The sequence below is a fragment of the Psittacula echo genome (genome assembly GCF_963264785.1).
Source record: "Psittacula echo genome assembly, chromosome: 1".
Lineage (NCBI taxonomy): Eukaryota > Metazoa > Chordata > Aves > Psittaciformes > Psittacidae > Psittacula > Psittacula echo.
In genome coordinates this window covers 84276593-84348681 of record NC_137735.1, presented here as the reverse complement: position 1 = coordinate 84348681, position 72089 = coordinate 84276593, and the positions used below count along the sequence as shown (strand labels likewise).

The window sequence follows — 72089 nt, the reverse complement described above, 5'->3', positions numbered from 1 at the left end:
GAGTTACTTGAGGTCTGCATAAAAACTGTGAGGCAGTTTGACCATTGTTATGAGGAAATAGCTAAGAGTCCCTAATAAAAGCACACACTGAAATCAGCTGAGAAATACGTTTTTTTAAACTGAATGTACGTAAGGATATGGCTTCAAGAACATGTTGTACAAGGCAGATTTTTTAAATATGTGGTTTTCACTGAATTGTAGAAATTCTTTCTTAAATTTCCAAGTATTTTCAAATTGTCTCCTGTCTGTACAGCTGGGACTAAGAAAACTAATCACTGTTACACCTAAACACAGAAGGAGGGCTGCAAGCAGGTTAGGACTAATCCAGCTGCTACTGCAACCCCTGTAACTCTCAAGGGTCCAAGAATTACTTCTGCTGAATCAAGCCTTCAAACTCAGGTAATTTTTGAGCCTGCAGTTAGAGACAGCACAGGCAGCCAGGGACAGCAGCTTTGCAGGGACCCAGACCTGGAGTATGGCCAATGGGAGGCCAAAGAAGCACCTAACACTAAAGATACAGAAAGTTTCAGGGAGTTCAGGATGTGGAAGCAAGGCAGAAACCATTTGTTCTTAACTGCACTGATCTTAAGGAATTTGGAAGCTGGATGGACTATCTGTTGATGTAGATTAAAAGATGTTTTAGTCTCGCAGATAGGGAAAAATAATCCTGAAGTTAGATACATAAGGCTCTGAAATGGACTTTCAGGGCAAATGGATCAAGAAAACTGAGCTTCAGCCTTATGCCATGAGTCATGTTCAGAAGCACAGCAAGTTCAGGAACCCCTCTGAAATTTACTAATGAACAAATTGTTTCATTGTTACATTTTAATAATAACTTCCTCATTTTGTGTGTGTGTGATTTTTATCCCAGTAGGTGAAGGCGGCAAAAATGGTATGCAATCTCTGGACAAGAGGCAGCTTCAACACTGTTTTAGTCTTTTCACAACTTGTAGCGTGCCTTGTGTTTGTTATATCATCCAGCAGTGGAGTTTATTTTGGAGAATGATTAATAGCATGGAAAATCTTAAAATATTTTAATTATTGTACATTATCTCTCAGTGGACCCATCCAGTTTGTCTCAGGTGGAAGTAGATTCCTACTCTGATAGCCCTTCCACACTACAGAAAAGCTCCAGGCTTCTTCAGTTAGTGCATGGAAACTTCAGCTGCTTCTCTTGCAAAATCGTATACAGCTCCAAGAACAGGGCTGACTCTGTTATTTTCATTAGTTGTCACCAACTAACAGAAGTCCTGTCATTCAAATTTCTGCTCTCAATGACATGTCTCATCATCATCAGGATCTGAGCACAAGGGCGACTCTCATTCTGTAAACCATCCTCGAGATGACGCACAAAAAGTGGTAGCCTCCAGCCCACCCTATTACAGCTTTGCAGAATCTGTAGGGTGAGCACAGACAAAAGCTGTTGATGATTAATCAGTCTAGACTGTCACTCTGACACACTGAGGAAAGCTATAAAATATGTCCGTTATTACATGATCATGCTTCATGAACATTTTCACTCTAAGAAATTATGAAGAAAATTGTCACAGACATGAGGATTTTAACAAATTCAACAACACTTTTATTAATGCTTTATGTGCTTCTGTTCATCAGGGGAAATGTTGCTCATGTTGTGGATTGAATTTTCCTTTTATATAAATGAAATGTTGGGAAAATGGCTGTTTACTTTCACTGTGGTGCAGAGAGAGGAAAAAAAAGACAAAATGATTGAAAAACATTATTGCACAGTGAAGTTTAGGTATGTATTTCAGACGTAACCTAGATAAATACATTAGGTGCAGAACTGCAATACAAATTATACTTAATAGCATAGATATTTAGGAGATAAGTTGTCACACTGAGTCAAGTTGCAGGATAAAGAGGCAAAGTGTTGTTACTAGCAGTGATCTGTAGCTTGACTCCTCATATCCAGAACTCAGGATGGGCTGATACCAAATCATCAGCTATTAAAAGTAACAGTACATGGGATGTTGTTCTCTGTGTTGCCATATCGCTGAGTAGTGGGATGAGGTCAGATGGATCCAACTGCCAACTAAAGTTGGACCTAGATCTAAGCTGACTTTCATTTTACCAAAGAAATCTCCACTCGGAGACAATTAAAACATTCTGTCTTAATATGATGAACAACTGCACTGCCTGCAGTGGCAATTCAGCATAAATACATTACCTATCTAAAGCACCTGTATTTAATATAAGAAACATAATCAAGGGTAGAACTGATTTTTTTTTCTTCAATAAAAGTAGGATACCAAGAAGAGAATTCAAATAATGTTCTCTGATCCAATCCAGTTTTCTTCACACATGCTGGATGTACCTGCAAAGAACAAAAGCAGAGCTGAACTCAGTGATTAAACATGTAATTGTTTTAATAAGGGGTAATGCCAATGTACAGAGGTCTTCTAGGCTGTGCTGGCTAGAAACTTTCTAATGGAATATTTTTCTGTATTTAAATTCTGATTGATCAGAAAATCCCTCCCAATACTTGTATCAAAGCATTACTAAGTCCTAGAGAATGAAATTCATATCCTGTCTTAGCTTCAGGAAAAGAGTTTCAAGTTTTCATTTAAAAATGTATTTTCTTAGTTCCAGAAAAATACAAAGCACTACAGATACTGTGTTGCTTGTGGTGCACATTCAGGCAGAGTTCCCTTTAGTACACAGAGGCATGGACTCTGTTGGGTGGTCTTACAGGATCCCTCATGACCTTGCCTTTCTGTATTCCAGTAGAGAAATAAAATACAAAAATACAAACCAGTATACAATTTCTCTTTCCTGCATAGCTCTTATCTGGTGTCCTCACAAAATCTCTGGGGTAGCGTATGTATGGCTGAGGAGTGGTTGACTATGGGAACCACCCCTTCTTCACCAAATTCCAACTATCCTAATAAAAAAAGAGTTGAACAGAGGATATATTTGACCTCCCTGTCTATCTTTTGGTCAGTAACTAAAGAAAAGCTGTAAGAAAGTAACAAGAAGAAGCGAAGAAGCAGAATTCACTTACCATGTGATTTCCCACTGTGCCACCAGCCCAGCTGACCATTCGTAAACTAGATTCCACTTCTCCTCCACTAAGGTCCCCATTTGGTTTTCCAGATTCCAAGATACCAGAATCACCATGAGAAACATTCATGCATAAGTGCACACAACATACAAAATGAGGTGATATTTCTCCCCCATAACATTGGTCTCCAATGCTCTGTTCAGATCCTAATTCATTTGGGATCACAGAATGGAGTATAGTGAAATTGTATGATGTTCTGGTTTACTTCATCATCCTCTAGCACACCCCTGGGAGCCAGGGGCATGTGTTGGTTTTCGCACCTTTGTGTCAGAGCTACATTTGGAAAAATTAGAACTAAAAGCACTAGGAGACCACCTGCCTTCCCCCAGTCCCTGAGGAGTACAGTAACATACAAGACAGTGCATTCTTTATTTGCAAAGGAGGATCATCTTGAACTTGCACCTCCAGACACAGGACTAGCATACTGCAATTAGAAAAAAGAAATAAACCAAACTCAGATGTATTGTTGAAGGACATACATACCCACAGAGCTGGTCCCCAGCTTGTTCTCTGTGAAAACAAAGGAAGCTTGTCTGAATGGACCAGAACTGTAATACTCTGATGATACAGCTTTGAAAATATCCTTGGAGTTCAGGCCTAGTCCAGACCACAGGAGTCAGAGGTAGTTTTCTGTTCAGTGCAGACAGAGGGTGACTTAGATTCAAGAAGCAATGCGAGATACATTTGAGACTTCTGCAACATTTTAATACTACCAACTCATTCAGAGAGAAAATGTAGGTTTGATGAGTAAGGCATCTAGGGCTGCCTGATTCTTGTCCATCATTGAACATCTTGTACAGCCTGGTCATGCGGTGTTGCAGTCACTGTATTTGCTGCTTCAGGAATGCAGACAAGCCAATTCTTAGCTTGAAGCAAGAAAGGGTTCTAGGTGAAATCTCTTCTCTGAAATATCAATGAACTTCAAAATGTGCTAAGGTTACCTTGTGTTTGTATCACCACCTTTTCCAATGTTACTGCTATCTTGAATGAAGCCCCCGTGGCAGGCAGAGAGTAGAGAGGAAGAGATCTGAATGTGTTTGAAGAAAGTCCTCCTCCCTAGTGAATCTTACTGTAGCAAAAAGAAAAGACATTTAAGAGTGAACTATTCAAGTCCCCTACCTGTAAGGAAGATTGCCTATATAGACTGGAGAGTCCAGCTGTGCAGATAGGTGGTTAGCTGATTTATTTCAAAGACAGCAGGCTATGATATATTCTGCCATTTAGGAGGAGCTGTGTGAGTTTTACCATTCCAAGACACTGGAAGTCCAGGAAGTGATGGAGTCTTTGGCTTATTTGTGAACAGCAACACATCTTGAGCATGTGCATACCAAATATCCAGTTGCAGTCAAGCAAGGCCTAAGAAAGGTACAAAATGAAGCAGTACAGCTCATGGAAATTTCTCCATGTTCACAGCACAGGTCCTAACCAGATCATCAGTCTCAAGCATTTCTGTTGGAGGACCTGCTAGTACGTGCCATGGCTCCCTTGCTGCCCAAGCACAGTTAGTTGTCTCATATCTTTCATGTGCATGGAAGCAGGACACAACTGGGATCAGATCTCCACTTTGAGGTTCTCCTGCCTGTAAAGATGGCTTTGCGCTAGGATGATTTTCTGCATAGGCAGGTAGAGAGCTTTTTCTAACCAACTTCTCACTTGGTGACTTGATGCCACCTATTAGCCACAACAGAATTTCTGTTGCTTTCCACATAAGTAGACTTTGTTACAATTTCTGTCAGGAATTTATGCAGTGGTGAGAATTGCTAAGCAGAGCCTGAATATTGAGTGTTCTGCTAGCTCAGAATTTGGCTGTCTAGGAAAGAAGGTGTACAGGATTGAAAAGATGAATGATAGTACCTCCTTCTTCAGGTGAGCTCCTGTCCCTCCTATTCCCACACTGCAGCCTTTAAAAAGAGTGTGCTGAATTTCCAAAGAAAATGGTTTGAAGCTACCCCTAGTTTAGGATTTTAGTTGTTCTTTTTACATTTTTATATTTGCCTTCATCAAGGTCCTGAAATGTTTCCTTTAGTCTGTGCAGTTTAATCAAGGTTGTCCTTGTAGTGTCTTGTTTGCATTCTTTTCATTATCTCCTTCAGTCTTTATGCATGCATTACTGTGTCCACAAATAAAAGGGATGGTGCTTATCAGCCAGGTCTGAAAGAATGGCTGAAAGGCCAGAAAAAAAGAGGCCAAGCCAGAACAGCAGGAATGAGTGTCGCTCATAGCCCTGGGATGTGTCTGAAGTCAGAGGGAGAAAGAATGCAATATAAGGAATTGGGGAAGCTCCAGGGAAAAGGAAAGGGAGAAGAAACAAAGGAGAGAGAGAACTCCCTAGCACCAGATTTACCATATAGTCACATATATCACATACAGATTTATCATATAGTCATATATGATTTTTAGATGTCATGTGACATGTGTGATGTCATATATATTGCCAATAGCCATGCAACCTGGTTTAAGGAATTCAGTAACAGATAGGGCATGTTCCTCTCAGGCGGTGTCTAAGAAGGAGTTTTTGAGTAGGAGGGTATGAGCATGAAACAGTTGCAAGGAGAGAGTCATTTTGTTTGCCCATATCCTTAATATTGTTAGGATGAGAAACCATCACAAGCTGTCCCTGAGAGCAACCAGGCTGATGAAGCAGAGAGCTGATCAACTGGTGTGGCTGCACTGGCCAAAAAGTAACTGAAGTCCAAAAGGATCTGCAAGAACCCTCTGCAAACCTGCCTCTGTGTAGCTTTCCGTCTGCCAAGAGCCATCAGCTGGGAAATACTTTCCATTATAGCATTGCTAGTTAGATTACAAACATTGACAAACCCACCCAGATTCAGTGAACACAATTGTATTCTCTGTCTATGGAGCATGAAGCTTAGATTTACGTTTGTTAAACTAGCCGTAAATGCTATAGTGGATTGGCAAAACCATGATATGTTTTGGCTGGTGTCCCAGATTCTCAGTAACCAGCAAAATACCCCAGTCACTTCAGTTTCAGTTAAAACTCCTTATTTTAATAAGAGTACTTTTCAGAGTCACTGGGCAGTACCTGCATGCTTCTTTACCCAGTTGTCTGCACAATTCAAGTGGTTGCCTTTGAGATGCTAGGACCTGCCACTGAAATTCCTGTAGATCTGCCTGCAGCAAGTGGAGATTGGGTTATCTGGTGAGTCCTTGTCTGATTTATAATCAGTGATAATTTGTCACTGGTCCTGAAATGCCTTTCCCTTTGCTGCATTTGCATATGCAGCATTTGGGTAGATGTGTGTTAAGTTTAGCTCCTTGTTCTGAAATAATGACTTCCTGCTTAGTAGGGCCTGTATGCCAGGAATTAATGACTGCTGCTCCACGGTCCTTTTCAATAATCTGCTATTACTGAACAAGTTATGTACGGAAAACCACATCTCTTTAGCTCTTAAAGACTGTGGCTTTTTTCCTGCTTCTAAAGAAAGCTGGAGGTAACTATTTGGACTGGGAACTTCACTGGGTTGTAGGGGTTATCTGGGAGTCTGATGTGAGATATCTATCTTAAGATTCTTCCAGCCAAATCAGATCAAGTTAGTGAATGACAAAAACATGCAGGTCCATTTTAGATCAAAATGTTACTGAATACCTCTTCTTTTCTTATCTTTGTTTTTTAAACACTAGTTTTTCCATGGTATTTGAAGACCTGGATTTATCCTGGAGCATCTGGCAAACAAAAGAATGATCTGAAGAAAAACAACCATGTTCTTCTACTATTCATATGGTGCTCTGCTCCATGGGGCAGGGATTCTGTCTTTAGTACTTACCAGGGCAGCATCCTGCATTATGACAACAGCTCAAAGGTGTTATAGCCATACAAATACTGAATGTTATATTTCTTCTAGTCTAACATAAGAACAACCACCAACATATTAAGTGCTTTACTAGATCTCTTTATTGATTTCTGGTGCATATAAAAAATAATAATTACAGACAAATGCATCTCAACCCTAAGGTGGCTCAGGTCCAGTGCAGGACTGATCTAACTGAAGCTACAGGATTTGGAAAAAAAAACCCAAAAAACAAATACAGAATAAATTACTGCCCCAAGACAGAAACAACATATTGTATCTGTGTGAGAAGCTCTTCTGGGCAACTAGAACAAAATCATTTTGCTCAAGCCAGTGGAGGGATAAGAATGAGACTTCTCTACTAAACAAACACAGTTTCTTGCACTTTCAACACCCCTTTCATAGAAATCCCACTAAAAGCTGTTGGGAGAAGAAAAATCACATCCAAACCTAGGCTTCATAAAAAAGTTCAGTGCAACCTTTCACATTCCCTGTTTTTTCTATGAATTTTTGCACTGGCACATACCTAATCTAAAAGCTTATTTATATTGTAGATTATTGCAAAACCAAGTCAGGTCTGAAATAAAAGTGATGTCTCAAACCGGTCCACATGGTCAGTTGTGTTGTCTAGGCAAGATCCAAATCCAACTTTCAATGCAGCAGCTTGAGCTCATGCCTTGGTGCATGCACCATTATAATTGGATGGTTGCTGGTATTACAGGATTAAGCAAATTCCAAGTAATAATATATGTTTTGTCCATATATGGAGAGATTAGAGGTTTAATGGAGACCCTGGAAGACGTAACTGAAGAGTGATCTGACTGATGGCATGTCTTCTTTCATAAAGGTCTCTTCAGAGAAAATAATGTAAAAATAAACAAGCATTATGTCTTGTTTTGTTGAGGAAACAGAGCCTTCCTCTGCCGAGTTATCTGGAAGTAAGAGAGACAAAAGCCAACAGAAGTAGAGTATCTCACTGAAGTTCAATCTGCTGTGAGTGTCCTACGAGTAAAGAGAGGGCACTCATTTGCCATGAGGACCATGGTAAGGCATGCCATGCCTTGGGATGGAGGCATGGTCATGCAGACATATGACTTGTGAGATGCTCAGTGACAGGGGCACTGGTCCTGGCATGGGATGGGGCATGGTGTCTTCAGCATGGTCAGTGGTGGCTTCCAGAAAGAATGGCCTGGAGGATTAATTAAACATGCTTTGTAGCTCTAAAGGAAGCACTAGGTGTGGATGGGAAGGTTTTCTCTGGAGGGCTGTTCACTGTCATGCCTAATCCAAATCAGACAACTGTTATCTTGGTTTCCTTCAAATTCCAGACTGAACGACACAGGTGGCTTGTCTCCTGTCCCTTCACCAGGTTACTGTCAATCCTGGTTGTCAACCGTAGTGGTTATGGGAATCACCTCCAGCTGCACCCAGCCGTGTGCTTGTTTCTTGTCATGGCAGACCTGAGGCATTATTTCACTCCACAGCTGTGAGACACCTTTGATTAAGTGATTAAATTTCTTGCAGTAAAAGCAGCAGAAACAATACCTACAGTTCTGCTGAAGCTGCTCCATTAATTGCAGCATACACCAGCAGTTAGATGTTATCCAGTGTCACTGTGAATGTCTGGCTGGTTGAATTTGTGATGGTGACTTTAGCATTTGGCTTGGGATGCTTCCTTGCATCTCCTCTGATAAATGCAAACGTATTGTATGAAAACATAAATATAAAAATGGCTTACTCTGTGCATCAGGAAGACGGCAGCATCTGTCTCAGAGGTTGTGACATTTCACTGCCAAGAGGATGACAGTGATGAGCAGAATCACTGCAGTGAAGTATAGGGCGACAGCAACGTAACACCAGTGTGAGTTGTGCAAACAAGTCACTGCCAAAGGAATAAGGGAGAGGGGTCTCACCACAGGCAGAAGCAAGTCAGCTGTTGTTCTTAGCTACGGGAGTATGCAAAATCATTGTAGCTAGGCCTTCAGCAGGAATGTGTTGCACTGTGTGCTATAGATCTATCACCTGTGTGAAGTGAAGAGCACGTTCATGAGGATATTCTCAGTGTGCTGCAAATGCAGCTGAAAACTTTTTGAAGTTTTTTCAGCTAAATGTACCTGTAGAAGCTAAATCTTGCTTTGGAAATTCGTTTCTTAACCAAAAAACAAATGCCTGAAAACTGGAAAGCAGCAGGTCCCAGCATTTTAGACATTAAGTAAAAAAAAATAAAAAATCCCATCACTTTATATATTTATATATGTATATAGGTTTATATGTATGTAAGCCTGTATATATGTATGTTTATATATAAAATCACATCTTCAGGGTCTGAAGAACCCTCTTCCAAGCCAGTCCTAGTTTTTATCATTATAGCTGTTGAGAAGATGCTTAGAAATGTGAGCTGTCACCTTCTGTGGCAGTGGACAGCTTTGCCAACACTGCTGAATGAACACTTTGCCATTCAGTTTGCCTGCAAGCCCTGCACAGCACTGCCAGTGCTTCTCGCTCAGGAATATACCCTGCCTTTCCCTTGGAGAATAGCTTGCAAGGATTATGCTACTATGGGCTATTTTTCTGTTGTTACACAACTGAAGACCCACAAGGAAATCCTGAAGTTCACATACAGGCTTTAACAAAAGGTTTTATGGATAATTTGAAATTCTAGAGACTCTTTCCCCAGATGATTATCCTTTTGAAGCACAACAAAGCAGTACATGTTTATGTAGTCAAATTCCTGCCTCCATCATTTTCTGCTCCAACTGTAATCCTGCCCAGGACCATTGGGTTCTTTTGATCTCCATTCCTTAACACTTTCTAGGCTGATCTGTATGGTAAAAACCCCCAACAATCTAGAATTAGATCAAACACCTGACTTCGGTGATTTTAAAGAGATTTCAGTGAAGAATGGGAAGGGACAAGGCTCACCGATCGCATTTATCCATATACATATCATATAGCTTGTGAAATTCCTTGAACAAAATTCTGAACACCTGGACATACAGACAGCGTAGGCAGAATTAGAGAAAGGAAGGAAGGAAGGGAGAACTGGGATATAAAAAGGCAGCCAACAAACAGGTGGGCTGATAGTGATATATCAAAACAGCATTATTGACAACACTTTTCATGCTGCAGTTCAGTCCTGGTTTCACTGGCATAAAACCAGAGGACATTTAAATGAAAGCAAGATCGGTTTTGCCTTTGTAACATCAGGGCTGAGATCTTCACTTGGCTCGCTCCCTCGTCTGCCCGACTGTTACTTTTAATCAGAAAGACCATCGGAAGCTTTCAGTTTCTTTTTCCTTGTGGTAAGGCCAAATTAAGCCACAAATGGAAACATTTGTTCTCACTAGCATTTTCTGCTAGCATTTCATCTATAAATATCTTAATTGTTCTTATGAATTGCACAAATTTTCTTTCCTTTTCTTCTTCTTTTTCATGAGTTAAAACACATGCCCAATATATTCTTTCACTTTGAAGAATCAAATTTACTTTCAGGATTGGTTACACAGTCTGAGAAAACAGTTTAAGGCATCTTAAGATTTTTACTTAAGAAAGGATAGATGCAATTTATCTTGCCAAATAACTTTTCAAAACCTAATTTTTGCTTTCTAGCTGTTACTTTCTGAAAGTAACTAATTTTCTGTGCTTTAAGTACTATTTCTGACCTGTTCATTCACCCTAATGTATTTGGAAATGAAAAAACAATAGAAATTGTTGCTAAAAAGAGCAGAAGAGTTTGCAAGTGCCTTTACTCCAAAATACATTTTAACTACATGTTCTGAGCATCCCTCAGGAGTGGGAAGCAGGGAAAAATGGATCAAAATCACCTGCAGCAAAGATAGCAAGTGACACTGTCCCATACCTGGAAAAGTGTTGCTGTGTTTTATGTGGGTCTAACTCACTAGAGGCATGTAACGGCAGTTTGTCCTGCTACCAGGTCCTGGACCTCCAGTGGACTACACTGCCTGCATTGTGCATGTTCATTTTCTTCTGGGATCCTTCTGGGATGAACTATCTGGTCCCTTCTTAGAAGAAAGCAAGTCATATTGCCGAGAACCGTTACTTTCCCACAGTGCACTGCCAGATTTTACTCCCTCTTTTATACCCAGAACTGATGTCCAGCAACAGCCCCATTTCCTGTGATCTACATAAGACCCCTTATTATGCTCCCAACAGCATATTGCAATGTTGTCTGTGCTGTGCTTTTAAAAAACCCATGCACTTTGGTGAGGTACAACACAGCCTTTTAAATACAAGCATTTCTGAAACAGAATGCACGGGCAGACAGGTCTCATGGAGCCCAAAGGAGGTAAAGTGGCCAGGGGCTGGTTTGGTCCAGCATGGCTTGCACTAGGCCTGTGGAGGCAAATCTGTCTGCACCAACAGGTCCTGGGGCCACCCTTTGCTCCCAGATGCTGTCCGTATGAGCAGCACAGAAAGAAGCCCAAGGCTCACTTGACTGAGTCTCAGAGGAAAGGGACACCAACCCTGTGGATCCTCACGGCCTTAGCTGGGGCTGAGGCACAGAAAGTTCAGCCTAACAAAAACCTGGGAGCCTGTGACTCCTCTTGCTGACATTGAACACACTGTCACCAGCAGCCATCAGGCACTCACTGGGAAAACCAGCAGCTGGGAAAGGTTTTGAAGGTCTTTTAATTTGCCTAGATCATATCAACATCTCTTTGGGCACCTAGCCCTGTGAAACTCCTCCATTAGATGTAATGGTATACAAAGAGCATAAAACATACTGAGAAAATGTGAAGTGTCCTGCAGTACTGCAGTACCTGTATGTGTAGTCTTGGGTGTGCTGTCAGGTCTGTGCCATTTCACATTCACCTCTGTGTATGTGGTTAGATCACCTGTAAAGATAAAAAGTGCTACAATTAGATAACCTGACCAAAGTCAGCCTTTGCCGTTCTCATTGCATCCAGTACCTTGCAGTACAGCATCAGCCCTCCTCTGAGGCAGTGGGAAGACCAAGCATACACAAGAGAGGCTGTGGTTTTTTGGTTTGTTTTTCCTTTTCCAGATAATATTTTTGTGTCATTGAATGAATGTGACAAAAAGAAGTTAATGCAAATAAGTGGAAAGCATGGAAAAGTTCATGCAAATAAGTGTCCTGCTGTGCAGTTTTCCAAATAAATAACAAAAGTTATTGACTTGTTAAATTTTAGAAAATTAAAAACCCCTTTAAGTGACTGTAGGTTATCACACACTAAACGATTATTAGTTCAGTTTCTTTGTTAGTATTCCATATCTTAGACATGCATGTATACATTCAGTCAATCTGTAAGCAGAAGTCAATCAGTGGCAACTTTTTTGGCTAAATTATTTTTTTCTATTTACTTCTTCCAAGTGAATTCAGATCTTGCACATGGGTACGAAGCACACCTGTTTTCTAATGTGTCTTCTTTTATAAAGAGGAGCACAACTGCTATTGGAACAAAACTATGCATATGCACAGAGCAGAGACAAGCTGCTTTTCAATCACTTCTGAATTAAATAGAATTTATAGCAATTCAGAGTAAACCACCAAATGTAAAATATTATGTAAAATATAAACATACTGTTTTCATTTCATCCACAGACTTTTGTTCCTCAAGTTCATTCTTCCGTGTATTTAAATGAGGTTTTAATTAATCATTGGTAAGCACTACTGCAGACAGAGCACAGATTTTCAGTACAAACCACTAATTCAGCTTTCTCCTCAAAAAGGGGGAAGCTTTTTTGTAGTTAATTCTCAGTCAGAACTTCCTCTCTCCCCTCCCCCATTGCTAGTCACAGTAGACAGAAACTTGTCTGGAGAAGACTTAACAATAAACTTATCTGAATCTTTACTGCTTTGCTTAATTCATGACCATTCTCATTTGTCAGCAGAGGAGGTCCTCTCCTCTGTCAGTGCCCTGGACACATGCTTTCCATGACTAAGAGCCATTTGCAAAGGAAGCTTTCCATCTTTGATGCAGAGCTGGCACCACCACTCAAATTGCAGCAGCCTTCATCCTCCACTGAGTTGTGACACCCATTCCTCTGGGCTTGGGAACCCCCATTTCATATACCAGAATAAGACATGGCTGCCTTTAGACGGATCACATTCAGGCAAAATAAGCCTTAGCTTTTCTATTACTGGGAGACATGCCTTCCAAATGCAAAAGGATTGCCTCTTGCTATGCATGGAGCATGTGGCAGGCACTCTAGCACCTTCTATAGCACTATCTCATATTAGGCTTTCAAATTTGACAGGGCAAAGGTCAATGCACATACCAGGGGCTTCTGGAGATCTCCCCATTACATATCTGGTGGTCAGTCAGTACAAACCCCTCATATGCCCTGGTAACCACCAGCACGGTTGCAACCATTAAAAGAATGTTTTCAGTCGTGTTACAAGAGTTTTACAACCAAGGGAGAGCATTAAAAATGTTGTCAGGGGCAGTTTCCCACAGGAGTGGGATTGCCTGGCAACCTATACATTTCCTGCCCATCCAAGCTTCAACAGGGGAGAGTTTTCATCTGAGAGGCTCTTGGGAGTGCTTAGTCACCTGGGCAGTTTTGCCAACACTAATGCAGGCTGGGCTGGAAAAGTAAGTGGCAACAGGATTTTCAGCAGCAGCCATTTTCCTGAGAAAGCGGGTGGATTTCTGAGGTTGCTTTGCTTTAACATCAAGAGCTAAGCATTGCTCTTCTTATCTTAGGAGGTTTTGTCTATGCTTCTCTGTTATTATGTATGGATGCTTACACTGGCCATCTGCATAACAGAAGAGATCGGTTTCACTATAACTGTAAAAGGAGTGGCCTCTTTTGGCTATTTAGCTCCATGGCCAGTGTTAGATGTAAAGCTCAGTGAAGGCAAAGATGATGTTTAGGTACCTGACCTCTATTAAGAGCTGCATCACATAGACAGTGCTTTCAAATTTATAAACTTAAAGGTACTCCCAGAAGACATCTTGCTGCCCAGAGGGTGTCTGCAGGACTGTTAGCCCAAATCATCACTATTGTACAATTAGAAAAGCTCTTGGGAAAAGGAAGATGACCAGAGATTTAATGAGGTGGTGAACTGCCTAATGTCACAGTTTATTTTCCATCTTGTGATATTAAATCCGCAGATGAACTGTCAGAGTAAGGGGGAGAGGGGAAGCAGTATGCTATGGGACATGCCTGACTGACCCCAGCAGTTTTGGGTAGGTGTGGCAGAGGAAGGAAGGAAGAAAAAGCTATATTTTTATATCAACACTGCCTTGTAGGTTGCCTGCTTTGCATGTTTTGTCTGATTTCCCAAGAGCTGCTTACATCAAATTTGCTTGCTGATAGTGTCTGAAATAAGATGGGTTTTTTTCTTAACAGAAAAATCAAACATTATCCTCTAAAGTGCCATGGGGAACAGGAGCAAATGCAGACGTCAGCAGTGCAAAATGTAGGTCAAGCCCAGAAATGTGGAGATTAAACTCTATCCACCACATCCGTAGCAATCAAGGAAGTAGAAGGGGACCGAAGGAAGAGGAGAAGCAGGGTGCAGACTAGCCAGGGGACAGGCATAGTGGGAATGGGGAAGCAGACCAAACTGAGAGCTATGTAATCAGATAAGACAGCGCAAACACTGAAGTCTCTCCAAAACATGCTCAGAGGCAGGGCAGTATGAAACCCCTTCTCTTTGCTGGCCAAGGCTATTATTCCCGTCTCACAGGATCAACTTTAGCCTTTCCAAGTCTTGCTGTATCAACGATCTAATGTAAAATACGCATGGAGTAAGGAAGACAGCAACTGCTTTTTCAGGCAGGTGGGTGACAGCCAACTTAACTCTCTGAACTCTCTGTAGCACAGAAAATACCAAGCTTTTGCCTGAAGAAAAGCAACCTCCTAAGGACTGTCAAAGCTGCTGAGGTCTACCTTAGGCTTATGAAAAATACTGAATCTAAACCTTTTTTAGTGCCAAGCATTATCAAATCCCTGCCATTCTGAATGCAACATCTTGCTTGCGCAGTAGCCAAGGAGTCAGAGCAGTTAACAGCGTTTGGCAGACAATGAAGGCTACAATTTCCCTTAGCTCATGCTCTTAACTATGAAAGCAATTGAGCACATGTGGAAATTGAAGATATTGTAAAAATATATAATGGAAATTTTTATATATAAGAACACAAAAACATTTTATGATATACATATTTATAGTATATATAATAAATTATATATGCATGTTACACATTTAATATTATATATTCTAGATTACAGATTACATACTATATGTATTGTATATGATAAGTATTATATACTATGTATTTTATATTATATACTATATATTTTATGTTATATTCTATATATGTTTATATATTTCTATAATTATATAGTTGGGGGGGGGTTACTATTGACTTGGAGAAAACTCCAGGAACTCGCCAACAAAGTTTTAAGTTGACAAGCAGGTATTCTTTATTGCGGGGCCAGGAGACACGAGGGATAGCTCCTCCTAACGTGTCTATCCCAGGCATCAACCAGGCTGTGCTTATATTGTCCTTGAATGTACATATTCTTTAGATTATATACATTACATCATACTTTTTAGAGAATGACTCCTGTATGCATACAAAAATGTGGTAGTGGGCTTTCGGACCCCCGGTGGTTATTTCTTCATCACTTTGTTTTAGGATCATTGTCATATCAGTAACCACCAGGTGGTTCTGGCAAAGCTTATCTTAGTAATTTTCTTTTCTCTATAGTGGCTAACAAAGCCTAACGTTCTTGAGGTTACTTATTTACAACCCTATTCTTCAATCAACCCCATTCTTTAATCAACCCCATTCTTCACTATATAACTAGGATACACTGATGCTTTAAAAATTCAATATTATAGTATTTCTTCACGAAAGATATTACAATCAGCTTGTAGAAGAAATTGCTTTAGGATGTTACTGAAGTAAAGCATTTCTTAGGACACCACAAGGGGTGCAAGATTCACAGAAGTAACAAGCATATAGGCATTGCAATTGAAAAGGTTTTTCCAAAAGCTTATGGAGGGGTAAACATCATGTTGTCACACTCTTAAGCACAAGAAACACATTTTGCCTGGAATTTGGTTACTGAATTAGCCTCACAATTGGCCATCATTCTTTTTTTTTAAGCACTCTCTTTCCAAGCTTCTCATCCTGGTGACTTTCACAAATATGTTACTGGGTGAGAGGGCTCTCAGGATCACTTACAACAGCAATTTCTAAGCATAATTCACCGAAGTTCATTATGAAGCTGCATGAAAGCACTTGGGACTATAAAATACAACTGTACATTTAAAGAATAGTTTCAGGTGAGAAAAATTAAAAATATGGAACAGACTTCTATGCTCTCAAGTTTTGAAACATTTTGTACAAATGTTTGGTTCTACTGGACATGTGTGTGCTTTTCTTTAAGTAGTTATGGCATAGTTCTACACTGGGGTAATGGAGTCTGTGCTGGCAATACTGCTTTTTTGCCCTGAACTGATCAGACAATCTAAGGGGCAAACTGAGTTAACACACAAAAGACAAGGAGGTCGTACCTGTACTTTTAGTACTGTGTCCCAAGGAGGAATCTACAAAACTTATTCTTATAGAATAAATTTTGCTTTGCTAACATATTCAGGACACATTTTCCTTTCATCCTGTGACCTCTGAACATTATCATTTACTTATCCCATACTTAATTGTCTTATAACTAGCAAAGATCTATTTATTTATCAGAATTTAAAAAATAAAACTTGGTACTTTGTTTTAAAAACATGTAATATTCCTACTCATATCCATTAATTGGTATATATTGTGGTTTATTTCTTGAAAATAAATTTTTGAAGTAATGCAGTTTTATAGTTGAAGACATCAGAAGGTTACACACAAATTGTAGAAGTAACAATTTTCAAAATTATATAAACCTCTATGGATTCTGATGTGTAGGTTTCTCAACATAGAACTTCTAGAAGAGCAGAGAGAGGCAGAGAGAGAAGAAAAAACAAAGAAAGAAAGAAAGAAAGAAAGAAAGAAAGAAAGAAAGAAAGAAAGAAAGAAAGAAAGAAAGAAAGAAAGAAAGAAAGAAAGGAAGAAAGAAAGGAAGAAAAGAAGAAAGGAAAAGAAGAAAGAGAAAGAAAGAAAAAGAAAGAAAGAAAAGAAGAAAGAGAGAGAGGGAGAAAAAAAGAAAGAGAGAAAGAAAAAGAAATAAATAAAGAAAGAAAGAAGGAAAGAAAAAGAAAGAAGGAAAGAAGGAAAGAAGGAAAGAAAGAAAGAAAGAAAGAAAGAAGGAAAGAAGGAAAGAAGGAAAGAAGGAAAGAAGGAAAGAAAGAAAGAAAGAAAGAAAGAAAGAAAGAAAGAAAGAAAGAAAGAAAGAAAGAAAGAAAGAAAGAAAAAGAAAGGAAGGAGAAAGAGAAAGAAAGAAAGAAAAGAAAAAAGAGAAAAGAAAAGAAAAAAGAGAAAAGAAAAGAAAAGAAAAAAGAAAAGGAAAAGAAAAAAGAAAAAGAACTATCATTTTACAATTTAAAATATTTCTGGTGTTTAGAAAATGAATCAAATTAACATATAAAATGCAAATGTATTGCAGGAGAGAGAAGCCCATTCAGTGCTATCAGTTTACTGTAACTGCCAATGTTTCCAGTAGTCCGTATTAATATCTCCGATGTCTGATCATTAATGTGTTTCAGAAACAGCACATTTCAGCCATACTACTGAAATCCAGAATGGGATTTTAAAGGTCGTTCCTTATTTTTGCTAGAATTCAATATTACTTCTATTAATAAACATGAATTTGCCAAGCAAATAGATTTATAATAAACAGAGATGGACATTAATAGTTACGAAAATGCTTTCAGCATGACTTAGCTTCTTATGAATGCTTCGATTTAAGAGCAAATTAAAGTTTTCAGAATGTGTCACCGAGCAACGGAAAAGTAAGTAATATTAAGATCACCATTTTTTACCTGTATCTGAAGTCTGTGAAGTAAAACGCACTCTTTCCTTGGGCAATACTTCTGCATAAACCACCTCACTTGCCATTTTGAAAAGATGCTTTCAGATCTGCAATCAAAATGGACTCATTAAAGAAGTAGTACCCCATATCACACCCTTTCTGGCCTCACCCCACCCATCATACCACGTTAGGTCAAAAGAAATGTTTAGATATAAGTAAACCGGAAGGAAATGAGACACTTCTTTTTTCTTTTCTTTTCTTTTTTTTTTTTTTAATGTAAATTCTCTCCTTGTAGCTTCGATAAACATTTCTGAATTCTCAGTCACTTCTGTTGGTGCACATTCTACTAAAAACCGCATACCTGCAATTTCTATCAACTTTTTCATAAATTGTGACCTTCACCCCACATATTTTCATTTGGAACCTGAGCTGGCAACACTCTGAGTATGTATATATCCTCCTCAAAGCAACCTGACACTAAAATGTATTTCAACAGAAAACTCAGATCATGATTATTAGATCAGCTTCAGTTTGGGATTATCAGATCACTTCCTCCTAAACTTCATTACTTCAGGGTTGAAATGGGGAAGCAATGATGAGGGGAGGAACAGAGGGAATAACTGACATTGCTGAAATAGCTCATTTCAAGACATTTGAGATAATTTTGTTCTGCAATTTTAATTATTTTTGCATTTATCTCATACTGAATAAAACTGATTTTAAAAGTTGAATTTGAAAGTAAACATTACTACTAGGCCAACCTTCTATTTTCTTCAGATTTTCTTCCAGAGAGAAACTTCTAATTTTGGGGGCTTTATGATAACTTAAAATTATGCCAAAACTTTGAGTTCTTCTCCCAGAAGAATTTCTGCTCTTCAACCAGCTCCAGACTACACACTAATCCTCATATCCCAGAGGCATTATTAAGCTTAGAATTAAACCAGGGATGAGCCTGATGTGTGACTGCTCTGCATGTTGGTCATCAAATCTTCTCATTAAAGGCAAACAACATGGTTGTTTTTTTCTCTTATAGTAGGGGTGTTAGTTCAAGATTAAGTCAATGAAGTTATCATGGTTGTAAGTCAAGAAGTGTAATATTTTGCCCTCTTGGGACCAGCCATGGAGAAACGGTGAACAACACTTTGGCTTTTTCAGCTTAAATCACTGAACTCTTTCAAGAATGGGCTTACATGTTCGTAAATAAAAAGCTCTCTATAACGCCTTCACATTCTAGAGAAGACTTTGATGTGTGATAATTTGCTGTTGCCTGTCTTACCTGCTAAGGCTAAGATCTTTATGCAGCCTTCCAAACCATACTTTGAACAGACAGAGAGGAAAGATTAAGGCAAAGCATATTGACTCTTTTTTTATTCTACTGCAATGATTTGTAGTAGATAAAAACTACTCAGCCATACTGGAAGACTTGGTGAAGACTGTCAAGTTCAAACCATAGAAACAGTGATAACCATAGAGGTGATTTCCCACAAAGGAAAAAAAGGCAGGAAATCAGCCATTTCAGAGACAAAAAGAAGAAACTGAACATCCCTAGACATGACCTATGTATGCTATGGGGCCAGAAAAACAACAGCACTGGGACATAATACAACTACTTTTTGTTTGAAGGATCTTTAGGAAACTGTTGCACATGTGCTTCAGTAGGCATATATACATTTAATCCATGGTATAAATCCATTTAATCCAACTTAACACAGAGCAAGTTCTCAATGTCTTTATCAACAGTGCCAGAAAACAACCTCTCACCCCAGGCCAGGCCTTCTGCTGCCTCCTGGGACTGTATGCATGCCTACACCATTCAAGGACAAATGCTCTGGAGGTACCTCTTGTATTCGCACTGCATATTAATCGGAGTGACTGTATCCTACACGCCTCTCCAGCATGTACCATGCTAACAACTCACCCATGCCATGCACAAACAGTGCTGTGCTACCATGTTCCTTATCTGGGTGCAATACCCTGGCCACGACCACAAGCTTTTCTCAACACTCACAGCAAATACATTACCTCTGCCCTTGATCATGCTCTGTAATAGTGCACTATTGTCTAGGATTGTTGCAATATGTGGTTCATGCAATAGGATGACTGCAGGTAAGTTTGCATTTGACATCGTGCCATCCTTGAGCAACCTGTAGGGAATGGAAGAATTTGATTGCTAAGGGCATTTTTAGTAGCTCTGGCCCATCATGAGCAGTCCAGTTCATGTTAATGATTCAAGACAGTCTTTCTTTTATAGAAAGGAGATTTCTGGCAAGGGGGACAAGAACCATCAGCTTGACCTGCATTATTTTACACACCTGGGAAAACAAGCATGGAGTGTCACACTCAAAGCACCTACCTTGGAGCCAGGTCCTGCCCTTCAGCAGCAGCTTGGGACACTGCAGGAACAGAGGACACACCACCCCCTGGTGCCTCCTTCACCTGGTCTGTCCTGTTGGGAGACATTTCTCTGACCTGTCAGAAGATGCTGGGACCATGGAGGTACCTATTTCTTTCTACTAATTGGAAAGTAAAAGTAAACAGCTTAGATTTAGACACTTACCTATAGGCATCTTAAAGGAGCAGATCTCAGGATTAAAATATTTCTGTCCAAAGGAACACAGAAACATAGAACCATAGAATGGCTTGGGTTGGAAGCAACCTTAAAGATCATATAGTTCCAAGCCCCTCCCAGTTCCAATATCCTTCTCCTTCTAGTTGCAACATCTTCCCCTTTCCGTAGCAGGCAAGAGATGGATGATGCAGATGAAAAAGACATTTGCTTCATGACTTCACAGCCAAGATGTTCTGAGGCAGATTCTTTACTGCAGCAAAATAACACAAGGAAGGGATTTGTATTGGCACTTAGGCACTAAACTGTGCCCTCAGTGTCAGCAATGGAAAGCTAGATGAAAGTTGTTTACTCTAGCATCCAAGGTTTTTGAAGACACCAGGGAAAAGAGAAAAGAGCTCTGGAGGCACAAAAGCCAGCCATGTCTGATCACTGTTTTCCATCCTATGCATTGCCAGTTGCACAGAACTGACAAAATTATTTTCTCAGTGGATTTGGTGGAGAGCGTGTAAAGACTTTTTCTCATGGATTTGGTGGAGTGGACAGGCGTAGTTCCGACCACTAGAAGGGTATTTCAAGGGTTTGCCATCTTACATTAATCCTTTGCATTTTAATAACACAAAAGAGTCACTAGATGTCTCTACTGCACCATAAAAGGAATCAGACATCATATTCCATTTAAACTGAATAACATTTTATATGTTTATATAGCCTTTGTTAAAAAAAGAGTGTGAGTAGCATAACATAACTTGTCAGAGATAGCTAGAGTGTGAAGGAGAAAGAAGCCTGGAAGACAAAAAATGAGTGGATGAGATGGGTATTGGTTACAAATTCACGAAGCACAGAAGACTTAGCTGTAATCTTTTCCTAACTGTGATCAACACAGTAAAGTATTGGAGAGATATTGGGATATAACTGTGCCCCTCTAATAGAACTATAAGCTTCAGCAGTTTGAACCAATCCTGATGGGGAGGATGGGAGTGTGGGAGTTAGTACTGTAGAGAGATGTGCAATATCCATATCCCTTGATTAGTGATGATGGTAGCAGAGATGGAGAAGGGTGTCAAAGTCCACAGAACATATCTCAAGGTCTTTGGCTAAATTGACCATGAATGTGATGTCAGGTGATAGGACTTCAGGGGGGCACAGCAAGCAGCATGCTCACAGGGAAGAGATGTCTTGCTCCAGTATGGTGGATTCTGTGCAGATCACACAGTCCAAACTGATTTTCCTGCCAAAGAGCTCATTACACAAGAACTTTATAACCTAGAAGAGCAAGAGGCAAAGTACCCATCCAGCCCATTTCAACTTTAACTGATGTGGCTAAATAATCCAGGAAAAGTACACAGCAATTATGCATATCTATTTTTAATATATTTATTGTTATCAACTTCTGGATTTGTGGGTTGCTACTCTGAAAGCTTTAAAGGAATCTGCATTCAGCAATTCACCTGTTGGAATTGCATTACAAAATACCTCCTTGCACGATTCTGTTGCTGTGTTCCTGACTGAATTTTGCTTGGGAAGCTCACAGCAGTGGTAAATACTGTGCAAGTTTTCCTTAACAAAAAAAGCTTAAAATGAGAAGAAGTGCACATGGGGCTTTGTTCTTTTAAAACTATATCAATTGGCTATTAGCAATTTGCTGTAATACAGCTACCACTTGAGACTTTAATGTGACCAGGGAAGATGTAGGCAGTAGTCTGGCTCAGCCAAGCGTCCAGATCATCAGGGCAGGTCCGAGGTGAAGCCAGGAAATCAATGGATCGGTTGAGGTGAAACGGGGTCCTGAGCCCCTGCGCTGGCATGTGGGAGGAGGGATCACCTGTGGGGTGACCCTTCAGAGTCAATCAGGCTCATGATGAATTCACAGACTCCCTCATGGTCCTACACAGAGTCTGTGAACTTCACTGTCAAAAAATGTGCCCACCTACAGACAGTAACTAGACATGTGTGTGGAAGCATGTTCCATCGGGTAAACAATGCAGTCTTGGGCCACCACAAACATAAAGCAGAGGAGCAAGGTCAATCAAAAGCAGAGACCCAAAGCATCACAGGGAGCAGTGGCTGGAAGTATTTATTGGCATATTTACACAACAATTTACAGAGACAGCAAAATGAACTTCTCACCTTGCCTGGCACTTCATGCTGACTCTTTCATCTCGACTTTTGACAGCTAGTGAAAAATAGGTCCCTACCCTGTCAATCCTAACCCTGATCACAGGTCCTTACAAGGGGTCCCCTTCTGTTCTTGTGCGTTCTTGGGGAATGACTATGGGGAACAAAGATATACTGGATACTCTGTTCCAGTTCCTCCTCTTGCCTATTTCTTTTCCCCAAAAAAGTACATCTTCTGGGTTAATTCCAAGTGCATTTATAGTGATTTGCAATTTCTTCTTTCCATGTCTTTGAAGATCAATATGCCAAGCTCTTCATCTTCCCTGTGAGCTTCTCTGAGATTAAACATAGTGTTCTGTTTCCAGACTAGGACATTTTCCTACCTTTTAAGCTGGCTTTTCTTCTGGTTCACATTTTTAAAGGCAGTAACCACTCTTCATAAATCATGTATCTTGGGAAGTAGTCATTGTACAGGTATCTGCTGAATTTGAGAGTGACCAAGCAGGAATCAACCACAGATCTTCCAGGTGAGCCTCCCATGCCCCTGTTACTCATTTTCAGGGCATCATTTTAACCCTTTTGTGTCCATCTAGCAATGTTTTTAGGTGCCCTAAAATGTTATGCTTTTTTATTGCAAAGAGTTCCCAAAGAAAATATCCCCTGCCATGTCCCCGAGCAGTTTCAGCAATGAAGCTGCATTACCAAGGCGCAACTTCTGTTCTTTGCCACGGTTGTTGCAGCCCCCAGCCCTCACATTTCTCAGCTGAAGATGGTGTTTGAAAGGCAGGGAAGTTTAGAACCTTTGCCCTCCCTTTGGCCTCTCTTCTAGCATCTCGTGTGGCATTGGCTCTCAAATAATCTACATTCTAGGTTGAGTTACGATGATGAATGCTAAGATTTTACCAGGTAGAAATTTTGTTCTCTCTTTCCCTTTGTAGCTGCAAAACCTGAGGCAGGTCACCATGGAAAGTGTCCTCCTGAACAGTGCCCTAGAGGGTGGATGGGTTTCAAACATAAATCTTCTTTCTTCTCAGAGAAGGAAAAAACTGGACATCTAGTCAGACCTGCACAGAGAATGAATCCATGCTAGCCACTTTTGAAACCCAGGAAGTAATGGGAATGGGAAAAACACCCCAACAACAAACCACAATGCAACTTCTGCATCTCTCTCCTTCAGTTAATTTATTCATTTATTTATTTGTTTATTTTGCATGCCGTTGTTATCCTTTAAATCCTTGTAAAATAAGTAAAAATTGTGAATTCAGGTAGTGGGAAGTACTTTGTCACAGCTAGGTGGCTGCAGTAGCTGCAGGAGCAGTACCAGCTGCTCCACACTGCTTTGGTGCCTGGATTTGATTTTATGAAAAAGTCTTCAGAATGGGTCAGTTTGCCTAGTTTTACTCTTCTGTCCTGGACTGACTGTCATCTTCAAAGCAGGTATGAATCTGTCCAACATCTAGTACAGACAAATAAGTGGATACTTTGGTTTTTATGAGAAACTAAACATTTAAAGCCATTCTTCAGCATAGCAGAAATTGTCCATCTTTGTCTGCTTGCATCTTTAGATACGCCTTTTACAGAGGTGTGCTTATACCAGTCATGGGAGCATATTCCCGCTGCAGCTGGTTTGGACATTTTCTCGTGCTAGTAAGTTTGTTAAAATACTTTGATTTTCCTCTGTTATGGTCCAGTTGCATTTAGTCAGTGAATGCCAGTGACATCTTACTACTGCATGGTACTAAAAGTGTACAGTACTTTTACAGATCTGCGGTCTTTTGGGTCAATGCTAAACTAGTTTAATCAAAAGGTTAGTTGCTATTGAACTGAAGTGTCTGGGAAGAGTGGAGGAGTATAAGGGTGCACTCCTTCCATGTCCATTAGAGGCCATGCTGACAGCTAATAGCTATCTCATGAGATAACATTAACCCATTGCAAGTGCTGTTTCTATTACCTTTCATTATTCTTTGCCATGTTTGCTAAGGGTTGAAAACTTCTGGAGCACTGAACTGTCTTACTTTTTTTTATTTGTACATCCACAGATAAAAATCTTTAAATGTAAATTATGTAAGTAATAATTGGGAAGGGGAGGAGTCCTGATATGTGCATCTGAAATGCAGGAAACACTTGTCTGTACCAGCCTATTTAGACTAAGCTGCTGCATATGTAAGAGCTTGATAAACATATAGACAGACACAAACCAATACATGGTGTTTGGGTACTTTTGTGTGTAGAGAACAGTAATAATTTTCAAGGGTATAGAACTGAACAACTTCCGTGAAGTTTATGATACTATAAGGGTCAATTCAAAGACAGAATTAAGCTTTAAAATATCAGTGAAATGCTTGTGAGTGTTCTAGGTGACAGAGTGACGAACTAGTTCTACTCAAAAGTCAGTGGAGGAATTACGGTGACAGCTCATGTTTACAAACATCCAAAATACCCTTTTTTGTTTTCTTAGCATTCATTAGCCAAGTGTTTGAAAATAGACAGCTGCTGGATTGGGTTGCACAAGAAAGGTGAAACCTTCTCCTGGGAGAATGGCACTGCTTTGCAGAAGGCCTTGTAAGTTCCTTGTGATTGTCTACATGTACTTAAGCAAAAGTAGAATTAAGGTGTAGAGCACAATGTTATTTCTATCAGATTATTTTTTTCTTCTCTGTGATTTATAACTATAACTTTGAAAATGAACTATCCACCATTAGCATCAATGTAGAGAAGTCCCTGATTCAAGAAGGGTTTTTTGGTAGCTTAGCGCAAGAAGACAATGTTCTCGATCATCCCTGTTTACCTTCATTTATGCATGTTTTTCAGTACATGGTACAGACATTTCAATCTCTTCAGATTTTGACAATTTTTGGTTTCCAGTGTTATCCTCTGTGCACATCTTCCTGAAATACACGTTACCTAGCAAATATACATACGTTTTCTAGGGATGAAGGAGAATGAAATGACAGGTATGAGGGTATGATAATTTACAGATGGATTATGCAGCCTCATAAGAAAAATCATATCTGCTTTAGGCCCATCAAATAGCAGTTCCCCTTGTCTTTCTCTTCAGAGCATTTATGACTTCAGTAATTCTACACAGGATATATCCTAAAGTCTTTTGTCTTTCCTTCTGTTATTGTATGATACTTGGTATGGACTGTTCATAGAATCATGCAATACCGTGTGAGTTAAATAGGCTTTTCTAACATGATTCATCACTCACATTGCTTTTAGCAGCTGAAACTACCATATTGCTAGGGACCAAAGTCAACTGGAAACTACTTCAGCAGAAGTCTTGTTTTACAGCAGGTTAAAATAGTTGGCTCAATAGTAGAAATTATTTAACAATCACTGTTTTCTTCCTGTATTTTTTTCAGGTTCCAGATACAGAATCACTCTGAGTGTATCTATTTGGATGGTTTCACTATTTCTGCATCAGCATGCACTTTGCCCAGGTGCTCGATCTGTGTTAAACTTCATACTGACAGTTAAACATCCATTGTGCAGTGGGCCTGCTGTCTCAGACCATCTGGAAGCCTAAATAGGATGGAAGAGGATTTGTGTCAGCTGCCAAAATGTGCTTCTAGGTCTTTGCTGCTTTGGATTTGTGGATCTGAACCTGACTCCCTTCTGATCACTACATTCATGAATAGTGAACTCGGATAAAACTGGAGAAGTGCAGTGGTGGTGCAGTTGGATCAGCATGCAGCAGTCCAGCACCACACACCGTCTTTCCTGCCTGAGACTGTTATAACAGATAGAGCCCAGAATCATGAACTAAAATGACTAAGGGAATAACCATAGAATCATAGAATCAGCAAGACTGGGAAAGACCTTTAAGATCATCAAGTCCAACCATTACCCCAGGACTGCCAAGAGCACCGCTGAACCATATCACTGAGGGGCCTCATCTACCTGCTGTGTAGATATACCTATGTGTATACCTATTAAAAGACAGGAAAGGCGATGGTGGTAAACTGGAATATATTGGAAAGTGTGGGACCTGGTTATGACATAAATTATGTAGAATAAGTGATGTATACTGTCCTGGCACCACTCACCTGGTGCAAAAATTCTACTGCTGGTGGACAGAGGGTAATGTTTACTGGTCACAAAGTGCAGGACTGGGACATGAGAGCTGCCACTTTGCTGGTGCCCCTCTTCTGAAGCTTCCCATGCACTGTTAGCATAATCCTTTGGCTGCTCCATTCCTGGAGTGGGTGTGAGGAGTCTACATTAGCTTCTCACAGTTGTCCTGCGTAGGAGAAATCCCTAGCAGATGAGTGGAGCCAATAGCTGGAGGCAGTAACTTCACTTGCTTTAGTGAGGTCTGCTGGAATTTCTGTTGGAGCTTTCACTTGGCTGGTTACTGAGAAGACATCAGCAGAGGCTGTGCATTTCTCTTCCACTTGCATCTTGCCTGCTACTGATGATAGAGTCATGGAATCATTTAGGTTGGAAGAGTCCCTTAAGATCATCCAGTGCAATGATACATGATGTAGCTTAGAGGGGCAACTGATAGTGGCACAGATTGGTCCTTTGGTTCAGCTGCAGTGTCTGCTACTGGGGTTGGAGTGACTGCAGTGTCTGTTGTGGAGTTGGGGTAGCTGCTGTGCTTGTTGCTGGGGATGGAGCAGCTGCATTGTCTTTTGCTTTGCCATCAGATTCAGAGATATCTTTTTCCTGCTCCTTACAGAACAGGGCATAGGCCAAGCCCCAGCACATTGTGGTGATCTGTCCCTCTCTGGTACTGCCAGGATGACAACACACCTCATTTGAGTGTTCTGCTAATTTTTCTGGATTTCGCACTTTTCAAATGGGTGAAGTTCCAAAGCACTGGAGGGCCCCACTGGCCTAGGAGCTTGCTCATAAAATCCCACACATCCTGCCACTCATGTCCAGCCTTGTGGAAGTTCTCTTGGTGGTGTTCTTAGATAGGTGTTTAACCTTAGACAAGACTCGAACCTGACTCTGCTTAGCTTCCAAGATCAGACGAGTTCGGATGTTCTCAGGGTGGTATGGCCTTAGGTAAAACATATGCAGTATATGCAGCAATATGCAGATTCCCAGCAAAAGGAGAAGCTGGTTTCAAGGGTATTCACAGGATATTCAAAATCTTTAAAATTCCCCTAATCTACTGTAAATAGCCTGGTGGGGGAGTGGAAGGTGTGAGGATGTCCCCTCCATAGGCTGGCCCTCCAAGGGGGAGAAAAAGAGGTGTCATTGTTAACAATTCCTATTACATGCCTCCCAAAGTAGAGAGGTAATGGCCATACCGAGAAAGCATACCAGATCGGTTTTACAATCAATAATTCTATTGTATTACAAGCCATTATCATACAGTACAATGAAACAGGAACCTTAGCCCAGGCCCCAAAGCCAATAAACACTAAACCAGCAAATACTGGCTCCAAGTAAGATATGACATAATGAAACTCCAAACTGAGTGCTGGTTTGGAGTGCAACACCAAGCGCAAAGACCAAGTGCAACAACTCTGAGAGCAAATAAATAAACATTGTGATGAGTGACTCTTAATCCAAAACAATAAATGCTTATCACAAATACGATTAGACACACTCTAGTCAGATCTGTTGTTATTGCAACCCTTTGTGCCTCACGCTGGGTGCCAAAAAGGTTTGTCATGGTTTAAGCCTAGCTGGTAACTCAGAACCACACAGCCGCTTGCTCACTCCCCTCCTTCTCCCCAGGCTCCCTGAGGGATGGGGAGGAGAATGGAAAGAATGTAACTCCCACGGGTTGAGATAAGAACAGTCCAGTAACTAAGGTATAACACGAATCACTGCTGCTGCCACCAATAATAATAATGATAAGGGAAATAACAAGGGGGAAGAATATAAAACTAAAAAGGGAAGGGAAAAAAAATAAACACCAGCTTTCTTTGCTGCTCTTGTACTTATTCACTAGATATACACCCAGTTTCTGCTAGTGTGCTTGTTTGCTTTAGTGTTCTTGTTTAATAAACTGTGCATGCTATACAGCTAGTGTGTGGGTGTTTTGTTGAGTACCCTGCCTGTCAGCAGAATATTGACCCAGGAGTAATCCTGGAGAGAATCCAGCGTTGCTGTGTATATGATGGAGGTGGTAAAGACAGCGCGTGCACCATCTTGGGCACGTGCCTGGTAAGACACAGAGCTGTTTGGAGAGGGGTGATTTGGAGAAGCAGTCAGAGATGGACTGTGTAAAAGAGGAACTTAAAAGAGAAAGACAATGAACATGTGTCTTGGAACAAAGAATTGAAATTATGCTGGCATGAGTGAAAAAAAAAAAAACCACCCCAGTGTTGTTTTCAGAAGCTCGTTGTGGGCACAGACCTGGAGGACTGGGGAGATTCTGATGAGAGCTGTTCTGAAGAGGTGGAGGAACTGGAGGAAAGGAATGTGTGATCTCCAATTAAAACAGAAAGGCAGAAAGGCCCATGAGGCAGCAATCCTTGAACCATGGTCCACACAGCTCCTGGTTGGGACCTCAGCTCAGGGAATTGCACATGAAGGTTTCTAGCAAGATGGGTGAAATGGAAATGGAGTCTTTGTGGAGTCTCTCTGACAGAGGGAGATCGGGTACTGTTCAGTGATGAAGAAGGGGGCGGGTCTGGGATCCAGGGATGTTTGTGAGCAACAGATTTGTAAGCAATCAGACAATAACCTCATGAGGAGTTATTGGGCTGGGGGCTTATTGGACCTCAAGGACAGAGGAGACTCTGTCACTGTGACAATGAAAGGGCTGTTGGAGCTGGACCTCAAGGAGAGAGGAGACCCTGTCACTGTGAAAACAAAAGGGCTGTCAGAGCTACCGAAGGGAGTACAGACAGCTGCTTGCCCTCAAGTGATGTATGAGAGGGCTGCACGGAATACCGATGGCCGCTCCGGTAGGTGCCAGCCACCTCAGGCGCCTCCATAAAGGATCACCAGAGGTTCTGAAAACGCTCTTTCAGTCTCTAAGGGAGGGAATTCCGGCAGCCACTGAGCACCCCCCCCGTGCGCGTCTGGACTCGGGCGGAGACATCACACGATTAGTTACTCCGCTGCGCGACATGTGATGGGCCGGGCCGAGCCGAGGGGCGGTGCGGACGGGAGCGTCTGACAGGGAGCCCCGCTGGGATCTCGGACCGTCCCGGAACAGAGTGGGGTGGGTCGGCCTTACGTTTGTGACAGAAATGACCTTTGGCGAAAAGCGTTCGTGAGAGGGGTACCCCGAGCGGGGCCGCACGGACATCCCGCCGGTCACATCCCAGCACTGCTGCAGGAAGGGCTAAGAGCTCAGGCACACGCAAATGCGACCGCCCTTTCCCTTCCCTACCTCGCCTCCCCCGCGACGGTGTTACTAACCAGTTCGCAGCTTTGTGGGAGGACCCGAAGCAGAAGCAGCGATCTGGGGGTTCGGGATGCCCCCTCGGAAAGGTGAATACTTGCCAATGGTCCGCGGATAAGGAGCCCCATGGACATGTCTCCATGGGGCCGAAGTCTGGAATTTTTAATTGACACGGGGCCCAAATTAATGATTTAAATAAACAACAAATGGAGAAGTTAGGAATTAAATCATCAAGTAAAGCTGTAAATATAGTGGGGGTAGCTGGTGTAGCAAAAAACTTCCTCTTAGCTCAAACTCAACTCTCGCTACCTGGGGAGAAGAGGATGACCCCTGTGAAAGTAGCTCTAAATCCTCACAAGGAAAATATATTAGCAACAAAAGGATCGTGACCAGCAGGTCCAAGGAGGTGATCCTGCCCCTCTACTCTTGTGAGACCTCACTTGGAGTACTTTGTGTAGTTCTGGTGTCCTCAACATAAAAAGGACATGGAACTGTTGGAACAAGTCCAGAGGAGGGCCACGAGGATGATCAGGGGACTGGAGCACCTCCCGTATGAAGACAGGCTGAGAAAGTTGGGGCTGTTCAGCCTGGAGAAGAGAAGGCTGCGTGGAGACCTCATAGCAGCCTTCCAGTATCTGAAGGGGGCCTACAAGGATGCTGGGGAGGGACTGTTCATCAGGGACTGTAGTGACAGGACAAGGGGTAACGGGTTCAAACTTAAACAGGGGAAGTTTAGACTGGATATAAGGAAGAAGTTCTTTACTGTGAGGGTGGTGAGGCACTGGAATGGGTTGCCCAGGGAGGTTGTGAATGCTCCATCCTTGGTGGTGTTCAAGGCCAGGTTGGATGAGGCCTTGGGTGGCATGGTTTAGTGTGAGGTGTCCCTGCCCATGGCAGGGGGGTTGGAACTAGATGATCTTAAGGTCCTTTCCAACCCTAACTATTCTATGATTCTATGATTCTATGATTTGACATACTGGCAGGCAAGCAATTGTATTGACACAATGGCGGGGTTTGGAGGTTTGGATGCAGAGAGGCAGAAGCCCTTCGTGTGAGGTTTTTGCAGGCTGCCCCTGCACCACCACAATCTAGAACAACCTGGGTCTCTCAGTATGGGCTCCCAACTACTCCCAAACCGGGCATATCTGAAGTAATTAAAGACCTAGAGAAGAGACAGTAGAAGTTGTGCACACTCCCCTTATAACTCTCCAGTCTGGCCAATGGTGTTTAGCAATTGATTACAGAAAATTGAATAGCAATACTTCACCACTGACTGCTGCTGTCCTGAGCATAGCCTCTGTAGTGACAGCAATACAGGCTGCTGCCCACCCCTGCATTATGCTTCATCTCCCTGAAGTGTGCAATGGGTGAAGGAGAAGTGGTTTGACCCATGAGTGAGTCTTAAAGAGTATCTAAAATGGAATTGAAAGATAGGAAGAACATGGGAAATTGTTTCTGCTGAATTCAGAACATAAGCTGTAGCAGGCAGCACTGCATTACTGCCAAACGGTAGCATTTGTCCTTTGAGAGCCAAAAGCAAAAGGCAGCCTCCATGTAGTGCAGGGGTGGCCTAGTTTTGAGCCCAGTGCCTTTTCATACTGGATGTGACACACTGCTTGACCACTAATGCGGAAAGGTGTATTGTAAGTTTGCTCGCAGCACCTTTGGGTTTTCATGTTGGCTTGGCTAGCAGAGGCATGTCTATGCACTTCATGTCTCTTTGCTTCCCGATTGCTTGTTCTTGCTCCTCGTTCCACGCCCATGAGTGCCACTGCCTATTCCTGGCAGTCCCAGGGTATCATTTGGAGAGCTGTGTGTGACTGGTCCTTAATTACTGGGTCATCATCCCCGTATTAATGAAAACTATTACCACACATCTTGTAAAGGTGGTTTGGCACTGTTGGGTAAGAGATCCAGCAGAAAATTCTACGCTGCAGCATCATCTCCGTTCCAGCTCTGCCTTGGACAGCGATCAGAGAGCCTCATTCCCCTCTGTGAAGGAGAGTCCTGAGCTATGTGGCAGGCCTCATTCTTGTTTTCCCCTAGGAACTGCTGTTTTTATTTTCTCCTATGCAGCCTCAACAAGGGTCAGAAGGCTTCAACAAAATGGTGTCATCCAGGGTTATAATGAATATACATCTGGCATTCACAGTAGCATGGGGAAACCATGCAGTGGCTGATGTTACTGAGGTGATAAGGGTGTCCTGGTTTCAGCTGTAACAGTTATTCTTCTTCCTAGTAGCTGGTGTAGTGCTGTGTTTTGGCTTTTGTCTGAAAATAATGCTGATAACACACCCATGTTTTAGCTGTTGCTCAGTAGTGCTTGCCCTGATCAAGGACTTTTCAGTCTCCTATGCTCTGCCAGTGAGGAGAGACACGGGACGCTGGGAGGGAGCATAGACAAGACAGCTGACCCAAAGTAGCCAAAGGGGTATTCCATACCACAGCATGTCATGCCCAGCGTATAAACTGGGAGGAGTTGCCCTGGTCAGGCAGGTATTGGTCAGCGGGTGGTGAGCATCACTTTTGTTTTCTGAATTCTTTTCTGTTATTCCCTATGTCGTGGTTTAAGCCACACCGGTGCTATTAGCGTTGTTCTCAGGCAGAGAGTCAAAAACACAGCACGGCACCAGCTACTAAGGAGGAGAAAAATGACTGCTACTGCTGAACCCAGGACACCCTATTGATTTTATTATATTATTATAATATTAGGAGTAGTATTGTTAGTATTATTTATATTTTGCTGCAACTCCTTGCATGTTATTCTTGGTAGGCACAAGCACACAAATGCACATACACACCACAGATATGAATACATACATGGCTGCCACAGAGATCTACAGGGACAGGCAGAGCACTCCCGTGAACACAAAAGGCATCAACAGCCTCCCTCCTTTTTTTCTCCCTGGCTGAGCAGGATAGGGGTCTACTAATGAAAAATATATATGCGTATGTATATCTACAATGTGGTTTCCATCAGCATCTGGGCTGTTGCAAATCAGAGCATTATCAGGTCAGGTAAAACAAATAAATGATGCTCTCCATGGCTTGAATGTGCTACATAAAGATACCTAAATTCCAAAATTAACTTTGGGTCTTAAAGTTCACTTTTGATCCAATTCTTGTTCCAGATCTCACTGGCAGAAAGTAGCTTATCACTCTTATAAGAGAGAAAATATCCAGCTTCCAACATCAGATGAGTTTCAGCATTGGACTGCTGTTGTTACTTAGTAAAAGGAGCTATTAGTCAACCTCTTGCTGCTGTCGTGAATCAGCTGTGGTGCAACCCATTTCTCCTCTAACATCAGGTCTCAACTGCAGGCTGAACAAGAAAGAATATTCTAGTAATGAAAGCATGGAAATAGGGATGTGCTTTACCCTTTATATTTGACACAATCTGTTGAAGATCCAGACTCTTGACTTCACTGTTTCACTTTCCCATTCTGTAGGCTGATTATTTTTTTTCTTTTAGACAACAAAATTAGGATAGCATATTACACTTTGGTGCTTGCATGTCTTATTTAAGTACTTCCCATTGAGGTCGTTGTTGGTTAGTTGCTGTTGGTCACTACCCGACAAGAAGGCCTGCAGAGCTCGAATTCCTCAGTATGATCTGCAGTTTTTCAAGTTGGCAACGGGAGAGAATGACTCCACTAAGGGATGTAAATAGATGCTTCCCACTGCTGCAGAGAAAGCTAACCTTCCTGAATATCACACATTGTGCTCCCATATTTCCTGCTGTAACCAAAGGGCAGTCAAAAGGAGATAACAGAGTCAGTGTATCTATTGCTAAATGTATCCTCTTTAGGGAGGGATCTCTGATAAGACCATTCTAACTATCCTGTGTCCCCCAACTCAAGGTTCTAGAACAGTTTGGAGTGGCTGAATTGCATGCTATGAAACCCAGGTCTTCTCTGTGAACACAGGAGCAACAATAAGGACTTCACTGCAGTCCACAACGTGAAGTGTCACGTGTCCTGAGACGTACAGTGGAGGCATGTGGGGGTGACTGCAAGTGCAAAGCCTACTGACAAAGCAAAAAGGGGTCCAGCCCATCATGACTGTCAGTGGTGCTCCTTGCCATGAATTATCTCCAGAGCTGTACCTAGGTTTCTTCCCGGAAGGAACTGGGTGGTTCATTCCAAAATAGTTCCCTCTGGTGAACTGACAGCCATGCAGAGTGGACAAGCTAGGAACCAGGACACGGGAGCCAAGTGATCTGATAGTGCAGATATGTCCAGAAGATGAGGCGTTAGCTGAAGAGACAAGGATGACCATGTGAGCTGTACCTGTGGCAGTGGTTTTGTGTGAAGGTATACAGAGCTGAAAATGTTGTAAAGCCCTATCCGTGTTTGATAGCATCTAAAGTGCTTCTCCTGGAAAATTCAAGTTCTTCAAGGAGATGACCTGCAGGGTGACCTGGCTGGTTAAAAAACATGAAGTGGACACAAAAGTGATTTGAGCTGCAGTCTGTGGTCCCTGGTTTCTGCAAGAATGACTGGCTGTAAAGGCAGAATGGGGAGGGATGCAAAAACCTTGGTTTTGCTACCTGAAGAGACCCTCTTGAAGGCTCCTCCAGCATCCTAGAGCACAGCTGAGGAACAGCTGAGGGAAATGGGGTTGTTTCAGTCTGAAGAAAGAAGGCTTGGGGGGGGACCTTGTCGCTTTCTACAACTACCTGAAAGGAGGATGGACAGAGGAGGTGGCTGGTCTCTTCTCCAAAGAAACAAGTGACAGGACAAGATGAAACAGCCTCAAGCTGCACCAGGGAGGTTTAGACTGGATATTAGGAACAATTTCTTCCCCAAAAGGGTGCTCAGGCATTGGAACAGGCTGCCCAGGCCAGTGGTGGAATCAACATCCCTGGAAGTGTTCATAAACCGTGTAGACGAGGCACTCAGTGATATGGTTTACTGGTGGCCTTGGCAGTCCTGGAGTAACAGTTGGACTTGATGATCTCAAAGGTCTTGTCCAACCTGGTTGATTCTATGATTCTATGTTCCTGTTGCTTACGTATTAGCTCATCAAACACTGTCTTTTGCAAAATTACAGTGGGTAGCACAGCAGGTGCTTTTAGAAACTTTATGGCAATTGTTTCATATAACCAGTAAGTTTTCAGAAGCCCATAAGCCTTTGTTAGGCAAAATAACACACCTGAAGAATGTCTTGTACTAAATGGAAGCCTTGGGGTTACAAAGCATGTGGTGGAGCCATTACTCATGCATTGCTAAAAAGACTGGGAAAATCAGGTCTTAAAATGCAATGAGGGGTAACATCACTTTATACAATATATATCTCATGTTTTAAACTACTGATTCTCCTGAATCACTGGCAGCTCATAAGACCATATTAACTATTTCTCAGCTTATCCATGAGATCACTGCTCTTTGCAGTGTTTTCAGCTAGAAGTTTAATGATCAAGATGCCTGGTTACCTGCACTTGGTAGTACCCTTGTGTTTATGATTGTTTGGTAGAGGGTCATTGGGCCATGCAGCTGGGGAACTGCTGCTCTTAGGCTCTTGTTCCAACTGATACTATAGAGTGAACAGTGGGAGTCTGTCCTGGCTCATGGTCAACTGCAGTGTCAACCTGAGCGTACCTTGTGAAATGTCTATTGGCAAGGATCCTCACAGTCATCTCAGAGAAGGAAAAGCAGGGATGTTTTTAGGTGCCAAGCTTGGCTTTCCTGTGATTGCGAAACATTAAAGAGTTTAGATGTTTCCAAAAAGGTAAAACAAGGGGATTCCATAAATTGGGAGATTGGGCTAGTTGACTGGGCTAGTCTGAGGGCTGATGTATTGTTCTCTTTAACAGAAAAAAAAAAAACCAAGCCCCAAACCCCAAACCACGCAAAACAAAAAAATTACATGTGAAACCCAAATGACCTCCTCTAACCATAAGGAGTGGGAGGTTATTTAGAATCTGAATATGCAGGTAACTGATTCTTATTCATTTTCTTTGTAATAGAATCTAAAACTGAGATGATGATATTATATTTCAATAAGAAAGGTTAAAAAAACATTCTTCACTATGAGAGTGCTGAGGCCCTGGCAGAGGTTGCCCAGAGAAGCTGTGCCTGCCCCATCTCTGGCAGTGTTCATGGCCAGGTTGGACAGGGCTTGGAGCAACCTGGTCTAGTGGAAGGTGTCCCTGCCCATAGCAGAGGGGTTGGAAGTGAATGAGCTTTTAAGGTCCTGTAGCCCAAACCATTCCGGGATTCTGTGATTCTATGTTTCTTTATTTTAACTAAATTACTGTTTGCCTTTTTTAAAGCCTGGTGCATCAGTCTGCCTATCTCTACCTAACGGAGCAAAACAATATAAATAAGGGAACAAGGAAAATAGTGAAGACAGGAAAACTTTCTACTGAAGGAAAAAATATTTTTACCCTTTAAAAACTCCCTGACACATTTTTCTGTTCTTTGTGATTAACTGAAATACATGTTCATGGTTCCTTATGGCAAAAGTTTGTAATAACCAAATCTTAAATTAAATCAGTATGCCATTGGTTCAAGATTTTGAGCTAATTCGGAATGGCAGCAGTATAATTACTGTATCAGAATTATACTGTTCATAGATTGTTGGCTTTTTTGATTTTTGAGAAATTAAATTTTGATATCAAATTGTTCCTTTAAATATAGCAATATCTAATACTTATTAGATTAACTAGAACAATAGGGAATAATATTTATTGTTTACACTGCTCATGCACTCTTCTTGACCTCATTTTCTACCCTTCTCATTACGTGTATCACAGTATCACAGTATGTTAGAGATTGGAAGGGACCTCAAAAGATCCTCTAGTCCAATCCCCCTGCCAGAGCAGGAACACCTAGATAAGGTTACACAGGAATGTGTCCAGGCGGGTTTTGAATGTCTCCAGAGAAGGAGACTCCACAACCTCCCTGGGCAGCCTGTTCCAGTGTTCTGTCACCCTCACTGAGAAGAAGTTTCTTCTCAAATTTAAGTGGAACCTCTTGTGTTCCAGTTTATACCCATTACCCCTTGTCCTATCATTGTTTGCCACTGAGAAGAGCCTGGCTCCATCCTCGTGACACTCCCCCTTTATATATTTATATACACTAATAAGGTCCCCCCGCAGTCTCCTCTTCTCCAAACTATAGAGACCCAGCTCCCTCAGCCTTTCCTCATAAGGGAGATGCTCCACTCCCTTAATCATCTTAGTTGCCCTGCGCTGGACTCTCTCCAGCAGGTCCCTGTCCTTCTTGAACCGAGGGGCCCAGAACTGGACACAATATTCCAGATGCGGTCTCACCAGGGCAGAGTAGAGGGGAAGGAGGACCTCTCTCGACCTACTGACCACCCCCCTTCTAATACACCCCAGGATGCCATTGGCCTTCTTGGCCACAAGGGCACAGTGTTGGCTCATGTGGATTCTCTGGCAGGCTTCCTGTTCCTGTTACTTATGAAGAAAGACTGGGGGCTTAGTTTTGATTTTCTTTACCAGTCTTTTTTAAATCCTTTTTTTTGTCTTCCTTGGTATGTTTATGTCCTCCTATTTTCATGATTTAGACAAAGCAGGGTTTTTCAAGCATGTCTGTATACATTACACTTTATAGATGAAGAAAAATGGATGGTATTTCAGGTGTTTCATGCCATATGAGGCTGACGTACTTTATTTCTTGTACACAGGACTAAAATATGTTCCAGAAAGATGATGTTGGCAGCATACCAGTTAATTTACTATCAGCCTATCTGTAAAAAGATCTTGCAGGAACTGAACAGTATGCTGTTTGCTCTTCTCAATATAAGTGTTACAATGCTTGATATTAGAATCATAGAATCATAGAATAGTTAGGGTTGGAAAGGACCTTAAGATCATCTAGTTCCAACTCCCTGCCATGGGCAGGGACACCTCACACTAAACCATGTCACCCAAGACTCCATCCAACCTGGCCTTGAACACTGCCAGGAATGGAGCATTCACAACCTCCCTGGGCAACCCATTCCAGTGCCTCACCACCCTCACAGTAAAGAACTTCTTCCTTATATCCAATCTAAACTTCCCCTGTTTAAGTTTGAACCCGTTACCCCTTGTCCTGTCACTACAGTCCCTAATGAAGAGTCCCTCCCCATCACCTTACAAGCCCATCTTTGTTATTACAGAAAATGAGCAATATCGGAAAAATGTTCCATCCGTTCAACGTGAAATGATCCAGCATCCTCTACCAACTGCACTACGAGCTGCTTGTTTATAGCAAATGTTCCGAGAAATACCACTGCTTGCAAACCTAGAAGTTGCAGAGGGGGATATGACTTGGAAGAGAGGAAAGCTGTGTAGGCAAATTCACTGAAAGTATCCAAACTCTGAGACATACACGATACTATTCAAAGATACGTTAGCTTTTTAAAAGAAAATATTTTGTCAGAGTAGGTTTGAATGTGTTGTGGGGAAGAATTTCTCAGATTACAGTAGAATTTCCTGAGAAGATCACAAGCTAGCAAATAGCCTGCAACTGTTGAGGCTATTTGCTTAAGTGAAATGGATGCCAGGGCACTGGCCCCACATCTACCTATTTTAGAGAAAAAAACCAGACAATAAAACAGGTATTGCAGTGTGGGGTGGATTGTTTGTACTTCATCTGAGGTGAGGTCATGACTGAGAAAGTACTTTCAGTCCTTAAGTATTATGCAAATGTCAAGTGGAGCTATAGAAAAGAAACAAGTAATTATGTATTACTCATTCTGGAAAATCCAAGGCTTCACTACTGAAAGGTGCTGTTTCCACTGAACTTCCTGCTGTTTCTCTGACAGAAAGGAAAACAGGCATGATTTAGATCCTGAACCTAAATGATTCTATGATTCTGCATGGCAAATGGACATTCTTTGTTGTGTTTCTTTTCTAGTCTGTGACTGCATCTAGTGTCTAGATTCTGCACATACAGCTATACTGGGCATTTTGGAACAGCCTTGGGAAATCTGAGATGCTCTATGCAAGCTAGCTGGAGTATTGGAGGTAGGCTGGTCACATCATAGAATTCTCTGTTGTGAGTCCAGTGTACATGCAAAACACAGAACTTAGCTGCTCCCAGAAAGTGAGTGGGATTAAGTGATAGTTCAAAACATTGTATGTGTGCCCAGTGTAAAACAGAAGAGGAGGACAGGTGCATTTGATGGGATAAAATGGATTGGCAACTTCATCTTTATTTGATGAAAGAAAACCAACTTATGAAAGCACATTTCCAATGCAATGCATGCCTCTGACTCATCTAAAGAAAGAATGGAGGGAAAAAAATTGTATGCATATATAAGATTTCTTCATAAGAGAATGCAAATGCAGTAACATTCTGAAGTCTTGACTGAATTAGTTGAAGACATCTTGATTCTGTGCTGTTCATGCATGCAACATGACTCTATTTTGAAAACCAAGCATGTATGTGATACTTAAGTCTGTATTTGCATTGCTTTGGTCTTGACATGCATTTGGCACTGTTCCTTATTTCATCAATTTTCTAGCCAAACTGTGATCTCCAATTACATCTTTCATCCTGCCAGCACAAAGCAGAGCTAGTCTAAAGTCAACAGATTAGTTTACATGACATCCGGTATTAATGTACCTTCTGTGTATCTGTCTTCTAACAGCAGCTTAGTGTGACATTTCATTATCTCCCTCATGTTAAATTGTGATCTTTGTGTTTCCAGATGATTAATCCCCTCCTGCTCCTAGCTTCTTTATCAGACAACCCCAAACTACTTCCTTCTCCTTTCTTCCAAAAGCAACTAGAACATTTTTTTCATTGCACCGTGATCTTCTTTAGAAGTAACCCTGACATGATAGTGATGTCCATGAAGATCTGAGCTTACTTTTTTTATCACATTGCTACAATGCAAAAAAGTCCTTTGGGATCAGTAATTTCACTGAAGTAATGAATCCAATAGCTTGTTTCCAGAAAAATGTGTACACTTTAATTAATATGAGCATAATGTCTTCTAACATTTCAGTTTTAAAATGCTTTATCTCTTTTCTTTTCCATGTCTATGTATCAACAAGAAAGCCCTCTTATGCTTATGCTAAAGGCATGCTGCCCTTAAATAAGGATGAACTTCTGGATGAGTTTCATAGAAACATAGAACCATAAAATGGTTTGGGTTGGAAAAGCACCTTAAGATCATCTAGTTCCAACCCAGATGCCTCACACAATGTCGCCTAAGGCTCTGTTCAACCTGGCCTTGAACACTGCCAGGGATGGGGCATTTACCATTTCTTTGGGCAGCCTGTTCCAGTGCCTCACCACCCTCACAGTAAAGAACTTCTTCCTTATATCTAACCTGAACTTTCCCTGTTGAAGTTTGAACCCGTTACCCATTGTCCTATTGCTACAGTCCCTGATGAATAGTCCCTCTCCAGCACCCTTGTAGGCCCCCTTCACATACTGTGAGGCTGCTGTGAGGTCTCCATGCAGCTTCTCTTCTCAAGGCTGAACAGCCCCAACTTTCTTTTTATGACTGCACCAGAGCCTTGGAATTGGATGCTATTTCCTTCTCACTCCTTAATTATTTTTTGCCTGTTATTTAGTACCTGTTAAAGTAAGACATGAGGCATTTCAAAGCTGCAAATACAAACATGTCTGCAACACATTCTTAGCTGTCTTCCACCCTCATTACAATTAATGGAGCAGCTTTCTTCACAATGGGACTGCCCTGTTTGCACACCACCTGCCTGCTGTGCAGAGCTGTCACTTTAGTGTCAGGACATTCTGAAAAGCTTTGTGCAATAGTACAAAGTAACCCACTAACTCAGTAAGAATAGGCAGACTCACTGGGAATAGTGGGAAAACTGTCCTAGGTGTTCCAGCCACACCCAGGGCAATATTTTTTATGTCCTAACTTGGTCAGCAGAAAGCTTCCGGGAAAGATGGGCAGGTAAGGTGGTTAGGCATAGGTAGTTTAGGTCATCATCTATGCTGACGAACAATCACTGTACGGCTGAATCATCAGCAAGAACATATTATATCATGAGGAGTAAAATTGATAAGACTTTGGCTTTCAACAGCCCCACATCCATTTGTACCACATCACTGTAATAGTCCTCATTTCCTTCTCATGCCCCTTACCGTAAAAATAAGTTCAGGTCCACTCTGCATTGCCTAACACCTTTTTCGGTGCTCCTAGCTCTCTTTCATGTCCCTAAATATTCCTACAGTATACTCAGCCTCTTCTTTCCACTCTACCTGTTTGTCTGAGGAAGAGGAAGAGAAAAGGAAATTGCCTATTACTTCCCCTAGGTTACCTGCTTAGGGATTGGCTACCTTATTTTGGGGGGGTTTGGTGGTTTGGTTTTGTTTTGTGGCTTTTTGTTTGTTTGTTTGTTTGTTTTTGTCTTTCTTTTCTTTTGCTATGTAAGCATGAATACAGCCCCTCACTCCTATAGGTTATTTAGTCTTTTGTGTTCAGGCTGTATTAACCAAGAGTGTAGCCAACACGTCAAGGAATCCATTTCTGATCTGTTCAGCAGCTGTAAGACTACAGATGAATTTCTGTGTCTAGATTTGATTCTCCATCCTTCAAAATATTTAAAACATGACTGGACAAGCTTTGAAGCTAGCCCTGCTTAAAAGGAGAGATTGGCCCAAATAATGCCAGGAGATCCCTTTCTATCTGAGTTATTTTATGATTCTATATCTCCATGATTCTGAAACTTCTTCTCAGTCAGATTTACTAAATACAGACAGGGTTGCAAGGTGCGTGGTGGGGGAAGCAAGGATGCGGGGAAAAAGCAGACTGACAGACAGATGAGTGAACAAATGAAGTAATGCTATCAGATTCCTTCTCCTAGAGATATGTTCATCCTGACCACTGGCAAAAAAGTTAAGTCAACTAGCCAACAGCATTCCTTGCTGAATGTTACTATGTGCAGTAAGAAATTCAGATTAGGATCAGAAATTTCCTTCTGTGCCATACTGAATGCAGCTATAGTCTGATGCTGTATGATAACTGCCCAGGCCTCTATGCAGGCATACATTAGCAGTGTGTTATGATTCCTTCTGTTCTGTGAAATGTATCTACAGGAGATCTTCACAGAACAAGGAAACACTGAAACAGTGGCAAATACTAACAGGTTGAAACATTGAGGAACAGCCAATGACGATGATAATCAGAGAGGTAGGCTTCAATAAAGCATTCAGATGGGCAGGAACTGGTTTGTCTTGCAATACGTCACAGCCCTATGTGAAATATGAGAGCTTTCCTAAGCTATTGTTACAGAGTTCAAGGGGTGTGAGAACAGACGGCAGAGAGGAAGATGAATTTATGCAAATTTTATGTAGATATCTTTTGTTAGAACATGACTGAAACCATGGAGGAGGAGCACCATCTCAGACCAGTTTAAAAGCCAGAAGATGGGCTGTCCACTTGAGATCTCTCTCTCTTCTTTCTTCTTCACGGACAGAGATGTGGTCAAGGCTGCTTCTGAGCATTCTGACCTTGAACTGGATTGCCACGGTGTCTTCTGAACTGTAAGAGATCATACATTCTGTGGTTTTATGACAATATATTTTATAATATTTCCCACTAGTTTTTTTCTTCTAGGACACTGCTATATAATGAACTGGATGTTTGAGACCTCGTTTCTGAAATGTATCTGAATTGGAAGTAGATGGAATTGAAGGATGATTTGGAATGATGCTCTCCATCATAAAACTGCTATTAAATCTGATTTGAATGACAGAAACCTAGAACTGGAATAGTTGCAGTCTTAAGTGAATGGGTAAAGTGGAGAGGAGGCTCAGGACTAGACTAGCAAGTGATATTAATGATCAGAATTGATATGATCAGCAGTACAGAGAGAGCAAGTTGTATGAGGAGGTGCTACAGGCCAGATGATGGCTCGTATTAGGGACTATGCTGACTGGCAATCCTAATATTAGTATTAATGTAAGAATGAGTATGAAGTATTAGTATTACACCTGCTGTGCTTATGCAGCACTGTCAATGCTCTCTGCAAACAGTTTTCAGCCACAATATTCAGGAATACACCAACATTAGAGCTTAAATCCCTTTCTCAAAAGTTTTAAAGGAAAACACTGAAAGTCAGAGGGGTTTAGCTTTCTCAGATACACTGTTCATTTCAGTCATTTTACTTTTGGTCTTTGAATATCGTGCAGTCTGAAATGGGCAAGTCAAAATAACAATAAAGGCAATATACGCAAGCAAAGCTGTGGGAGGGAAAAAAAAGAAAAGAAAGGATTAGATTACTAAGAAAAGATTGTGTGATTCATGTTGTGCTGCTGCAGAGCCAACCCATCAATTCTGTCATACCTTGTTGGAAAAGACTAGTTTGGGCAGTGGAGAACCAGCAGCCAGCAACAGAACCTTTGTCAAATCTGACAAATCTGAAGGAATGTTTTTCAGAGGAAGAATCTGGGGAAGGAAGGCTGCCCTAATTACTGACAGCAGTATAACTGAAAAAGTCCAGTAGAAGAAAGAAGCAAAGGGAGCAACACAGGGAGAGTCATGGAAACAGAATGCAGCATCTATATGCATTCTGTTAGACTGGGCATTCTCTGAAATGTCCTGCAGAATGGAAAAGCCAGATGATTTCTTGGTGCATTATGCTCATTGACTTATCAGATGTCAGTTGTTATCCGGAGAGAGAGATTTCTAGGGAAAAAGAAATTAAAAAACTGTTGCAACTGTTAGCTAGTATTTTTATTATTGATCTAGTATTTTTATTATTGATCTTTGTTACTGATCTCAAGAAGAAGCCAAATATTACTTCTCCTTATGGGAGGTTCCAGAGGTTTAAGTGTACATATAGGTCATGGGAGGATAAATGCAGGTGTTGTCAGATGCTTGTCAGGTGTTTAGACACTTGAAGTGATTGGAGTTGTGTAAATACCTGGAACGGAAAGCTGAAGTATCATGCTGGGTAAGAGACTGCATATAATGATGCCAGTCTTTCAGCTCAGAAAGAACTATGAGGGACAAAATATTATCACCTGTAGTTTCTTAGCATATTATTCAAAACTTGTTGAAAGTAATGGAATTCCTTCCAGTTACTTGGAATTGGAATTACTTCCAATCCAAGCAAGCTTTGGATTGTGTCTTTGTTAACACGTATGGCATTTCTGTGGTATTTCCCTCTCCTGTTTGCTCTGACTTTCCTCCGTGACTGAACTGTCTGATCTGGTTTTGCTTTCTTACAGTCAGTATGTACTACTGGTCCCAACAGTAGTGCGGAGTGACTCTCCGCAGACCGCTTGTGTGCAGTTCCACAACCTCAGTGAGCCTCTGTCTCTGAGCATTGTCCTGGAATATGGCAGTATGCGGAATACTCTTTTTGAGAAATCAGTGACAAAGAATGATTTCTTCCAGTGCTGCGAGTTCAAGGTATTTTCTCTTTTGAAACTACTGAAAAGGGTGTAGAAGCTGGAAATACTTCTGAGTGCAGCTCTTCTTGTCAGTGTGGGCAGAAGATGAAGAGTGTGGGCAGGGAATAGGATGAAAAAATAAAAGTGCCTGGAAAGGCTGACAGTATAGACAAGAAAGACATATGGGTTCTGGGGAGAAGCTGGAGAAAGACTTTCCATCTCCATTCACAGAGAGACTAGGAAAAAGCTTTTGATTGCTATCACAGGTCCATGCACCCTATGAGACTGTCAGAATTGCCAAGCTGGAGATTCCAGCTGGGACATGTTCATTCCCTTTCCTGTGACTCTGCAAGATCTGTACAGATATGACAAGCAAGTTCCAAGGCTGGGTCTTCCAGAATGGAGCAGGAGAAAACATGTCAGAACTGAGCTATATTGGCTGGGGCAACCTGCATATAGGCATGAGAGGAAACGCGTAGTACAGGTCATAGCTGAATTGGTGACGGATCATGGGACTTCCACAGCAGAAATTTCCTGAGACTACCTCACTGGCAAAGATAGATCTTCTCATGACTTTGCATAAGCTATTTATGACTCACGTGACAGTCAGTACCTTACTCAAGAACCCTGAGCAACAGGGGACCTCAATATATGTAATTTACCACTTTTCCTCATGGGTTTTCTTTCTCTCCAGGTTCCTCCTGCTACTTCTGACCCTCTAGCATTCATTTCCTTCACTGCCAAAGGCACCACAGTCAACTTGGCTGAGAGAAGATCTGTGGCAATTCAGAATGTGGATAATACTGTCTTCATCCAGACGGACAAACCTATCTACAAACCAGGGCAAAAAGGTGGTTGAGGAGTTTGAGTCAGCTAGTGAACTGAGAAACTGGTTGCAAGGGTGGGTCTAGAATGACAAAGACTTCCTTTTGTGGAATAGAAGCCCACGGACTGCAACAGCGATGATCCATCCCTCAGTGTATAGTTGTCATCTGAGTTTGGACTCATCAAAAGTCAGTGAAAAATAGAACCAAGTCACAAAATCACAATAAATGACTAGACTTCATGTGCTTTTACTGAGTTCATTACATTTACAGGATCTTGAGTTCTGGCAGGTTTACTGAGGTCAGTCACATAAAAAGTGACCTTCAAAATACAGAAAATAATATATTAAGCTTGGAATTAATAAGCATGATATGAAAATAAAAGAAGCATGTAATTTCCTGTCAATAGCTCTTTCTACTTAATTGCTAATCTAATTCAGAGTGCTGATTCCATCATGATATTTAAATGACAGTACTAGCTAAGATAATCAAATCTTTTCTGCTTCTCTAGGGATTCTTTAGTTTGCCTAAGAGCCTGAGTAAACTTTGTGTCAGTTGTATGTTGAAAGTAACTTAACACTGCTAAAGGGTCCTTTTTTGTCCTGCATCTTTTTCAGTGATGTTTCGTGTGGTCAGTTTGAACACTCAGTTCAGACCTGTTCAGGAGACAGTAAGTATAAGTAATGGTCAAGATTTTTCAAGCACCCTCTTGAGATACCTGTTCACTGAGACTCTCTCAATTAGAAGTTGAATAAAAAGGGCCTGGGATAGGCTTCCTGATGTTTCTGGATAAATATTGTAATTCCTTAGCTTCACACTCCATCCTTTCCCTGCCTTTATAGAGAACAAAGGGTCTGAAAGCACTCCTGGAAATCTCTCACAGCACTCAGATTTTGTAGTCACTTTACCTGTCCCACATACATAGAAGAAGACTGGATGTTTTTGTAGGAAAGAGAAATTCACAAACAGGTGGACAGATAACTCTTTAAGTTATCTCTGTAATTAAAGACATGACTTGAAATTATTTCCTTGGCCCAGTGTTCTGTAGCCAGAGGAAACAGTTCACAGCCTTCTTTATGTTCTAGTATTTCTCAGGCTCCACAGCTAATTTCTTGATGTTCTGATTTATTTTTTTTTTCTCCCTTTTTTCCTCCTCCAGTATCCTCGAATCACTGTTGAGGTAAGAGATGCAATATGTTGCTTTGGAAGGACTATGCTTCATCATTCCCCATAGTGTCAGTAGCTGAGGGAGACTCATCCAGAGCACACTATCTAAAGCCAGTGAACTTGAGGTTGAACGGTGACAGTATTCATTATCAAACACTAGAGAAGAAGAAATCAGTACAAATGGAGATGTTAGCTGGAGATGGCATGGGGTTGTTGCTGGGTTTTTCATTAGAATTCAAGTAAGTTTGGTGTAGCATTCTTTTGGTGGGACTAAAGGTGTAGTACTCCCATGGCAGGGGAGTTGGAACTAGATGATCGTAAGGTCCTTTCCAACCCTAACTATTCCATGATTCTGTGACTACAGGAAATGGTCTGATGAAATAGTGTCATTCTCATATAAGAATAGTAACTCCCTGAAATGTCGTGTTCTGCTGGGGAACAGGCTAGCAATGAACCAGTCTTCTACCACATTTCACATTGCACTTTCTAAAGGAGGCCCGCATAATATTCCTGTTTTACAGGAGGAGTTGAGATAAAAAGACTTATGCTAGAAATGCTACAGATAAGAAACTGACTCCTAACCAAGTACTATTCCTAGATGATCTGACATCATCTTGCAGCGTACTTAGTTTCCTGCTAGGGAAAGTCAGAGCACATCATGTGCTTAGGCAATATGCTAGGATACAAAACTGGAAAGAAGGCAAGAAAACAAGAAAAAGGGTACGTCTCTCCCGCTCTCCAGGATCCGGAGCAAAACAAGATCTTCCAGTGGTTGGAGGTCTCATCTAAGCATGGAATAGTCCAGCTCTCCTTTCCACTAGTTCCAGAGCCTATTCTGGGATCCTATCGCATCACTGTGGAGAAAAAGTCAGGTGAAAAAGAGGACCAGTTCTTCACGGTGGAAGAATATGGTAAGCAAAGGCTGTAAACTGCCCTGCACCAGCAGTGAGGCTCACTCTGTGTAACTCAAATAGGAGCTGCTTGTGAAAAGTTTAGGTGCTTTGAATTCTCAGCTTGACACAAAGTCACCATGTGGCTTTGGGATCCACATCCTATGACTCAAGCCTTACATTCCCCATCTGAAAGGAGGAGTCAGGCCTGCCCATTTTTTGTTGGGGTCATCACCATATGAAGAGCAGTAGGCTAAGATATGCAGAGAAATCTGAAGATGTTATCTATCAAGCAGATATGTCATGACAACTACTGGGTTGTTACTCATGCAGCTGGATAGTCAGTGGAAATGCAAGATGAAAAACAGTGGGTACTGGAGGTGCCAAATCTCACGTAATGATCTGCTTACTGTCTGGAATAGACCATATGAAGAAAGTTGTTAGATTTGTTTTGATCTTACAAGTTTTCTCATCTTATAGTGGCAGTTTTTCCTTACTAGTCCCCAGAGTAGGCTCGGACAACTCCCAGTTGTTTGGGTTTTTTGTAAGAGCAGTAAAGCACCTTTCCTGTTTACCCTTCAGAGCTCTTTCATGTCTTCCAGTCTCCTATGTACAGGTTTGTGATAATAAGGCCTTTTTCAGCTATGTTGTCATTATTGCTGGTGACCCAGGACAGAAGATAAGCTGAAAAAAGAGAGTGACAGTGACCTATTTGATTTCACTGTTTCACTCAATCTGTTGCCTTTCTCCTTCAATGGGGCTTGATTGCATAATAACTTTTGTTCTTCAGGGTTTAACTGGTTTAAGACATCAGCATTACTCCCACCTTTCTTTTGAATAAAATGTAAAGCCAGTTAGTGATTTCTCGCAATTCTTACTGCCCCTGTTGTTATGATTATTATTATCCTACAGCCAGCTCCTAGGTAGACTTTTCTTTGAACTATTTCCTATCCCTTCTTGGTGAAAATGCCTTTGCCAGCTGATTTGTTTTTTTTTTTTACTGTCTTCCACACATACACCTGCCTCTGGCATATAACTACTGATCAATCATATTCACATTGCATTTCCAGTGCTGCCAAAATTTGAAGTGACAACCAGTGTGCCGAAGAGGATTTCTTTCTTTGATGAAGAAATTAGGGTGAATGTTTGTGCTTCGTAAGTATCGGAGCTGAGAACAACACATCTGTGCACAGGAAACATGGGACAGAGGATGGTGTGCATGCTGGGAAGCAGGGCCCCTGCTGCTGCTGATTCAATGTATGGGTTACAGCAGTTCCTTTAGCTATGACTTCAATGACATGAAATATAAGTCTCTTCCCACTACACAGCAAAATTAGAACTCACGGAGTTTCTGTGTGTCTGGTAGTTTAAAGATGGCAAGCAGTACATACTTCCTAGCTGTTGTTTTTTATTATTACAGAAAAAGAGAGAAATAGTACTGGGCTGTATGTCATTAAGATTGATGGCTGTGATACAGCCAAAGAGCAGGGTGGCATGAGCTAAATAGGAGAATAAGGATCTTCCTGCAGTATGTCACGCTTTGCATAAGGCACTAACAAGAAAAAACAAGCAGCAGGGAATGAATATCTCAACCTGAATACAGCACCAGTTTCCAGCTTCAGACCTTGAAGAATGACTACAGCAAAACAATGGTAAAATAGTCTTTTTTAACAAGATGCCAGAAACAGCCTAAAAGTACTTGAAGGGAATTCTGCTAGAGCTAACTGGTCCTAATTCCCACCTGCTCTTCTGTCTTGCTATGGGCACTCCTGAGGGGTTTAGAGTCTGCATTACTCTGCAGTCTTTGCATATTTCATGCTAAGTCCACATGATTGGATTCTTGTGTCTTTTCCTCTCCTAGATACACTTACAGCCAACCAGTGCAAGGGAATGTCCGAATCAATGTGTGTCAGCGGCACTTTTATAGTCCACGATGTGAGCAAAACCAGAAAGAAACCTGTGAAGCAGCCACTGGACTGGTATGATACAGGGCAAGACTTTTCTTCCCAGTCAGCTTTACTACCCAACATGTAGCAGAGTATTTGGTGGCCTCATTCATTTCCTGGGGAACACCAGAGGGACAGTCTCAGAGGCATGCTTTTTCTCACTGTCTCACAGGCAGTGCTGAAAGACCATGAAAGTAGTTTTTACTGATGACCTTATTAGGAGACTTTGATTCTTCCCTCAGAAAGAGTCACTAGGAGGAATGGAAGCTTATGAAAATATAAATCTTTAATAATTTCTAAAACACTGGAGATGTGTTCTTACCAAATCTAACCAGCAGACCTATACTGGGAGTCTCTGAGGACACTTAATGCTAAACTAATGATTAATTTCTCCACCAGATCAAAGTGCTCTTGTCAGAGTCCAGGCATCATGCAAGATGGGTTTAAGAAGGAGCATGAGCGTAAGAAAGGACTAGGGGGAATGAGGAGAGGCTTGCAGGTGCAAAGGTAAATGATATTGAAACGATGTAGGAAGGGAGCCAGGGAGTGAGAAGTGTAATGTAGGAAAGGAGCAAGTAGAAAGGAAGACCTGAAGAAGATCTGAGCAGAAACAATGAGGCTCTTCAGAGACCCACTAATACAGTCAGAAGTAATTTTTCCAAACCTTGATAAAAATGGGTTTTCCCTTTGTGTTCTATTTCCAGCTGGGGAAGGATGGCTGTCTCAACACTGTGATCTCCATCAAAACATTCCAGCTTTACCGCAGCTATGCCAGGATGTATACCAGCCTCAATGTAGAAAGCATTGTCACTGAAAATGGGACAGGTAATACCAAGTGAAGGTTGGGAGTAGATGATTAAAGCTAACAGGTGGCACTTTCCGAGAGGAATCTTCTGGATCCTGATCTGTGTAGCAAACAATCACTCTTTTCTGCATAGCCCTGCCTCCAGAGCATCACTGCTCCATGTAGGTTTTCAAAGAAAATAGTTTTCAGGCCAGTCTGATTTCTGTTTCCTCCCCTTTATACTGTCTGTGTCTCACAGGTATCCAGATGAAAAGCAATGACTATGTTGTAGTCAACCAAGAAAATGAAAGAGTGATGTTTAAGAATATGGATTTCTATTACAAGAGGGGAATTCCTTACTATGGTGAGGTAAGTGCCTGGAAGGACACATTTAGATCAAAACTCCCTGAGGTCCAGCATGATGGTCCCTGTGTTGCCCTTGGGCAACAATGGGTATCCCTTGACTCTGTGCTGACAACTTCCCACGATAATGCTGCATAACAATGACTGCTGCATAATTCTCCTGCTACGTTGAATGCTCCTAGAGAAAATAAGAACATGGTATCATACCTACACTGTTAAGGTCTCTCTTCTGCCATACTTAGAGAATACCTAAAAGGTGGATAAGTGAAAGGTCAGATGGGCCTTTAACTTAGTCTGCAAGAAACTACTTCAGCAACAACTATGCCTAAACTGAAGGCAGAATTTTCCCTGTGTTGTATCACACAGTCCCAGGGATGCTTACTTAAAGCAGCAAAGTAAAAGGTGTTGAAGCATATTCTGACTTCTTAGCAGCCTGCACATGAGGAAAAACAGGTACAGAAAGGAGGATGAGCTGTACAGCATCATCCTGATATGAGGTTGGGACAGAGGATATTAACAGGTGCCTAGGAACTGGGAGGTGCTCCTGAGCTCCACAGATTACCTGTGGCCATGAAGTCATCTAATTGCTTTAGGTTTGTTAATCAGTGCTCTCTAGAGAGTATGAACTCTGGAGTCCCTCTGTTTCTCTTTGCTCAGAAAGAGTGAAGAGTTTCATCCACCATCTCTCACTCAATGGTCTTTATCTTACGTGATGGCCCACTGAACTAATGGTCACAGAAGAGAAAAAGTATTTACCATTAAAAGAATTTGTTATATGAGATCATGTATGTATACAGTTCCTTCTCCCACTGTTATATATATTTTGTCTGTACACTGATGGCAATTGCCTGCCTTTGCCTGTCACAGAACTCCTGTTTCTTCAAAATACTGAAGGAGCATTTGCCTCTTAAGTACATATAATTCTTGATTTCTTCTCCCTGCAGTTGTCCTCAGTGCTTAAGTGAGTGTTCTCTGGTAAGCAGAGCATTTCTCATTGTTTTTTTGGTTTTGGTTTTTTTTTTCTGAATCTCTTGGGAATTCTTTATGTTCAGATTGCTGTGACAGATGTGGATGGCAAGCCCATTGCTGGTAGGACTGTCCTCCTGGAGCTCAATGAGGAATATCTAGCCAACTATACCACCAACAAGAATGGCACTGCTGCTTTTTCCATCAACACATCCAACTTCTTTGATCCAAGTTTTAAGTTGGGAGTAAGTAGATACAAGTTTCAGTCTAATTCCTGAAAAAAATACTTCATTGGAGAGAGGGTTTAGAAGCAATCTGGTAAGTGCTGGCAGGATTCTTTCAGATGAAGAAAATAGTCAGTCAGTCTACCAACACCTGAAACTAATATGAAAAAATACCAGTGCCTAAGAACCAGCAGACTGTACCCTAGGAATGTTTGGGCCTCAGTGATTTTCAGCAGCTAGTTGTTATTTCCTTTGCTCAGAAGCTCTTTGTGCAGCCATCTTCCTTCTCTGTGCCCTAGAGGACCTTCATCACAGACTGCCCTGTCTTCCCCACCCAGCCTGGATGCACACCAGCCTCTTTCGCTGCTGCTGCCTGCTTCCCTGCATTTCTGCTGGCAGAGAGAGGCTCATGCTTGTTGCTACCACACAGTCCTCTCATGTTATCATGCCTTTTCTCTGGTGTGATGGGAACTGCTGAGAAAAAGAACAATGCCATTCTAACTCACAATAAATCCAAGCAGTTTATATGACCTGTCCCAAGCCTGCAAGAATCTGAAAAAACATCCCTACTGCAATGTGCCATAGGTGCCCAGATACATTAAGATGTCCAGAAGGTCCCCTGTTCTGGACTGGTGAGGCACAAATTTTTCACACTAGCTCTTGCTTTTGGCTTAAATGGCCCTGGAAATCAGCTTCCCAACAGAATATTTTAGCAGGAAGATGCTTTTGCCTCTCACCTGCATCCTGTTTTTTTATTTTCCATTTTGTTGATTGTTCATATATGATTCCTCTGCATAGGTCAGGCAGGCACCAGATGACTGTGCAGACTTCTTCAACTGGAGGAATGATAATGAGCCCCAAGCCTTATTCTTTGTCCGGCGTTTCTACTCACGGACAAACAGCTTTGTGAAAATTGAGCCAGTGAAGGAGAAGCTCAGCTGTGGCCAACAGCAAATGATCAATGTTCAATATGTCCTGAACAAAGAGAGCTACAGGAATGCTGAGCACACAAGCTTCTACTATGTGGTAAGTGCTACCATGACTCCCATCTCTTTTCTTTCACCTTCTGCTGAACACCATAGAAGGCAGAAATCTCCAGACCAAACAGTGGTTACAGATCACAGCTTGATTTGATGGCTTTTGAAGCCTCTCAGAAGACTACTCAAAATCAGTGATTTCATGGGGGAAGCATGAAGGTGCTTTTGATCCTGTCTCATGAGTTTTTTCTATGCCCAGGTGATGACAAAAGGAAAAATTATTCTCAGTGGCCAGAAGCAAGTGAACATCACTGGTGGTAAGTTCTAGAGTGTGTTACTTCAGAGCACCTTTCTGAGCCCTAGAGCATTAGTAAGTTTTGTAAGAAGGGATGAAAGCAAAGAACTGCAGCTAAATCAGGTACTAGATCTTCAACCCCATCACCGGTCACCACTCACTGTATTGTTTGCTTTTGCCTCAGCATCTAGCCGATGTCCTGTATCGTGATCAAATTTATCTTGCTGGTTGAAAGATAAAAGCCTTTGTTGTGACCAGGCAGAAATAATATAACCTTCTTTTATTTTATTTCTTGACAAGGAATATTTACAGGTTCACAGTTACTCTGTGACATTCTAATCTTCACCGATTAGGAGTTTAAAACTTTTTAAAGTTAGAAAATAAGATGTATCCCGTTTGACATGGATATTTAGCAGTTAAGTGCTTGGATTTCATTGCACTTTCAGAAGTCTTCAAATACCTACAAATGACAATGATCCTACCAATCACAGCAAACTGAACTTCTTTCTTTCATTGTTAAAAACTTATTTTCTTTCAGAACCTGGTCTATATCCAGCATTCAGTACTGGCTTAAGTAAGCCTCACTCCACATACAGGACTTGTTGTTTAGTACTTTCCATCTTTGGTCTCAAGCTTAATTTCCTGGCCTTGTTCTAGTATTTGTCATCCATGTAGATAAAAACTTTGTATTTCTTAGTGTTAAGAGAGCTCTCCCTTATCTCAGGAGATTGGCCCATCTTCTCTTGCGTAGGACATTCTAGGTTTGAAGTCCAAAGGCAGTCGTGCACAGATTTTATTGTCAGATTTCTACTCAGCTCAGATCCCTCTCTGCAAAGCACCCTACTTTCATTACTTTCCAGTTTGTCTCTATTGTCTTGCTAATGGCAGCTGTTTCTCAGCCACTGCAAGATGAATTTTCCAATATCCAACTTTCCTGTTATTTAAAGGTGCTGGTAGGTCATGAATAAGTATATGGCCCTTCCACCAAAGCTGAGTTTTTCTAATCCTTTTTGTTGGCTTCTCATCCCCTGTTCCATGTTCCTTCCACAGCTGCCAGAGGTACATTCTCCATCACACTGACTGTCGCCGAGAACCTTGCCCCCAGTGCCAGACTGTTGCTCTACACAGTGCATCCTCATGGGGAGATAGTGGCTGACAGCACTTGGATACAGAGCGATGTATGCTTCAAAAACAAGGTAAAAGTCTTTGTTTTCTTATCAAGGGCTCTTATCAACTGGCTGTTTAATATGAGAACAGGGAATGACTTCATCAAGAGCCCTGCACTCGGGATGGCTTTTAGGAGTGGAAAAGGTACAGGTGTGCCTGGGAACATGAGGAGCTGTCCCTGGAATTGACATGTATTCTCAGACTCAGGAAAAAAGTTCTGAGTGGAGTGGGGAGAGGGAGGTGATTGGGGTTACAGAGGTTGTGAATTTTCACAGAACAGGGATTCAAAAGGGCCATCTAGCGCCAGGAGCTTTGCCCCACAGAGAACAGAGTGAGTGCTGGTGAAAGGTGAGATTTAGGGCTATGTGCCAAGCTGATTCTCCTAATTTCTATGTGATTGCCTTGGATTTATTAATTTCCAGCTCCAGCTCGAGTTCTCTGAGAAGCAGGGTCTCCCCGGCTCTAAAGTCAGTCTCCACCTTAACGCTGCTGCCAACTCCTACTGTGCCCTGCGAGCTGTAGACCAGAGCGTCCTTCTTCTTCAGCCTGCACGAGAGTTATCTGCCGAGAGAGTAAGCCACATCCCAAGTCCTGTGTTCTTTTGACCTAGGGACATCTACAGTGACATTCTAATTCCTAACCGTCATGTCTCTGCTGCTGTCTGTATTTTCACTTTTCCCTTGCAAACAGGCATCCCAGCGATTAAAAAAAGGTCTATGGCAGTTGTATACCTCAAAGACAGAAATTCATAGTGGAACATTTACTTTTGGAAAGCATGGCCATGTAAGACATATCTCAAGAGTATGTCTAATGTAAATCCTTGAAAGCATAGTTGCATAGTTCCTCCCTGGGGAGTGATTATGTCAAAATTCCATTTTATGACTCAAATAGGCCTTGGGCCCAGAACAAAAGCTGTAGATGTCAGCTAATGTCTTGTTGGACTCCTGCTTCCTGTTTGCATAACTCAGGGACGTAACTCTGTGCGTTTTGCTCAAGTTTACCACACAAAGCTATTGCAGCTCAGAAGGAGTATGGTAGAGTACAGTCCTTCTTATGTATCACCAGCCAAATTGTTTATTCATTTCCAGTTAAGCAACACTAGGCAAAGCCACCACTATGTACAGGATTGTGCAAGGGCCATCATAAGCTTCACATATATGTGCTTTTGCACCTGCCTGGGACCTTCCTTGCATTTATACTATTTGTTCTAACCTCCCAGGTGTACCACCAGCTTGGTGTGAGTGATTTATATGGCTATTACTACAATGGGCTCAACCTGGAAGATGACAAGCCAGAGGCGTGTACCCCGATCAAAACCACCTTTTTTGATGGCTTGTACTATGAACCTGTGAATGTCAGTCGTGATGGTGATGTCTACAGGATTTTCAGGGTATGTGCTTTGTGTGGTTCTTTAAGTGGGAGGTATTCTGGAAGAATTCATGCACATTAGCATTCAACTTTCTCAGGTGGTGTTATAACTACTAAGAGAAGGCATCTGATGCCTGAAACTGCCTAAAGTTTCCAAACTCCCAGTTTCAGCCTTTATATCCCTCCCTCTTCAGGAAGCCTGAAAATCGGTATTAGATAGATTCACTGGGATCCTGCCTATGCTTCAGTGCATATTTCCTAAGCAGGACCATGGCCTTGGCTCATGATCTCAGGCATTCCTAGTAAATATCTGAGTTTGTGCTGTAGGCCACTTGGTTCCTGTTACACTTGCCTCCAACTTCCACTGGCCCTATAGGCTAAGATCTGACATAAGCCTCATCATTACTGATCTTCACAGAACACCAGGTGTCACTGCTCCGTAAGAGAAAGACATAGAGAGTGTAGAGAGAGTTGTGATGTTCAGGTTTGCAAGGGTGGGATGTGAGGAGGGAGGAGAGAGATGAGATATGATAACCCAGATAGGATGCACTGCTGGCTAGTGACATGACTGATTCCTTCACATACAGGATATGGGCCTGAAGGTTTTCACCAACTCTATGGTACGGAAACCAGTTCTGTGCAATGAAGACAGATCAGATATGGAAGATTATCCTGTCTATTTTGACCATGCCGGTGGCTATGGTTCAGGTAAAAGAAGGTTCATGCTATATCTCAGTCCCAGTGTTCCTGCTCCTCAAAACTGTTGCCTTTATAAGATGGCAACCAGCACGTTGAGGGTTGTTTTTGTTTTTTTTTTTGGAATTAGTCTGTGTCAAAGTTTGTTTCTTGTGATTTCTTTCTGACAGTTCTTGCAGTACAGTCAATTCTCTCTTACTTAGGAACTCTGAGGTACCTCCATGCTAAATGACTTTTTGGACATTACAAGTGGGTCCATAGCAAAACTGGAAAGCGAACCTTGGTTCCTAATATCAGCCCTGTAGTTTGACTGTATGGAAAAAAAGTAGTTTTCCAATGGACTGGATATTCAGTTTTAACTACTGAACAGGGTAAAAATGACTGAGTTCTCAGAGAAGTTTGTAAAGCATTAGAACTTTTGGTGACAATGCGGGCTACTGTTTTCTACTGAGCTAGTGATAGAGGGTGGGGAACATGCCTTTCTAACTGGATGATGAGATTCTTCAGTATGAAGTGAAATGAAATGCCTTGTGAAATAGCCAAGTTTTCTAGTATTTCCCATGGGAAAAGGGAGTAGATAAGAAACTACAGCTACGGAACTGATGGACAGGGGCAGAGCAGTTGACGTCATCTACCTGGACTTGTGCAAAGCCTTCAACACTGTCCCACACGATATCCTTGTCTCTAAATTGGAGAGACATCAATTTGATGGGTGGACCACTCGGTGGATAAAGAACTGGCTGGATGGCTGCACGCAAAGAATTGTGGTCAATGGCTCGATGTCCGGCTGGAGACCGGTAACGAGTGGTGTCCCTCAGGGATCGGTGTTGGGACCGGTCTTGTTCAACATCTTTGTCGGTGACATGGACAGTGGGATTGAGTGCGCCCTCAGCCAGTTTGCCAGTGACACCAAGCTGACTCGGTTGATATGCTGGAGGGAAGGGATGCCATCCAGAGGGACCTTGACACGCTTGTGAGGTGGGCTGATGCCAACCTTATGAAGTTTAACCGTGCCAAGTGCAAGGTCCTACCCCTGGGTCGGAGCAATCCCAGGCACAGCTACAGTTTGGGCAGAGAAGAGATTCAGAGCAGCCCTGCAGAGAAGGACTTGGGGGTGTTGGTCGATGAGAAAATGAACATGAGCCGGCTTCAGTGTGCGCTCGCAGCCCAGAAAGCCAACCATATCCTGGGCTGCATCAAAAGGAGCGTGACCAGCAGGTCCAAGGAGGTGATCCTGCCCCTCTACTCTGCTCTTGTGAGACCTCACTTGGAGTATTGTGTGCAGTTCTGGTGTCCTCAACATAAAAAGGACATGGAACTGTTGGTACAAGTCCAGAGGAGGGCCACGAGGATGATCAGGGGACTGGAGCACCTCCCGTATGAAGACAGGCTGAGAAAGTTGGGGCTGTTCAGCCTGGAGAAGAGAAGGCTGCGTGGAGACCTCATAGCAGCCTTCCAGTATCTGAAGGGGGCCTACAAGGATGCTGGGGATGGACTGTTCATCAGGGACTGTAGTGACAGGACAAGGGGTAACGGGTTCAAACTTAAACAGGGGAAGTTTAGACTGGATATAAGGAAGAAATTCTTTACTGTGAGGGTGGTGAGGCACTGGAATGGGTTGCCCAGGGAGGTTGAGAGCTCCATCCTTGGTGGTGTTCTCAAGGCCAGGTTGGATGAGGCCTTGGGTGGCATGGTTTAGTGTGAGGTGTCCTTGCCCATGGCAGGGGGGTTGGAACTAGATGATCTTAAGGTCCTTTCCAACCCTAACTATTCTATGATTGTATTCTATGATTCTAAATTGTTTCTTCACATACCCTGTATCTGTTAGAATTCTCCTTTTTTATGGGAAAAAGAATGGGAAAATGCTCAAACAGGATACTTAGTGTTCATTTATGGTGTTAAGCATACCTGACAGCAGTTCAGATTCTTCTGGCCTGACCTTTCTGTTATCCTTTAACCATAGACAATATTCTAGATGAGTCAAGGGTTCTTTCTGGAGTTAGCACTGTTCGAAAATTCTTCCCTGAGACCTGGATTTGGGATCTGCTTCATACCAAGTAAGTATTTTTATTTTCACTTCTTACAGTGTTTTTTTGAGTTTATACATGTTGCTGAAATGAATTCTGGGCACAAGCCATGGAACATATGTCTGCTTTGTAGATTCGGGTCTCCTTTTCTAATCTTGATCAATGACTGTTGAGATCCCAACCTTGTACACAGTGTTAAACCTACTTGAAGTGTGAATAACATATGTTCTGTGCTCTTTCCCACATCCTTCTGCTGTGGAGAAAGAATAAGGGCTAAAAGTAAAATAAAAGCATTTGTTTTGGAGAGAGCAGGAGCATAACTTTTTGTGTTTCCTCCAATGTTTAATTCAGCAGCAAAAACTCAAGTTATTTGGTTATCTTTCCAGGCTATCACAGCATCTGCAATAAGAATATCTCCATCTTAACAATACATCCAAGGGCTGTTCTAGAATGTTAATCCAAATATATTGGTTCTAATCTGTATGTTTGGGGATTATGGTATTTAAACAAATTGTATTTCTAAATTTAAAAAGCTGAGTATTCTTCCAAGTGCTTTTCAACATGTAGTTCACCAGCACCTTCATCTTTACTTCCAGCTTTATAACTTTTTTAAATATAGAAAGGTATCTTGCAGAAAGTGAGACGAAAACACTTTCATACTAACTCAAGTAAGGAGCTAATTCTGTAATTTGGCTTTAAAATACCAAAGATCACTTCTTATTCTGTTTTTCTTGTTTCCCTCAGTTCCAGAGGAGAGGCAAATGTCTTTTACACCATTCCTGACACCATCACAGAATGGAAAGCGAGCGCATTCTGCGTGCAGGATGATGCTGGCTTTGGCATCTCTTCACCTGTTTCATTGACAGCATTCCAACCATTCTTTGTGGATCTCACCTTGCCATACTCTGTTATTCAAGGGGAAAAATTTAATTTAATAGCCAATGTCTTCAATTACCTCAACAAATGCATCCAGGTATATCAAGTTCCCTTTCACTTCCTGTATGTTTTGTCTGTTTCTCAGACAACCTGGCATTCTCCTGCATAATGCACCAGAAATGCAGAAACAAGTGTCTAACTTATACTTTAGCCTGATACATTACTCTCTCACTCTCTCTCTCTGGACACATGCCTGTGTCATAACCCTAGAAAATGTGGCTGATGATAACTGTGACTGGTCCACAGAAGTACTTGATCCTTATCCCTATATAATTTACTGTTTATTTTTGCTCCTGAAGGAGGAACTGGAACATGGAGTTTGGGTACTGTGCTGTGCAAAACACAATATATGCTAAGTATGTTGCATGTAGCAGTAACTCATAAGATGACTTGACTAATTGGCACAGACACCTTGGTATACTTCTGGGAAACAGTTACTGATAGTGGGCAGAAAAGAAACAGCTTTGACGCTTCCTCAGAGAAGTGCCCTGTCCTTCTGTCCTGGTGCCATCCCACAGATTCAGATGACAGATAGTTTCTCTAGGAGGTCTCCCTTGCTCTGCAGCCTAGCTTTAGGGGCAGCCTACTTCATTTGTAATCTTTCTCCTTCTTTCTTTGTCTCAGATCAGTGCCATACTGGCGAAGTCAAGTGACTACAAGGCAGAAATCCTTTCACCAGAGGGCAACACAGCAAAGGTGTGTGCCAGTGAAAGAAAAACCTATATTTGGGCAGTTAGCCCCACAAAACTCGGTAAGTTTGTCTTTTCATCACATTGATAAATCCCTGTTTGATCTTTCTTCTTCTCTTACTCCTACCTTTTAATGTAGTATCAATAACCCACAGGCAGGCATTTCTGGACAGCTCCATTTATTGCTCCATGAATTTAGCATTGGATCTCTGCTAAAGCTCACTTAGACACACTGAATGAGCAGTGAATTGTTCTGATGTTTTATCTCTTCTGATTTTTGGCACTTAATTTCCTGTCTATTTTAGGACTAACTCTTCACTTCCCACATTATGTATGAAATACTGGCAGAATTTCATGTGCCCGTGATCTTTCAGGTGATGTTTTTGCACCTAAGCAGCTGTATTCAGTAAGAATAAAATTTACTTATAATTTTGGATTGGATTCCCAACAGGCAAAGATGACATTGCTCCTCCCCAATTTTACATCTGTGTCAATTCACACTGCCTTCAAGTCAATAGTGTCTTTTAAAAAAAGCAGTTAGAACAGGATGCATGTATAAGTGCTCCAGAAGTTGAAGTACAAAAATCTTTTAAGTAGCAAAGATTCTTCTCAAAATGAACCACTGATGGACCTTTTCTTTAAAAGCTAGTTTCTAAAATGCTGAAGTCAGTGTGATTCCCTTCGAACTCACTGAGAAAGATGCAAAATTATAGTGGGATAAAAACTGGATATGCAGCGAAATAATATTGCAGAGCTGAAAAAAAAGCTCTTGTTTCTCCCTGATAACTCTGATAATGCATTTTTTTCAAAGTAAAAAAAAAAAGTAAAAAGCTTCTTTGGATTTCTGGTTTGCAGTGATTGAAAGGGTGAAGTGAGCAACACTTCTACAGCTGCTCACTGCAGGGTTGCTCCTCAGTGCTGCAGCAGCACTGAGGCTGCTGCTCACTGTTGTCCCTCAGTTAACAAATTCCTTCAGAAGGAAAGATGCAGCAGAGCTGTAACTATTGCAACACCGCCCTAGGCCAAAGGAAACAATAAGGCTAAGAGAGGTGGAACTGATAGTACTGTATTTTTTTTGGCCAGGATCTTCCCTATTTCATTCCTCATACTAGGACCCCAATCAACCACTCCTTGCCAGTAGTGGACAGACGTGGAACCTCCATGAAATTTGTTTTCACTGAGCTGCCTTCAGAGAGAATACATTTCTCAACAGTTCATCAGCCTAGAAGAGGCAGTGAAAGCTGGGATAGCTGTAGCCATGGAAGATAACTATTTTCTTGGGTTGGTGGGTGGCTTTCCAGGTGAGGTGAAATTCACGATTACTGCTGAGGCCAAACTGAACACTGAAGGTACTGGAAACAGCACATCCCCAGAAGAGGAGACAATTCGCAGGGACACCCTGATTCAAACTCTGCTTGTTGAGGTACAGTAGGAAATCTGAATGTGCTTTCTGCTCTGTGGGAACTGCAATTCCTATAGCTGTGAATTAGAAGCAGTTAGCTAGTGTGAGGAGGCAAATCAGCTGACACAGGTGGAGCTGTGTAGGCTGCTTCACATGAAAAAGTGTAAATCACAACAATCAGTGGCATCCAGTCTTATCCTGCCACTGTCTTCTTCCTGGGATCATATGTCAGAGCGTACATGCTCTGACACCCCACAGATGTCAGTAGAGGTGTAGGCAGAAGGGAGGAGATTCTATACCTTACCTAAAAATGCCTTTAGCCTGTAACTCTAATACTGTAGGGGGGGGTGGAGGGCAGATATAGAAGGACAAAAGTTTATCTTGAGCATCATAAAGCAGAACCCACATAGGATTAGTTGGACAGAGTCCCTCTCATAGGCTGGCAATGTCTATTTTATAACTGCTTTCTAAGAAGGAAGTTGTTCTGGACAGAATGTTGTGTAGAAGAGAGAGGGAGCCATGGATCAAAAGATATTCTAGTGGAGATAGAGTAGGACTGAGTTCAAGGGTTGCACTGTCTGAATAGCCACATGGGCAGACTGCTTTACATCATTAAATTGTCATGGCTTCTTAGTGATGTTCTACATTTTATTTCTCTTCCTGACCAATCACCTGCAATCAAACAGCCTGAAGGCATTAAAAAGGAATTGACTCAGAGCTCCCTCGTCTGTACGAAAGGTAAGGTGAGGTCAGTCACTCATTCCAGGCAGTCAGTGGAACTGCTTCACTGTCTTGCAGGCCTTGTCCTATAAAACCAGAGGCCCTTCCAGAGGAGGAAAGAGGGTTTCAGGATCAAGGTGCTGGGCTACAATTCAGGCTTGTCAGAGATACCTTGCAATAAGTATCTCTGAAAAATACTCATTGGGCAAGTCTCTGCAGCATTTTCTTTACCCAGGCTGCAGATTTTAACAGTCAGTGTAGTAATGCTTACAAAGTAAAGACTTCTAGAAAAAAGATGATTTTAACAATTGTTCTTGTTACATTTTCTCATCAGGCACAACAGTCTCTGAACGAGTGTCTCTCAGCCTGCCAAGAAACCTAGTGCAGGGATCAGCCAGAGCTTATTTTTCCGTCATTGGTAAGTTTAGTACTTAGACTAAAAGCCAATAGTAAATGGCATTTCCCTAGTGCTGCACCAAGTGCCATCATGTATACGTGTGCAAAACTAGTGGGAAGTTCAGGAAAAACTTGATTTTAGAGGAAGTGTTTCCTACTTCACAATTCAGTCATATCAAAAGAGGACAAAATACTCAAATTACTTCAACTTAATATTGCATTTCAGATTATATTATATTAGCATATCCCATTCCCTATAGTAAAACAGTTAATACAGCTGAAAAAGTAGAAAAGGCAGACTTCTTTGAAAAAATTATTTTGATTTCTTGGAAAGAATACATCAGAACTTTGCTGACTGCCTCATTTCAAATTTATGCTTTTGCATAAAGAAAACCACATCAGTTGGTAAGTTCCCACAGAACAAGACTTTCAGGTCCAAATCAACTCTACTAATCACAAGGTCATTATTAAGTCTGACAGTTCTCTTCAGTGACAATTTTATGAGGTTCTGAACTTAGATTGCTTTCCAAATACAGGTTTTTTTCATGCCTGGATCAGTGTGAGGTGTGCTAAGACTGTGCAATACAGCCTCTGTGGCCCATCAGCGTCATACCCCACACATTGTTCTCACTTGTACACACAAAATGAGAAGCAGGTTGTAATGGGCAGAGAAAAATCTAATCCTTTTAAGGACTCATAGGTGTTTCTCAGAACCCATGCCAGCCAGTATTGGTGTATAATGCTGTGTAAAAAAAACATGTTTGAACTGAAATGATTTCTTGTATCTTTCATTCTTCAGGAGACATTTTGGGTACAGCCTTGAGGAACATGGAGAACCTCCTCCATATGCCTTATGGTTGTGGAGAACAGAACATGGCTTTGTTCACACCCAACATCTATGCCCTGGATTATCTGAATAAGACTGGACAGCTGACTGAAGAGATCAGAGTCAAGGGTACTGGATATTTATCTACAGGTGAGAAGGTTTCAGATTCTTCCATTTAATGTTGTGATTGTGTGCATTAAACTCTTAAAGTCTACATGATGAACACTCATATCTGAATTCTAGCACCACATTTATTGCGTTGGAGCATGCAATGACAGCACCCCAAAGAAGCATGTCATACTTCCCGCAGCAAAAGCACCTAGAATTCATAGTAGCTGACATTATTCACCAGACATACATTACTTAGTAGTAATTTAGAAAGTCTTACTGCTTTAGTTGAATGATCAGCAGAACTAGTTCTTTTCTGTGATTAGAAATATGTCTTTTTTTTATTGTGTTTTTAGGGTACCAAAAACAGCTATCATACAAACACCAGGATGGATCCTACAGCTCTTTTGGTAAACGAGATAGGGAAGGGAGTGTATGGTAAGTGATGATGCTTTCTATTTCCCTGGTGCAGGATCCTTAGGCTTTGAAAAATGATCAGTATTAAGTGGTTCTTATTTTTAATAGACCAAATGGATAAAGTTCAATTAATTTGGATTCCCTAGTAAAGGAGAGATTAATAAACCAGAGAGAGTGCAACAAGAGGAGAAGTTGATTTGGGCTACAGTACATAATATTCAAGGGGAGGTTGAAGGAACTGGCTTTGTTCAGCCTGTAGAAGAGGAGAGTAATGGGAAAACTGGGTAAAACTTTCTGCTACCTAGATGGCGACTGTAGAAAAGAAAGACTCTTTTCAGGGGTGGACAGAGTAAGAAAAAGAGTTTGTCCTTACTCAAGTTGCAACAGGGAGAACTCCAACTGAGTAGAAGGAAAAAAACTAGTTTTCCCCAGAAGAAGGGAAGCAGAAGCACTGAGACAGATGCCCATAGAGGATGTGGATATCTATCTCCAGAGATTTTTTCAATGTGATCGAAGAAGGAACTAGGTTGTCCCTAGTTCAAGCAAGTGGTTGGACTGGAGACTTCCAGAAGTACCTTCACACCTAGTTTAATTCATAATTCTATTACTTAAAATTAGAAATTACTATAATGAATCATCAAGCTCTGTCTGTACCCTTATTCTGAAAGAATGGTTTCAAGCACAGTGATGGAGAAACCTCAGGTCAATTTTTAACTATCTTTTTATTTAAACTTACAAAACACTTGTTTCTTTTACCTCAGACATTACAGAGTTCATGTAATGTAATTTTTTGTGCACATGCAGTTGCTGGTAAACCTTCTTGGTCTTGTTCACACCTCACCTGCTTTCTGTTTCTGATTCACCTACAGGCTCACTGCCTTTGTGTACAAGTCATTTGAGCAAGCCAAACGCTACATCTACATTGATGACAAAGTCCAGTCTCAAGCTTTGATCTGGCTGGCAAGCAAGCAGAAGCCAGATGGCTGCTTTGAAAATGCTGGGTCACATTTTAACAATGCTCTGAAGGTAACTGAGAGTAGCATAGTCTCACACTTCCAGTCCTGCCATTGGGACTGATCTGGATCATGTCTTCCAGACACAAGCTTATGACCATACCCTTACTCTTCTTGGTACTATTCTCTTGTGTCTATCACATACAAGCAGGGAATGATTCTTATGTCTGCTATTTACAATGTGATAGAAACAAGTAGAACTGTCTGAGTTAGAAGTCTCAGGGTTTATTTTTACTATTGCATTATGTGTTCAGCAACAGGCTATAATGTGCTTTATTGCATACATGCAAAAGCCAGAAAAACACATGAAATAATTTTTGGCTTTATCCTGAGTGAACTTGATCTTTCTTGTTCCTGTGCACACAGGGATACAGAAATTACTTCTGATCTCAAATCTAACTGGTATCTGAATTAATAACTATGAATTAAATAATATTTTATTTCTTTCTGTGCTGACCATTTCTTTGCTTGTTTTTCCTTCAGGGTGGAGAAGAGGGTGAATACTCACTCACAGCCTACGTTGTAGCAGCATTGCTGGAGGCTGGACAGTCTGCTGTGGTAGGTATTTGATGATGTTATGCTCTATTAGTCCAGTCAGCCAGTTGTCAAACAGTGTGCAAGTCATAGTTCTCACATCTGTATTCTTGAGTAATACTAACTGTTCTTGGTAAATACTGACTGTTTGACATTAGGATCATCTGAGGAAATCTATTTCCAGAACCCTGCAGTTGCCATAAATATTTGATGAGTGTTACAAATCAGTTCCTATGGGTTAACTTGAAAAATCCCTGAGGAATCCAGTTGGTAGTCTATGTAGATGCAAAATCCAGACTGAATTTGCTTACTCCATCCAGAGTCCAGGTCAGGAAGAGAACCAGTGCTCTGTTAGTCCAGCCATGCTGTCTCTAAACAAATAAAGAAAGAAGGCAGTACCATTAGAAGGGCATTTTTTATAGGATACACAATGTGGGCCCTTAAACATGACACGGATCGTGTATATTCTTAGCATGAAGGGTCAGTTATGGCAGCTTAAGCAGTGGTGGAAGTATTTAAAGAGAAGCTGAGACACAAATCCAGGTACCTGACAACCCTATTATGTTTTGCATTATCAGCATCCTGTTGTCCAGAGTGGCATGAACTGTTTGGAGACTGCATTTAGCAATGGAGTCCACAACCTGTATAACCAAGCCCTCTTTGCCTATGCTTATGGCTTAGCTGATGAAGAGAAAAGATACCAATTCTTCCTTGAGAAGCTGGACAAGACAGCTACCAGAGATGGTAAGCACAGTATGGCCATGATACAGGCAATACAGGTGATGGAATGGCCTGTGGTATGATGTAAGCTATTTGAATACAGTTTTCTCGTTCATGCTGCTCACCTCCCATTTCATGCCTGCTCTGCTACTGAATTTATCTCTATGAACTTCTCTGTCTCTCTCTTTTGGCTTCACAAAAGATGGAGTTGTGGCCTGATTTTCTCAGAGTTGTGAAATATGGGGAAAGACCTCTGGAAGTCTCAGTCCAAGGTAGTGGAAGACTGCCTGGTTCCTCCACTAGCCTCTTCTTCTACACACTGAACAAATTCAGTTCCCTTGACTGTGTCATGTGCTCCAGTCTGCTACTGCTTTAGCATCTGCTGTACTGCCTTCGCTTCAACCACTCTTTGACTTATGTAGCCTCCTTTTATTAATTTCTTTTCCATCCCTTTCTGTTTTCAGTCCTGGGACTAAAACTTTTTCAGTTCAGGACACTGATGGCTGAAAAAACTTCAGGGTAAAGGCAGAGAGGGAATTGTATGCCTATCTCTCAAGTGATGCTGTAGTGAATTAACCAGCAAGAGATTTTTCCATGCTTTATACATCCCACTTTTCTGTTTTCAGGTGCTTCAGTTCACTGGCAGAGAGAAAAGAAGCCACCAGCAGAACATTTACCTGTCTTCTATTCCCGTGCCCCTTCTGCTGAGGTTGAAATGACCAGCTATGTGCTCCTGGCTTTGCTCAATAAAGCAAAACTCACTCCAGAAGATTTATCTTACACTTCTCACATTGTGCACTGGCTTGTCAAACAGCAGAACCCATATGGTGGTTTCTCTTCCAGCCAGGTAACAACTGGGTTTGGTTGCCCCAGAACTTGTGTCGTGTCTCCTTAGCTCTTTACAAATTCCCCCTCCATGTGTGAGCGCTGACAAAGCATCAGGGAAATAGGAGCTGTGGTAATCTCATGCGCCATTTTACAGCTGGGTATCTAATTAGGAATCATGTTGTTCTTTTCAGGACACTGTTGTTGCTCTCCAAGCTTTAGCCCAGTATGGATACCTCACCTTCTCTAAAAACAGTCTTAACATAGTCAAAGTCAACTTCATGGAATCTCCCAGTAAGACTTTCCATGTGAATGACAAGAACCGCTTCTTACTGCAGCAGGCTTCCTTACCCGCTATTCCAGGGAATTACAGTGTGGAAGTGAATGGCACTGGCTGTGTCTATCTGCAGGTAAGCAAGCTGGAAACTCAGCACCACCCCTCTGAGAACTAAGCAAGTGGTCCCCCGTACCTCATTCCTCTCTGTACCTCATGCCAAAGCCACAAAAGCCTCTAAGCCTGTGATCATCTTGCACTTCCCATCTCTTTTAGACCACACTGAGATACAACATCCATTTGCCAAAAAAAGTTGCAGGATTTTCCCTCTCCATACGGCCAGCCAATGTGTCTTGCACAAGCAACTTCCTACCAAAGTTTGACCTTGTCATCTCCGCCAGGTAACTTCCTCTTATTGACCAACCCCTTTGCATTCATGGTTTGTTAAGGCATCAAAGGAAGGATTTAAGTACAGGCAGTTAACTGCTACTGCTGTAGGAAGACAAAAAGGATCATTGGGAGCTGAAAATGTAGTTCACTGGCCTCCTTTCCATTTGCAGACCAGACTAACAGAACTTCTCTCATTTTAGTTACACAGGAAACCGCAAAGTCTCCAACATGGCTATTATTGATGTGAAGATGCTCTCGGGTTTTGTTCCTGTAAGGTCTTCCCTGGAAAAGGTAAAGAATGGGAGCAAAGTGAATGGCAAACCCTGAAAACATAGGAAGTAGATAAAAAATAGTCTCTGGTTAGCAAACTGGAGCCCCATGGAAATTCTGCCAAGTCTCTGGGTACAGACTTCTGTCGCATACTCTGTGTATCAGACATGTGGCTGTTCATCTATTGAAGACAAATCTGTTAGGAGCTGCCAAATCCAGTAGCCCAATAGATGTGAGACTGCTGCAGCTTCATATCCCCAGGTACAGCCAACAGCAGTCTGTGTATTCTCAATAGGCAGACATGCACATCACACACATATCTACATACCTACAAGGCTAGCCACACAGATCATCAGAGACAGGAAAGACAGCATTTACACAACTGCAGCACAAATGACCTTATTCTGTTTCCTTTCTTGGGTAACCAGACTGAAAGCTCATTTGTGGGAAAGATAAACATACATATATATATATATATATATGTGAATGTATACGCATGTACATATATGTCATGCAAATATGCAATGTGGGCCCCTCTGATAGCTGACCTTAGATACCCAATCTGCCCAGTATCTGCCCCTGGATTCTTGTTCTACCCAGTTGCTGGCACCTGGCCATACGCACCCCCAAGGCTGCAGCAGCGGTCTAGTGGCAGGACCTAGAGTGCCTCCCAGCACTCACATATATGCATGGTGGGTATCTCCAGTAAACGGCTAACATATCCATAATGTATCTCCAGTAAACAGTAAATATGCAGTCTCTGCAGCAGCTGCGCTTAGCCTCCCAGTTGCCTCATGCAGACACATGCACACACCCAAACAAACACAAAGGAGTCTCTGCCAGCTGATCAAGCCCAATAGCCTGACCAGTTTCTGCTCCCAAGGCCTGGTCCCTCCTGTAGCTGAATCAGATCCTCTGGTATATTCAGTATTTGGCCAAGACTTCAAGTAGTCAAAAAGAAGAATGCAATTCACTGCAGAGTCTGCTTATAGCTTAGTACACTTGTAATCATTCAGCCTTCAGTCCTGAATTCCTTTTTTTGGCTAGAATTGTGTAAGATTCATAACTTTACTTTGAAAGATCTTTCCATTAGGATGTTACACTGGCATGCTATTCCTTTTCATAGGTACTTCGGGAAAAAATAGCTGGTTTTAAAGTTTGGAATATTTTGGGGTTGTGTATTTTTATAGAAAAATAATTTTGCTCATATGCTTTTCTAATTTTTTTTTTTAAACATTTGGGTAATTTTTAAATATACAATGGACTAGCAAGTGAGTCAGCTTGAACTGCAGAAATGTCGCGTAAGTGTAACTTCTCATTGAAATGAGAGCATTCAAGTTAATGCTGAAGTCACATGCACCAAAGCTGACTGGTAAAACTGTTTATCATTGTGGTTGGTTTGCACTCGGCCTGCTGTGAAAATGTTCTACTTGCATTTCTCATTTTGGCCAAGAGATGTCAGAGTGGCACAGGAGGACGATGGCAGCCACTCTAAACGTGTTTTGCTATGGAATAGTTATTTCTAAGTGTCCTTGGCAAGTCTCCTATGTTAACATTGCTATTATTTGCCTTATTTAAAGCTTCAGTACCAGAGTTCTGTTGTGGATCGTGTAGACATCAAGAACAACCATATCTTTTTCTACCTTCAGAAGGTAAGTTTGGGAGGTTTCTCTTTGGTTTCATTAAATTGGAAGTTTAAAACAGGCTCCCAGATTAAAACAAGTATATCTCATTAACAGCAGATTAGCAATATACGTCTTAAAGATGTAAAGGGGTTTCATTCAATCCAACATCAAATCTATATATACAAAGTAGTTCTAGTCTACAGTGAAGCGATAAGCATTTATTGCTTATTGTGAAGAATGCTGTATGATTAAATAGCATTTCTCAAAACATAGCTAAGTTGCAGTCATATTGCAAAAGTTTCCAGTCCACACAATATTCCTCAGTGATGCTTCTCATCAATTAATCTGAGAGTGTTTTACAGGGAGTCCGTATCATCCCCTCCCTTTTAGAGAGATTTATGTATGAAAAGAATAGTTCTTCCACATCAGTGACATTGATAAAGGGAATGAGAGAGGAGAAAGATGAAAATCAAAACACAAGAGATCTTAAAATACCAAGAACGGAAGAAGAGAGGAAGCAAAATTAAATACTAACAGTATCTACCTCTCAAATAGTAATTCTTATTAGTAATTCTTATGGTCTCCAAGAATCTAGTAAGGAAGATTGGAGTCAGTGTTGCGAATTCACAGAGAAGCTGAGATCTTGAGATGTGAAAAGTTTACTCAGCAGGGCACCAGTGATGCAGAAAGTTCTCCAGAGCCCTTGTCCATATCTCCACTCCTATAAAGTGGTCAGTAGGATAAAAACAAGGTCAAAGGGTGAAGAGAGCAGGGATACACAAGAGGAAGTTTGAGAAGCTGAGGAAGCTGAGGCTAGGGGAAAGTTTGGGATATATAGCTGCAAGAGTGTGGACTGAGGAACAGAACCACAGGGGAGGATGGAGATCTTGAGCTCAAAGTGATTTAAGAAAGAAAAGGGAGGAGAAGATTCATAAGGGTGCTGAAGGTGATTTTAGCTGGGAAAAGGCAAGAAAAGAAACGAATGGCAACTTTCAATGACAAGATGAACGCTGATGTGCTGAAAGCTGCAGTAACCAAGGAATGGCTGGGATAATTGGCAATGGAAATAAAAAGAGAAAGAAAGGAGCACACAATTTTAGCAACAAAACTTATTTAGCAACAGCTTTTAAACAATCTGATTTGATACCAAGTTTACAATCTGGAGAGAACTGAGAATGGTACTTTGTCACACAGTCTGACCCAGAAATGCCTTCTTCAACCTTGGCCTCAGGGTAGATACAAGAAGAAAAAGTCTGATACATTTTCTTGTCTTGCCATTTCCAGGTTTCCCAGAAGGAAATAAACTTCTCCTTCAGTGTGGAGCAAAGCCTGCCTGTCTCGGATATCAAACCAGTGCCAGTACATATGTATGATTACTACGAAACAGGTAGGTGACCTTAATAGGCCTGAGCAAAACCAGTGAAATCAAAGTATTGATCTCAGTATTTACAAGGTGTGGACAGTGTGTTTTCCCTTGCTCTCTCTGTGCAAGCCTCTCTTCCCTTTACTGCATTTGCTGCCTTTGTGTCTCAGGAGAGACTAGTGGAGAGCAAGTTAGCAATTCTGCTGGTTTTGATTACTAAATTGCAAAGGTTTTGCAGAGCATAGACAGTTTCTGCCCCCATCTTTTCTTTTTCGTCTGCATTTCAACATAAAGCAGATTAGAAAGTGATATGTCAGGAGTTGTTTTCCTGCAAACTACATACATAAAGAAGTGTGATTCCACTTTATTTCCACAGCCTGAACACTATGGTTGAAATCAATAACTGAAATGTAGCAGTGGCCCTGTCTTTCCTGGTGTGGGTTATCTCATATTTTTGCTTTATATTGCAGTAGAAGGCTGCTGTCAAGGAACTCATCCTTCGTGCAATTTAAATACTTAGGTAGGAATGACAGTTCCACTGAACTCAAAAGGAGTTTAAGCACCTAACTAGAAAGTTAAGTGTCTGACCACCTTTCCCAGTCTGGCCTCATGGGATTAGAGTTGCATCAGACATTACCCAGAACAGGTTTCCCTGTGCTTTTCTCAAGAGTGGCATAACCTTTGGGAACTGCATCCTAACAGATGAGCAGCAGTGTCCAGAGAACTGGCCCTGGAGTGCACGTTCTGCCACCTGATCCACATCTTTCATGGTCTCAGCAATGATGTGTCCTGTCAAGCATAGCCAGAGGAGTGCATTGGATTCTGACTGTGCACCCCTGTAACTGAGTGTCTTGACAACTGGAAGACTACCACAACATCTATCAGATGTTTTCTGGTTCATAATGCATTAATCACAAGTGCACATGAACTGGGGTCAGAATGATTTCTCACTCATAAAAATGTCATCTTCCTTTCTTCTTTCCAGATGAATACGCCCTTGCAGAATACAAATCACCCTGCTCCCCACCTTCCAGCTGAAATTAGATATGTGCCAGAAGAGATAATGGTTCAGAAGGTATCAGACAAGCATTTGTAGAGGAAGGAGAGGATAAGAGATTTGGTTATTTCTGGGAGGGCAATGAAAATCATATAGAAGAATGAGGAATAAGCGAATCCCAAACTGCAGTAGATCAGAATGACCCATTTTGGCCCATACTTCAAAAGAGCTTGGGGTCAGTGTGGATCAGAAACTCCAGATAAAGTGCTTTTCCTAACAAGGGAGGTACTGTGCAATTGTTAAACCTGACCATCCATCTTTTTGAAAACCCATGACACACATTCTGGTGAGAGCTTTGTGTAAGGGTAAACTCCCGAGATGTGTACTCATGGCCATAGATTCCTCTTAAGAAATCCAAGATTAGGAGAATAATCTGCTACTGGTGAATGTTCTGTAGGTTTTACTTGTTTTGGTCTTTCCATTTATCCTGAAGGAAGATTCTGCAGAAATTACTTTGATCCTCACCTTTTTCAGTAACGGACTGAGTGATTTACAGAGGTCAGAATTCTAGTCACAGGGAGACAACTTTTATGCAGTTTTTGCCTCTATTTAGAAAGTTTTTTTCAGATTAACAGCTCATATTTTACTGCTCTTTATAATAAAACCTTCTGATTGTCCATGCTATTTGTCCCAGTCTCCACTCCTTTTATCTAGAACTGGTTGCTGTAAGGTATTTCATAAGATAAAAGTTCGTACCTT

The 72089-nt window shown here is 41.6% G+C and overlaps 1 protein-coding gene across 1 annotated transcript; it reads left to right on the top strand.

Annotated features, from left to right (window-relative positions):
* Positions 1-42145: 42145 nt before the first annotated feature.
* Positions 42146-71371, top strand: LOC308233032 (ovostatin-like; the record flags this gene model as incomplete). The annotated part of the gene is given in 36 exon segments (XM_080639536.1): positions 42146-42190; positions 42192-42277; positions 43967-44150; positions 44826-44982; positions 45573-45625; positions 46115-46135; positions 46865-47033; positions 48083-48167; positions 48874-48991; positions 49663-49783; positions 50002-50111; positions 51158-51316; positions 52094-52321; positions 52532-52589; positions 53618-53763; positions 54157-54306; positions 54954-55124; positions 55690-55810; positions 57762-57855; positions 58570-58798; positions 59386-59512; positions 60752-60873; positions 61539-61590; positions 61907-61990; positions 62768-62944; positions 63259-63340; positions 64189-64345; positions 64816-64890; positions 65445-65610; positions 66213-66433; positions 66606-66821; positions 66962-67086; positions 67276-67366; positions 68926-68997; positions 70255-70357; positions 71319-71371. Coding segments are annotated over 36 exon segments (4413 nt in total). The 5' UTR covers positions 42146-42160.
* Between the last annotated feature and the right edge of the window lie 718 nt (positions 71372-72089).